The 70,033-nt window shown below is 47.4% G+C and overlaps 14 non-coding genes across 14 annotated transcripts; 13 read left to right on the plus strand and 1 right to left on the minus strand.

The window, feature by feature from the left end:
* The first annotated feature begins 8,729 nt into the window (after positions 1-8,729).
* trnaq-cug (transfer RNA glutamine (anticodon CUG)) lies at positions 8,730-8,801 on the plus strand. The gene has a single exon. It is a non-coding gene; the product is annotated as a tRNA-Gln (tRNA).
* Positions 8,802-9,406: 605 nt separating this feature from the next.
* Positions 9,407-9,478, plus strand: trnaq-uug (transfer RNA glutamine (anticodon UUG)). The gene has a single exon. It is a non-coding gene; the product is annotated as a tRNA-Gln (tRNA).
* Positions 9,479-12,116: 2,638 nt separating this feature from the next.
* trnaq-cug (transfer RNA glutamine (anticodon CUG)) lies at positions 12,117-12,188 on the plus strand. Its single transcript has one exon. It is a non-coding gene; the product is annotated as a tRNA-Gln (tRNA).
* A 605-nt stretch (positions 12,189-12,793) lies between these two features.
* trnaq-uug (transfer RNA glutamine (anticodon UUG)) lies at positions 12,794-12,865 on the plus strand. Its single transcript has one exon. It is a non-coding gene; the product is annotated as a tRNA-Gln (tRNA).
* A 606-nt stretch (positions 12,866-13,471) lies between these two features.
* Positions 13,472-13,543, plus strand: trnaq-cug (transfer RNA glutamine (anticodon CUG)). The gene has a single exon. It is a non-coding gene; the product is annotated as a tRNA-Gln (tRNA).
* A 1,281-nt stretch (positions 13,544-14,824) lies between these two features.
* trnaq-cug (transfer RNA glutamine (anticodon CUG)) lies at positions 14,825-14,896 on the plus strand. The gene has a single exon. It is a non-coding gene; the product is annotated as a tRNA-Gln (tRNA).
* Positions 14,897-15,502: 606 nt separating this feature from the next.
* On the plus strand, positions 15,503-15,574 carry trnaq-uug (transfer RNA glutamine (anticodon UUG)). The gene has a single exon. It is a non-coding gene; the product is annotated as a tRNA-Gln (tRNA).
* Positions 15,575-16,858: 1,284 nt separating this feature from the next.
* trnaq-uug (transfer RNA glutamine (anticodon UUG)) lies at positions 16,859-16,930 on the plus strand. Its single transcript has one exon. It is a non-coding gene; the product is annotated as a tRNA-Gln (tRNA).
* A 1,956-nt stretch (positions 16,931-18,886) lies between these two features.
* trnaq-cug (transfer RNA glutamine (anticodon CUG)) lies at positions 18,887-18,958 on the plus strand. Its single transcript has one exon. It is a non-coding gene; the product is annotated as a tRNA-Gln (tRNA).
* A 606-nt stretch (positions 18,959-19,564) lies between these two features.
* trnaq-uug (transfer RNA glutamine (anticodon UUG)) lies at positions 19,565-19,636 on the plus strand. Its single transcript has one exon. It is a non-coding gene; the product is annotated as a tRNA-Gln (tRNA).
* Positions 19,637-20,916: 1,280 nt separating this feature from the next.
* trnaq-uug (transfer RNA glutamine (anticodon UUG)) lies at positions 20,917-20,988 on the plus strand. The gene has a single exon. It is a non-coding gene; the product is annotated as a tRNA-Gln (tRNA).
* A 604-nt stretch (positions 20,989-21,592) lies between these two features.
* On the plus strand, positions 21,593-21,664 carry trnaq-cug (transfer RNA glutamine (anticodon CUG)). The gene has a single exon. It is a non-coding gene; the product is annotated as a tRNA-Gln (tRNA).
* A 606-nt stretch (positions 21,665-22,270) lies between these two features.
* Positions 22,271-22,342, plus strand: trnaq-uug (transfer RNA glutamine (anticodon UUG)). Its single transcript has one exon. It is a non-coding gene; the product is annotated as a tRNA-Gln (tRNA).
* Positions 22,343-68,899: 46,557 nt separating this feature from the next.
* trnan-guu (transfer RNA asparagine (anticodon GUU)) lies at positions 68,900-68,973 on the minus strand. The gene has a single exon. It is a non-coding gene; the product is annotated as a tRNA-Asn (tRNA).
* Between the last annotated feature and the right edge of the window lie 1,060 nt (positions 68,974-70,033).

Here is a 70,033-nt window from a genome sequence, read left to right on the forward strand (position 1 = left end):
GTTTAAAGTCAACCCCAAGAAGGCGCAGATGGGTCAGCAAGAAGTTTAATTCCTGGGTCTGACTGTCCGCACAGGAGAGAGGTCGATAGATAAGGCAAGGAGGGAAGCGGTCCAGGAGTTACCGATTCCCAAATCAGTAAGAGGGCTGAGGTCATTCCTGGGATTGACGGGGTACTGCAGGGAATTTATAGAGGACTATGCAGCCACAACGGCCCCTCTGCTCCGTCTCCTACACAAGGGAGTGGAGTGGTCATGGGTTGAGGGATGCCAGGCAGCATTTGTTAAGTTAATGGGAGACCTGCAGACCGCAGCAGCCCTAGGAGCGATAGATGGGAAAAGGGACTTTTTTCTGCAGGCAGCAGACAGCATGAGGAAGCAGCATTGGAATAACTGGCTGCTGCTGGAGCCTAGCAGGAGCCACCAGTGGGAGATAGGAGACCTAGTGATGGTAAGATACAATGCCCAGGTGGGAAGTTTGGAGCCACTCTACATGGGACTATACTATTATAGTTGATAGGGACAGCCCCATGGTCAATGCAGTAAAACTACCCCGGTGCACAAAGTAGTTCCACGCCAACCAATGTAAATTGTAACAAGTTCAAGTTCACAGGCTGTAAAGACAGGCACTGTGGCTTGTTCCAAGGGAAAAGTTGTCCGGCCCACCAACAGGGACACTTCCCCGCCCCAGTGGGACCTAAGTTTTGGCCAAAGTTTAAATTTGAACCAGTTATCTAGTTCAGAAACAGAGAAACAGCCGCCTGAGAGTAAACATCTGCAGGGTGCTGCGAGTTCATTCCCAGAAGAGACTGCCCGCACATGTGTAGTCGCTGGTCTGGAGGCAGGAATTCCCCAGTCTTTTGAACAGGAGGTACACGGGGAGAGGTTTCCCAACACCAGGTTCGCACAGGTGCAGTTCCCCAGCCTGTGACCCCAGCGGCTCCTCTTCAGTTTTCCCGCACAGGCGCTGTCGCCTGTTTGAATACAGAGATTTCACAGCCTCTGCCGGGGGACTCAGGGGAGGAGGTTCGTGCAGGCGCAGTTGCCTGTTTCAAGGGACAAACTTCCCAGACCGCTTCTAGAGTGGTTCCCCCTATGGTGTGGGACTCTGGGGAGGAAAGGATTGAAATTCCTCTTGTGGGGGACATATGGAAGGAGCCGGTACCAGGTTTTGGACCTGGAGAGGAAGATTTTCAGTCACCAGCAGCGGGTGGTGAGGGGATGCCTGCCCCCAGTACAGGAGTGGGTAGGGAAAAGGAGACAAACCCAGATTACTGGCAGGCTGCCAGGTATATTAAACAGTGCGGTCTGTTTGCATCAGGGGGAGAAAGTTCCTAGCCAGCTAGGGCTGTGACCCAGGCTCAGGGTCTGTCAGCCAAAGTTTCCCCGCAGAGACGACCCCCAGAAAGTCTCAGCGGGTCCACAAGCCTAATATAAGATGGTCACCAGGGTACCTGTCACAAAGAGCAATCTACCGAGCCGGGAGGAAACAGATCACAGAGGTCCCCAACTAGCAGCCATAAGCTGCCAGGGACTAGAAGCAGGACGCAGTCCAGCTTCACTGCAGGCAGCAGTAATCTGCGACCGTGACACCAGAGATTAGCCTGGCCGTCCGGAGACGGGCGGCATTTGTATTATAGCTTTGTGTTAAGTTACCAGTGTTTATAGCTTGCTTTTAAGGTGTTTAAATTTTAAGTTTAGAATGTAACTAGTAGTTTAAAGTTTAAGCTTGTAAGTGTGCCAAATATTTGTATTTTGGTCCGAGGTCAAGGGACCCGACCATGTCTCCACCTAAGGCAGCAGGTCAGTGAGAGACTTGGCTGCATGTCCTTTTAAGTTCTTTTGCAGGAGAGTGGACAAAGGAGCAGACCTGTTCGCCCAGCCCGAGCTGGGCATCGAATGAAGATATGGTTATACAGAATGCTGGTGATCACCTCGCCATTGGACAAATCCAGAAGGAGACACCACAGTGACCTTCGGGAGAAACCGGACAGAGTTCGGAGGAACCTCCCTACTCAAGGGGGGCACGGTGGCATAGTGGTTAGCACTGTTGCCTCACAGCGCTAGGGACCCGGGTTCAAATCTGGTCTCGGGCGACTGTCTGTGTGGAGTTTGCACATTCTCCCTGTGTCTGCGTGGGTTTCCTTTGGGTGCTCCGGTTTCCTCCCACAGTCCAAAGGTGTGCAGGTTAGGTTGATCTGGCTATGATAAATTGACCCTTAGTGTTAGGGGATTAAATACGTGGGGTTACGGGGATAGGGTGGGATATGTGTCGGTGCAGGCTCGATGGGCTGAAATGGCCTCTATCTGCACTGTAGATTCTGTGTGTGATTCATCCTACGTGGTAGTGATGGCCCCAGCTAGGTGGGGCACAGCCGCAACCCAGCACTATCCTGACCGAATTTCACTTGCTGGAGACCTCGCTATTGAGGAGTCATGGTGGGGAAGCACAGGCGCCTTGTCAGATAGGGACGCGTTCCCCGGGGACTGGGTGGTGATGGCCCGGGAAAGATTGTAAAGGGGAGGGGGAGACTCAAGAGTCACATGGGTGCATTCGGGGAAGGGAGGAACTCACCCGGGGCCCACAGGCAAAGTTGGAGTGTAACTGTGGCTGGGAAGGATGAGTGAGTGGCCGGATCTGGGATCCAAGTTTGAGTGTGGGGCCAGTGAGAGACGCCACACAGGCACCCATCATTTTCTGCAGCCAGTCAAGGGAAGATGGGAGGGGGAGGGACTGGGAGTTGCGATCCCATACTCCCCGGTCTCGGTCTGTGAAACATGAGGGGTACCCCGCCTCCACAAAGGGAGAAGGGAATGGCTTGGGGCTGGCGGAGCAGACTGTTCTGTAAAATCCATTCTGTATGTTTTAAAAGTTTAAGACCATTAAAAGGGGGGGTGGAAGGAACATTTACTGCCCGGGTGGGAGAAGCAATACTCACTCGAATTTCGTGGCCCTTCATTGGCACGTGATGGTCGGGGTTTATTTCAGCATTTTGTTTCAAATGTTTAATGGAGATTTTTGTATTTTGTTTTACAGTTCCAAGTGCTGCAGAGGCGTAGGACACTCTACGTGCTTGAAATCATTCTGATTACATTGTATAACCAAGATTGCAACAATTTGTAATATGTTATAATGTAACAAGTGGTGCAGGGGTATGAGACCCTTATTGTAACATTTTGTAATTGATGTATCTGTAGATGCCTACCGTACCACGGTTTTCTCGGATTTGAGGGGAATAGACAGGTCGGGGAATCAGTGATAGGTAGCTATAGGTAAATACAGGGGATGGTTGTTTGTCGGGTGTCAGAAATCTTTGCTCACTTCTTCAAGAGGATACGACAAGCAAGTTGGAAGTATCCAAGGTGCGAATGTAGGGGTTTGCAAAATCCCCTCAGCCCCCGAAGATCGGGAAATATTAACCCACATCGTGGACGAAGAGTTTGCGTGATTTAAATTGTCTCTGGGTTGGATTTTTTTTATAACATACCCAGAACCGCAAGAAATCTGCGTTAAGCTAGGCAGCACTTGGACAACACCGGAATCAAAGAACTTTGTAAAAAAATCGCACACCTTAAGACAGCACATTTTTATTAAAAAAAGGTACTCTTGAGTTTGGTAAATTGCCATGGGATAAAATGGCCGTCAGACTGCGTGGCCAAGGACAAAGGGCCTGGAAGCAGCTTTCTGTGTCTGTGAAGCAACGGCAGTCAAATTCTGTCAATCAGAAGGGGAGGTTCCCTCCCTGCAGAGACAATCGATGTTTATTTACAGAAACTGCAAAAGGCTATTTGCACAAGGGATTAAACCAATTGACTGCGGTTGCAGTGACCACAAGATAATGGGTTTCTGTTTACATAGTAATACAACTCCATTCAAAACCCATCAGGGTGAATGGAGATGGTTCGAAGGCTCAGCACAGACATTTGAAAAGAAACACTTAAACTGAGGAAGGGAACAGTTTAAAATGAATGGGTTTGAAGCACCCATTTCTGGACAATGGGGACAGTTGGATCCCTTTTGCTTTAGCCCAGAAACTTCCGGATCTGGGCGGGAACATTTCGGCCCCAAAACGGGGTGTAAGAGATAGCTTCTCAGAGGCATCTCTCTCTCTCTGGCTTGCCTCCATGTGCTCTCTACAGTGTGGCAGTCTGTCTGAAGAAGTAACACCAGCAGTTTGCTTTTAAAACACTGGGGTGTTTCTTTACTTCAGGACAGTGAAGATCTCGTGGGACACGCAGCTGGCACTGCAGTGGTGAGCATATATTTTTCTGGTCTTCCACAAGGCAACTTAGGATAGGCTTAGGGGTGGGAGTAAAGTGGGGATTTCATTAGAATTGTATTTTAGTCGATTTCCCTCGTTGTGTCCGTTTTTTTCCTCCCCTCTTTAAGCAATTTTAGCGTGATTACAAGATCGTGTGGTGTAGTTTCTTAGTTTTAATAAAGTTTGACTTTCTTGCATCCAGACCATTTGTCCGTTTTAATATATCATTAATTATAAGTTCCTTTTGTCAGAACTCGAAGGAGGGCTATAGCGATTCGAGACCGCTGTTTGGAGCTGGTCAAAGTGCAGTGGAAAAAATGCTGTCTGACCAGGTAAAGTACCGTAAACCAGGTAAAGGAAGGTAAATTGCCATAAAGCAGGTAAAGAATGCCTGCCTACAATATGAAGGTACACCAAAAAATTAGGAAGGTGGATGCATTGGTTTGGAATATAAAAGTGAGGAGTAAGTCTCTCATCCCTGCAATTGTCAATGCTTTTGGGCCCTGAGGGAATCAGGAAATATGGGGATCGGGTGGGAAAGTGTAGTTGAGGTCGAACATCAGCCATGATCTAATTGAATGGCGGAGCAGGCTTGAGGGGCTGAAAGGCCTAATCCTGCTCCTGATTCTTATGTTTCTTACATGACAGGGTTAGGGAGTTGGGGTTAATTGGAGTAGGGCTTCCAGACTTCATTGGTTCTCCATTTTAAAGTCCCCACATTGTGGTTTGCAACAAAGCTTAGAGTAATATGCAAGGTAGCTACAGTGGGTTGAACCAGAGACGAGTGCACACTGAGAAGCTGGGCTGGTAAATCTGTGCTGCTGCAGCGGCACCAAGTGGTGACATAGAGAGTTGCCATTATTCTTATGGACAGAGCAATTTATTGCAGAAAAGTTGGCACAGAAGTGTGACAAAAAAGTGATAGGAAGTTTTGTAGAAAGGACTCTGTCTTTAAGGGGCCCATATTCTCCTTCGCCTCCCTCTTTATCATACTATACCAGTAAAAACTTTTCACAGGTTTATTCTTGCATTCCCTTTCTACAGTGCTTTTGCACCCCTTTGCTGTCCAAAGAGACTCGAGGTTCCATGTACATAGATCAATAAAATCTCATGAACAGGTATGGAAAATAATCAAAAAGGCAAATGGAATGCTGGCCTTAATATCTAGAAAGCTAGAATACAACGGGGCAGAAGTTATGCTGCAGCTATACAAAGCCCTGTTTAGGCCTCAGTTGGAGTATTGTATTCAGTTCTGGGCAGAGTTGTTAGATGGCTGTGATCCTAGGAAGGATTAACTATTATATCCTGTAAGTTACGGTTGCCCCATGATCTCATGCCGTTATGCCCAGTGTTCTGTGTTTTGCTGGTCTTGAAACAACTATTAAGTAAATATTAAATTGATTTATATATACACACATATATATGACACAAATCCACTTTGAATTGACTTCTGACGAGAGGCAGGACTAATTACATTTGATTTCCTTTACATGTTGGGGAACGATAACCTGCTTGAATTAGTTCTCGTACCCGGGCACAATGTCCATAATATGCAAGAATGATTATATCCAAATACTCTCAATATCCCCGCGTGCATTTTATATATGTTCAAATGTATCAAATTACTGTATCACTCATTCCATATATGTATCGGTTCAATAAAATGTAACAAAAACATTTCATCTGCGCCAGTTCCTTATTACAAAACCTCCTGTCCCTATTTTGTCACACTTCTGTGCCAACTTTTCTGTAATAAATTGCTCTGTCAATAATAATAATGATAAAGGCAACTCTCTATGTCACCAGTTGGTGGCACTGCAGCCGTCCAGATTTACCTGCCCCAGCTTCTCATTGTCCACCATTCTCTGGTTCAACCCACTGTAGCTGCCTGGCATATTACTCTAAGCTTTGTTGTAAACCACAATGTGGGGACTTTAAAATGGGGACCCAATGATGTCTGGAAGCCCTACACCAATTATCCCCAACTCCGTAACTTGTTACATAAGTTACATAAGAATCAGGAGCTTCGTTTGACTGCACAGCAGATTGCTCAACATTTTCTTTGCAAGCTGCATTCGGCTGGCATACTTGTTGAAATTGAAAGCAGTGCTTCTTGAAACGTAGGCATTGCACTTCGTATTCTCGAAAAAAGTTAACAATTGCTTATCTTTCGTGCAGCAGTGCCTTGCAAAGATTATACACATTTTACCTGGCAGTGCTGCAATGCAAGCTGCCATGAGCAGTGTGAAAAAGAAGCTGAGATTTGTGAACCGATAGCCATCAAGGCAGCTGCGTGATTTGCACAGAACCGAGGCTGAGCAGAGGGGCAAGTGGGCAAGCTAAAGTTAAGGATGAGACCAGACCAAGACAAAGTATAATGGTGGAGACGGTAATGTTGTTGATTTTAAGAAAAGATTCTAATGAATTCTTCAGCGACGGTTGCATGATGTAATGGTGACCACTCTGGACTTTGAGTCCAGCGATCCAAGTTCAAATCTTGGTGGAACCTGAATTCTTGTTGTCCCAGCTGCTGGAAATTTGGGACATACAAGCTTGGCATCCGCATACCAACCACGGTTACGGGACCGTTTGCTGCCTGAATCAATGACGGTTGATTTATTGTTCTCGACATCAGATGATAGGCTCAACCTCTCATTCCCAGTTCCAAATAAGAGGGGGAGAAAGATGTGTGTTATCCAGTGCTTCGTTTGACTGCACAGCAGAATGCTCAACATTTTCTTTGCAAGCTGCATTCGGCTGGCATACTTGCTGAAGTTGAAAGCAGTGCTTCTTGAAACGGAGGCATTGCACTTCGTATTCTTTGAAAAAAGTTAACAATTGCTTATCTTTCGTGCAGCTGTGCCTTGCAAAGATTATACTCATTTTACCTGGCAGGACTGCAATACAAGATGCCATGAGCAGTGTGAAAAAAACCCAGAGATTTGTGAACCGATAGCCATCAAGGCAGCTGTGTGATTTACTCAGGACCGAGGCTTAGCAGAGGGGCAAGTGGGCAAGCTGAAGTTAAGGATGAGACCTGGCCGAGACAAAGTATAATGGTGGAGATGGTAATGTTGTTGATTTTGAGAAAAGAATCTAAGGAACTGTTCAGCAAAGGTTCCATGGTGTAATGGTAAGCACTCTGGACTCTGAATCCAGCGATCCGAGGTCAAATCTCGGTGGAACCTGAATTCTTGTTGTCCCAGCTGCTGGAAATTTGGGACATGCAAGTTTGGCATCTTCACAACAACCACGGTTATGGGACCGTTTGCTGCCTGGATCAATGGCGGTTGATTTATTGTTCTCGACATCAGATGATAGGCTCAACCTCTTATTCCCAGTTCCAAATAAGAGGGGGAGAAAGATGTGCGTTGTCCAGTGCTTCGTTTGACTGCACAGCAGATTGCTCAACATTTTCTTTGCAAGCTGCATTCGGCTGGCATACTTGCTGAAATTGAAAGCAGTGCTTCTTGAAACGTAGGCATTGCACTTCGTATTCTTTGAAAAAAGTTAACAATTGCTTATCTTTCGTGCAGCTGTGCCTTGCAAAGATTATACTCATTTTACGTGGCAGGACTGCAATGCAATCTGCCATGAGCAGTGTGAAAAAGAAGCTGAGATTTGTGAACCGATAGCCATCAAGGCAGCTGTGTGATTTGCTCAGAACCGAAGCTTAGCAGAGGGGCAAGTGGGCAAGCTGACGTTAAGGATGAGACCAGGCCGAGACAAAGTATAATGGTGGAGATGGTAATGTTGTTGATTTTGAGAAAAGAATCTAGGGACTGTTCAGCGAAGGTTCCATGGTGTAATGGTAAGCACTCTGGGCTCTGAATCCAGCGATCCGAGTTGAAATCGCGGTGGAACCTGAATTATTGTTGTCCCAGCTGCTGAAATTTGGGACATACAAGCTTGGTATCTGCATATCAACCAAGGTTACGGGACCGTTTGCTGCCTGAATCAATGACGGTTGATTTATTGTTCTGGACATCAGATGATAGGCTCAACCTCTCATTCCCAGTTCCAAATAAGAGGGGGAGAAAGATGTGTGTTGTCCAGTGCTTCGTTTGACTGCACAGCAGAATGCTCAACATTTTCTTTGCAAGCTGCATTCGGCTGGCATACTTGCTGAAATTGAAAGCAGTGCTTCTTGAAACGTAGGCATTGCACTTCGTATTCTCGAAAAAAGTTAACAATTGCTTATCTTTCGTGCAGCTGTGCCTTGCAAAGATTATACTCATTTTACCTGGCAGGGCTGCAATGCAATCTGCCATGAGCAGTGTGAAAAAGAAGCTGAGATTTGTGAACCGATAGCCATCAAGGCAGCTGTGTGATTTGCTCAGAACCGAAGCTTAGCAGAGGGGCAAGTGGGCAAGCTGAAGTTAAGGATGAGACTAGGCCGAGACAAAGTATAATGGTGGAGATGGTAATGTTGTTGATTTTGAGAAAAGAATCTAAGGACTGTTTAGCGAGGGTTCCATGGTGTAATGGTAAGCACTCTGGGCTCTGAATCCAGCGATCCGAGTTCAAATCTCGGTGGAACCTGAATTATTGTTGTCCCAGCTGCTGGAAATTTGGGACATACAAGATTGGCATCTGCATACCAACCACGGTTACGGGGCCATTTGCTGCCTGAATCGATGACGGTTGATTTATTGTTCTGGACATCAGATGATAGGCTCAACCTCTCATTCCCAGTTCCAAATAAGCCGGGGAGAAAGATGTGTATTGTCCAGTGTTTCATTTCACTGCACAGCAGATTGCTCAACATTTTCTTTGCAAGCTGCATACGGCTGGCATATTGTTGAAATTGAAAGCAGTGCTTCTTGAAATGTAGACATTGCACTTCGTATTCTCGAAAAAAGTTAACAATTGCTTATCTATCGTGCAGCAGTGCCTTGCAAAGATTATTCACATTTTACCTGGCAGGACTGCAATACAAGATGCTATGAGCAGTGTGAAAAAGAAACAGAGATTTGTGAACCGATAGCCATCAAGGCAGCTGTGTGATTTACTCAGAGCCGAGGCTTAGCAGAGGGGCAAGTGGGCAAGCTGAAGTTAAGGATGAGACCTGGCCGAGACAAAGTATAATGGTGGAGACGGTAATGTTGTTGATTTTAAGAAAAGATTCAAATAAATTTATCAGCAAAGGTTCCATGGTGTAATGGTGAGCACTCTGGACTTTGAATCCAGCGATCCGAGTTCAAATCTCGGTGGAACCTGAATTCTTGTTGTCCCAGCTGCTGGAAATTTGGGACATACAAGCTTGGCATCTTCATCACAACCACGGTTGCGGGACCGTTTGCTGCCTGGACCAATGACGGTTCGTTTATTGTTCTCGACATCAGATGATAGGCTCAACCTCTCATTCCCAGTTCCAAATAAGAGGGGGAGAAAGATGTGTGTTGTCCAGTGCTTCGTTTGACTGCACAGCAGAATTCTCAACATTTTCTTTGCAAGCTGCATTCGGCTGGCATACTTGCTGAAATTGAAAGCAGTGCTTCTTGAAACGTAGGCATTGCACTTCGTATTCTCGAAAAAAGTTAACAATTGCTTATCTTTCGTGCAGCTGTGTCTTGCAAAGATTATACTCATTTTACCTGGCAGGACTGCAATGCAATCTGCCATGAGCAGTGTGAAAAAGAAGCTGAGATTTGTGAACCGATAGCCATCAAGGCAGCTGTGTGATTTGCTCAGAACCGAAGCTTAGCAGAGGGGCAAGTGGGCAAGCTGAAGGTAAGGATGAGACCTGGCCGAGACAAATATAATGGTGGAGACGGTAATGTTGTTGATTTTGAGAAAAGAATCTAAGGAACTGTTCAGCAAAGGTTCCATGGTGTAATGGTAAGCACTCTGAACTCTGAATCCAGCGATCCAAGTTCAAATCTCGGTGGAACCTGAATTATTGTTGTCCCAGCTGCTGGAAATTTGGGACATACAAGATTGGCATCTGCATACCAACCACGGTTACAGGACCGTTTGCTGCCTGAATCGATGACGGTTGATTTATTGTTCTGGACATCAGATGATAGGCTCAACCTCTCATTCCCAGTTCCAAATAAGCGGGGGAGAAAGATGTGTATTGTCCAGTGCTTCATTTCACTGCACAGCAGATTGCTCATCATTTTCTTTGCAAGCTGCATTCGGCTGGCATACTTGTTGAAATTGAAAGCAGTGCTTCTTGAAACGTAGACATTGCACTTCGTATTCTCGAAAAAAGTTAACAATTGCTTATCTATCGTGCAGCAGTGCCTTGCAAAGATTATTCACATTTTACCTGGCAGGACTGCAATACAAGATGCTATGAGCAGTGTGAAAAAGAAACAGAGATTTGAGAACCGATAGCCATCAAGGCAGCTGTGTGATTTACTCAGAGCCGAGGCTCAGCAGAGGGGCAAGTGGGCAAGCTGAAGTTAAGGATGAGACCTGGCCGAGACAAAGTATAATGGTGGAGATGGTAATGTTGTTGATTTTAAGAAAAGATTCAAATAAATGTATCAGCAAAGGATCCATGGTGTAATGGTGAGCACTCTGGACTTTGAATCCAGTGATCCGAGTTCAAATTTCGGTGGAACCTGAATTCTTGTTGTCCCAACTGCTGGAAATTTGGGACATACAAGCTTGGCATCTTCATAACAACCACGTTTACGGGACCGTTTGCTGCCTGGAGCAATGACGGTTGGTTTATTGTGCTCGACATCAGATGATAGGCTCAACCTCTCATTCCCAGTTCCAAATAAGAGGGGGAAAAAGATGTGTGTTGTCCAGTGCTTCGTTTGACTGCACAGCAGAATGCTCAACATTTTCTTTGCAAGCTGCATTCGGCTGGCATACTTGCTGAAATTGAAAGCAGTGCTTCTTTAAACGTAGGCATTGCACTTCGTATTCTCGAAAAAAGTTAACAATTGCTTATCTTTCGTGCAGCTGTGCCTTGCAAAGATTACACTCATTTTACCTGGCAGGACTGCAATGCAATCTGCCATGAGCAGTGTGAAAAAGAAGCTGAGATTTGTGAACCGATTGCCATCAAGGCAGCTGTGTGATTTGCTCAGAACCGAAGCTCAGCAGAGGGGCAAGTGGGCAAGCTGACGTTAAGGATGAGACCAGGCCGAGACAAAGTATAATGGTGGAGATGGTAATGTTGTTGATTTTGAGAAAAGAATCTAAGGACCGTTCAGTGAAGGTTACGTGGTGTAATGGTAAGCACTATGGGCTCTGAATCCAGCGATCCGAGTTCAAATCTCGGTGGAATCTGCATTCTTGTTGTCCCAGCTGCTGGAAATTTGGGACATGCAAGCTTGGCATCTTCACAACAACCACGGTTTTGGGACCGTTTGCTGCCTGGATCAATGACGGTTGATTTTTTGTTCTCGACAGCAGATGATAGGCTCAATCTCTTATTCCCAGTTCCAAATAAGAGGGGGAGAAAGATGTGTGTTGTCCAGTGCTTCGTTTGACTGCACAGCAGAATGCTCAACATTTTCTTTGCAAGCTGCATTCGGCTGGCATACTTGCTTAAATTGAAAGCAGTGCTTCTTGAAACGAAGGCATTGCACTTTGTTTTCTCGAAAAAAGTTAACAATTGCTTATCTTTCGTGCAGCTGTGCCTTGCAAAGATTATACTCATTTTACCTGGCAGGACTGCAATGCAATCTGCCATGAGCAGTGTGAAAAATAAGCTTAGATTTGTGAACCGATAGCCATCAAGGCAGCTGTGTGATTTGCTCAGAACCGAAGCTGAGCAGAGGGGCAAGTGGGCAAGCTGAAGTTAAGGATGAGACCTGGCCGAGACAAAGTATAATGGTGGAGATGGTAATGTTGTTGATTTTGAGAAAAGAATCTAAGGAACTGTTCAGCAAAGGTTCCATGGTGTAATGGTAAGCACTCTGGGCTCTGAATCCAGCGATCCGAGTTCAAATCTCGGTGGAACCTGAATTATTGTTGTCCCAGCTGCTGGAAATTTGGGACATACAAGATTGGCATCTGCATACCAACCACGGTTACAGGACCGTTTGCTGCCTGAATCGATGACGGTTGATTTATTGTTCTGGACATCAGATGACAGGCTCAACCTCTCATTCCCAGTTCCAAATAAGCCGGGGAGAAAGATGTGTATTGTCCAGTGCTTCATTTCACTGCACAGCAGATTGCTCAACATTTTCTTTGCAAGCTGCATACGGCTGGCATATTGTTGAAATTGAAAGCAGTGCTTCTTGAAATGTAGACATTGCACTACGTATTCTCGAAAAAAGTTAACAATTGCTTATCTATCGTGCAGCAGTGCCTTGCAAAGATTATTCACATTTTACCTGGCAGGACTGCAATACAAGATGCTATGAGCAGTGTGAAAAAGAAACAGAGATTTGTGAACCGATAGCCATCAAGGCAGCTGTGTGATTTACTCAGAGCCGAGGCTTAGCAGAGTGGCAAGTGGGCAAGCTGAAGTTAAGGATGAGACCTGGCCGAGACAAAGTATAATGGTGGAGATGGTAATGTTGTTGATTTTAAGAAAAGATTCAAAAAAATGTATCAGCAAAGGTTCCATGGTGTAATGGTGAGCACTCTGGACTTTGAATCCAGCGATCCGAGTTCAAATCTCGGTGGAACCTGAATTCTTGTTGTCCCAACTGCTGGAAATTTGGGACATACAAGCTTGGCATCTTCATAACAACCACGGTTGCGGGACCGTTTGCTGCCTGGAACAATGACGGTTCGTTTATTGTTCTCGACATCAGATGATAGGCTCAACCTCTCATTCCCAGTTCCAAATAAGATGGGGAGAAAGATGTGTGTTGTCCAGCGCTTCATTTGACTGCACAGCAGAAAGCTCAACATTTTCTTTGCAAGCTGCATTCGGCTGGCATACTTGCTTAAATTGAAAGCAGTGCTTCTTGAAACGTAGGCATTGCACTTCGTATTCTCGAAAAAAGTTAACAATTGCTTATCTTTCGTGCAGCTGTGCCTTGCAAAGATTATACTCATTTTACCTGGCAGGACTGCAATGCAATCTGCCATGAGCAGTGTGAAAAAGAAGCTTAGATTTGTGAACCGATAGCCATCAAGGCAGCTGTGTGATTTGCTCAGAACCGAAGCTTAGCAGAGGGGCAAGTGGGCAAGCTGAAGTTAAGGATGAGACCTGGCCGAGACAAAGTATAATGGTGGAGACGATAATGTTGTTGATTTTGAGAAAAGAATCTAAGGAACTGCTCAGCAAAGGTTCCATGGTGTAATGGTAAGCACTCTGGACTCTGAATCCAGTGATCCAAGTTCAAATCTCGGTGGAACCTGAATTATTGTTGTCCCAGCTGCTGGAAATTTGGGACATACAAGATGGGCATCTGCATACCAACCACGGTTACGGGACCGTTTGCTGCCTGAATCGATGACGGTTGATTTATTGTTCTGGACATCAGATGATAGGCTCAACCTCTCATTCCCAGTTCCAAATAAGCGGGGGAGAAAGATGTGTATTGTCCAGTGCTTCATTTCACTGCACAGCAGATTGCTCAACATTTTCTTTGCAAGCTGCATTCGGCTGGCATACTTGTTGAAATTGAAAGCAGTGCTTCTTGAAATGTAGACATTGCACTTCGTATTCTCGAAAAAAGTTAACAATTGCTTATCTATCGTGCAGCAGTGCCTTGCAAAGATTATTCACATTTTACCTGGCAGGACTGCAATACAAGATGCTATGAGCAGTGTGAAAAAGAAACAGAGATTTGTGAACCGATAGCCATCAAGGCAGCTGTGTGATTTACTCAGAACCGAGGCTTAGCAGAGGGGCAAGTGGGCAAGCTGAAGTTAAGGATGAGACCTGGCCGAGACAAAGTATAATGGTGGAGACGGTAATGTTGTTGATTTTAAGAAAAGATTCAAATAAATTTATCAGCAAAGATTCCATGGTGTAATGGTGAGCACTCTGGACTTTGAATCCAGCGATCCGAGTTCAAATTTCGGTGGAACCTGAATTCTTGTCCCAGCTGCTGGAAATTTGGGACATACAAGCTTGGCATCTTCATAACAACCACGGTTGCGGGACCATTTGCTGCCTGGACCAATGACGGTTCGTTTATTGTTCTCGACATCAGATGATCGGCTCAATCTCTCATTCCCAGTTCCAAATAAGAGGGGGAGAAAGATGTGTGTTGTCCAGTGCTTCGTTTGACTGCACAGCAGAATGCTCAACATTTTCTTTGCAAGCTGCATTCGGCTGGCATACTTGCTGAAATTGAAAGCAGTGCTTCTTGAAACGAAGGCATTGCACTTTGTTTTCTCGAAAAAAGTTAACAATTGCTTATCTTTCGTGCAGCTGTGCCTTGCAAAGATTATACTCATTTTACCTGGCAGGACTGCAATGCAATCTGCCATGAGCAGTGTGAAAAATAAGCTTAGATTTGTGAACCGATAGCCATCAAGGCAGCTGTGTGATTTGCTCAGAACCGAAGCTGAGCAGAGGGGCAAGTGGGCAAGCTGAAGTTAAGGATGAGACCTGGCCGAGACAAAGTATAATGGTGGAGACGGTAATGTTGTTGATTTTGAGAAAAGAATCTAAGGAACTGTTCAGCAAAGGTTCCATGGTGTAATGGTAAGCACTCTGGGCTCTGAATCCAGCGATCCGAGTTCGAATCTCGGTGGAACCTGAATTATTGTTGTCCCAGCTGCTGGAAATTTGGGACATACAAGATGGGCATCTGCATACCAACCACGGTTACGGGACCGTTTGCTGCCTGAATCGATGACGGTTGATTTATTGTTCTGGACATCAGATGATAGGCTCAACCTCTCATTCCCAGTTCCAAATAAGCGGGGGAGAAAGATGTGTATTGTCCAGTGCTTCATTTCACTGCACAGCAGATTGCTCAACATTTTCTTTGCAAGCTGCATTCGGCTGGCATACTTGTTGAAATTGAAAGCAGTGCTTCTGGAAATGTAGACATTGCACTTCGTATTCTCGAAAAAAGTTAACAATTGCTTATCTATCGTGCAGCAGTGCCTTGCAAAGATTATTCACATTTTACCTGGCAGGACTGCAATACAAGATGCTATCAGCAGTGTGAAAAAGAAACAGAGATTTGTGAACCGATAGCCATCAAGGCAGCTGTGTGATTTACTCAGAGCCGAGGCTTAGCAGAGTGGCAATTGGGCAAGCTGAAGTTAAGGATGAGACCTGGCCGAGACAAAGTATAATGGTGGAGATGGTAATGTTGTTGATTTTAAGAAAAGATTCAAAAAAATGTATCAGCAAAGGTCCCATGGTGTAATGGTGAGCACTCTGGACTTTGAATCCAGCGATCCGAGTTCAAATCTCGGTGGAACCTGAATTCTTGTTGTCCCAACTGCTGGAAATTTGGGACATACAAGCTTGGCATCTTCATAACAACCACGGTTGCGGGACCGTTTGCTGCCTGGAACAATGACGGTTCGTTTATTGTTCTCGACATCAGATGATAGGCTCAACCTCTCATTCCCAGTTCCAAATAAGATGGGGAGAAAGATGTGTGTTGTCCAGCGCTTCATTTGACTGCACAGCAGAAAGCTCAACATTTTCTTTGCAAGCTGCATTCGGCTGGCATACTTGCTTAAATTGAAAGCAGTGCTTCTTGAAACGTAGGCATTGCACTTCGTATTCTCGAAAAAAGTTAACAATTGCTTATCTTTCGTGCAGCTGTGCCTTGCAAAGATTATACTCATTTTACCTGGCAGGACTGCAATGCAATCTGCCATGAGCAGTGTGAAAAAGAAGCTTAGATTTGTGAACCGATAGCCATCAAGGCAGCTGTGTGATTTGCTCAGAACCGAAGCTTAGCAGAGGGGCAAGTGGGCAAGCTGAAGTTAAGGATGAGACCTGGCCGAGACAAAGTATAATGGTGGAGACGATAATGTTGTTGATTTTGAGAAAAGAATCTAAGGAACTGCTCGGCAAAGGATCCATGGTGTAATGGTAAGCACTCTGGACTCTGAATCCAGTGATCCAAGTTCAAATCTCGGTGGAACCTGAATTATTGTTGTCCCAGCTGCTGGAAATTTGGGACATACAAGATGGGCATCTGCATACCAACCATGGTTACGGGACCGCTTGCTGTCTGAATCGATGACGGTTGATTTATTGTTCTGGACATCAGATGATAGGCTCAACCTCTCATTCCCAGTTCCAAATAAGCGGGGGAGAAAGATGTGTATTGTCCAGTGCTTCATTTCACTGCACAGCAGATTGCTCAACATTTTCTTTGCAAGCTGCATTCGGCTGGCATACTTGTTGAAATTGAAAGCAGTGCTTCTTGAAATGTAGACATTGCACTTCGTATTCTCGAAAAAAGTTAACAATTGCTTATCTATCGTGCAGCAGTGCCTTGCAAAGATTATTCACATTTTACCTGGCAGGACTGCAATACAAGATGCTATGAGCAGTGTGAAAAAGAAACAGAGATTTGTGAACCGATAGCCATCAAGGCAGCTGTGTGATTTACTCAGAACCGAGGCTTAGCAGAGGGGCAAGTGGGCAAGCTGAAGTTAAGGATGAGACCTGGCCGAGACAAAGTATAATGGTGGAGACGGTAATGTTGTTAATTTTAAGAAAAGATTCAAATAAATTTATCAGCAAAGGTTCCATGGTGTAATGGTGAGCACTCTGGACTTTGAATCCAGCGATCCGAGTTCAAATTTCGGTGGAACCTGAATTCTTGTCCCAGCTGCTGGAAATTTGGGACATACAAGCTTGGCATCTTCATAACAACCACGGTTGCGGGACCATTTGCTGCCTGGACCAATGACGGTTCGTTTATTGTTCTCGACATCAGATGATAGGCTCAACCTCTCATTCCCAGTTCCAAATAAGAGGGGGAGAAAGATGTGTGTTGTCCAGTGCTTCGTTTGACTGCACAGCAGAATGCTCAACATTTTCTTTGCAAGCTGCATTCGGCTGGCATACTTGCTGAAATTGAAAGCAGTGCTTCTTGAAACGTAGGCATTCCACTTCGTATTCTCGAAAAAAGTTAATAATTGCTTATCTTTCGTGCAGCTGTGCCTTGCAAAGATTATACTCATTTTACCTGGCAGGACTGCAATGCAATCTGCCATGAGCAGTGTGAAAAATAAGCTTAGATTTGTGAACCGATAGCCATCAAGGCAGCTGTGTGATTTGCTCAGAACCGAAGCTTAGCAGAGGGGCAAGTGGGCAAGCTGAAGTTAAGGATGAGACCAGGCCGAGACAAAGTATAATGGTGGAGATGGTAATGTTGTTGATTTTGAGAAAAGAATCTAAGGACTGTTTAGCGAGGGTTCCATGGTGTAATGGTAAGCACTCTGGGCTCTGAAACCAGCGATCCGAGTTCAAATCTCAGTGGAACCTGAATTATTGTTGTCACAGCTGCTGGAAATTTGGGACACACAAGATTGGCATCTGCATACCAACCACGGTTACGGGACCGTTTGCTGCCTGAATCGATGACGGTTGATTTATTGTTCTGGACATCAGATGATAGGCTCAACCTCTCATTCCCAGTTCCAAATAAGCCGGGGAGAAAGATGTGTATTGTCCAGTGCTTCATTTCACTGCACAGCAGATTGCTCAACATTTTCTTTGCAAGCTGCATACGGCTGGCATATTGTTGAAATTGAAAGCAGTGCTTCTTGAAATGTAGACATTGCACTTCGTATTCTCGAAAAAAGTTAACAATTGCTTATCTATCGTGCAGCAGTGCCTTGCAAAGATTATTCACATTTTACCTGGCAGGACTGCAATACAAGATGCTATGAGCAGTGTGAAAAAGAAGCTGAGATTTGTGAACCGATAGCCATCAAAGCAGCTGTGTGATTTGCTCAGAACCGAAGCTCAGCAGAGGGGCAAGTGGGCAAGCTGACGTTAAGGATGAGACCAGGCCGAGACAAAGTATAATGGTGGAGATGGTAATGTTGTTGATTTTCAGAAAAGAATCTAAGGACCGTTCAGCGAAGGTTATGTGGTGTAATGGTAAGCACTCTGGGCTCTGAATCCAGCGATCCGAGTTCAAATCTCGGTGAAACCTGAATTCTTGTTGTCCCAGCTGCTGGAAATTTGGGACATGCAAGCTTGGCATCTTCATAACAACCACGGTTTTGGGACCGTTTGCTGCCTGGATCAATGACGGTTGATTTATTGTTCTCGACAGCAGATGATAGGCTCAACCTCTCATTCCCAGTTCCAAATAAGATGGGGAGAAAGATGTGTGTTGTCCAACGCTTCATTTGACTTCACAGCAGAAAGCTCAACATTTTCTTTGCAAGCTGCATTCGGCTGGCATACTTGCTTAAATTGAAAGCAGTGCTTCTTGAAACGTAGGCATTGCACTTCGTATTCTCGAAAAAAGTTAACAATTGCTTATCTTTCGTGCAGCTGTGCCTTGCAAAGATTATACTCATTTTACCTGGCAGGACTGCAATGCAATCTGCCATGAGCAGTGTGAAAAAGAAGCTTAGATTTGTGAACCGATAGCCATCAAGGCAGCTGTGTGATTTGCTCAGAACCGAAGCTTAGCAGAGGGGCAAGTGGGCAAGCTGAAGTTAAGGATGAGACCTGGCCGAGACAAAGTATAATGGTGGAGACGGTAATGTTGTTGATTTTGAGAAAAGAATCTAAGGAACTGTTCAGCAAAGGTTCCATGGTGTAATGGTAAGCACTCTGGACTCTGAATCCAGTGATCCAAGTTCAAATCTCGGTGGAACCTGAATTATTGTTGTCCCAGCTGCTGGAAATTTGGGACATACAAGATGGGCATCTGCATACCAACCACGGTTACGGGACCGTTTGCTGCCTGAATCGATGACGGTTGATTTATTGTTCTGGACATCAGATGATAGGCTCAACCTCTCATTCCCAGTTCCAAATAAGCGGGGGAGAAAGATGTGTATTGTCCAGTGCTTCATTTCACTGCACAGCAGATTGCTCAACATTTTCTTTGCAAGCTGCATTCGGCTGGCATACTTGTTGAAATTGAAAGCAGTGCTTCTTGAAATGTAGACATTGCACTTCGTATTCTCGAAAAAAGTTAACAATTGCTTATCTATCGTGCAGCAGTGCCTTGCAAAGATTATTCACATTTTACCTGGCAGGACTGCAATACAAGATGCTATGAGCAGTGTGAAAAAGAAACAGAGATTTGTGAACCGATAGCCATCAAGGCAGCTGTGTGATTTACTCAGAACCGAGGCTTAGCAGAGGGGCAAGTGGGCTAGCTGAAGTTAAGGATGAGACCTGGCCGAGACAAAGTATAATGGTGGAGACGGTAATGTTGTTGATTTTAAGAAAAGATTCAAATAAATTTATTAGCAAAGGTTCCATGGTGTAATGGTGAGCACTCTGGACTTTGAATCCAGCGATCCGAGTTCAAATTTCGGTGGAACCTGAATTCTTGTCCCAGCTGCTGGAAATTTGGGACATACAAGCTTGGCATCTTCATAACAACCACGGTTGCGGGACCATTTGCTGCCTGGACCAATGACGGTTCGTTTATTGTTCTCGACATCAGATGATAGGCTCAACCTCTCATTCCCAGTTCCAAATAAGAGGGGGAGAAAGATGTGTGTTGTCCAGTGCTTCGTTTGACTGCACAGCAGAATGCTCAACATTTTCTTTGCAAGCTGCATTCGGCTGGCATACTTGCTGAAATTGAAAGCAGTGCGTCTTGAAACGTAGGCATTCCACTTCGTATTCTCGAAAAAAGTTAACAATTGCTTATCTTTCGTGCAGCTGTGCCTTGCAAAGATTATACTCATTTTACCTGGCAGGACTGCAATGCAATCTGCCATGAGCAGTGTGAAAAATAAGCTTAGATTTGTGAACCGATAGCCATCAAGGCAGCTGTGTGATTTGCTCAGAACCGAAGCTTAGCAGAGGGGCAAGTGGGCAAGCTGAAGTTAAGGATGAGACCAGGCCAAGACAAAGTATAATGGTGGAGATGGTAATGTTGTTGATTTTGAGAAAAGAATCTAAGGACTGTTTAGCGAGGGTTCCATGGTGTAATGGTAAGCACTCTGGGCTCTGAATCCAGCGATTCGAGTTCAAATCTCGGTGGAACCTGAATTATTGTTGTCACAGCTGCTGGAAATTTGGGACACACAAAATTGGCATCTGCATACCAACCACGGTTACGGGACCGTTTGCTGCCTGAATCGATGACGGTTGATTTATTGTTCTGGACATCAGATGATAGGCTCAACCTCTCATTCCCAGTTCCAAATAAGCGGGGGAGAAAGATGTGTGTTGTCCAGTGCTTCGTTTCACTGCACAGCAGATTGCTCAACATTTTCTTTGCAAGCTGCATTCGGCTGGCATACTTGTTGAAATTGAAAGCAGTGCTTCTTGAAATGTAGACATTGCACTTCGTATTCTCGAAAAAAGTTAACAATTGCTTATCTATCGTGCAGCAGTGCCTTGCAAAGATTATTCACATTTTACCTGGCAGGACTGCAATACAAGATGCTATGAGCAGTGTGAAAAAGAAACAGAGATTTGTGAACCGATAGCCATCAAGGCAGCTGTGTGATTTACTCAGAACCGAGGCTTCGCAGAGGGGCAAGTGGGCAAGCTGAAGTTAAGGATGAGACCTGGCCGAGACAAAGTATAATGGTGGAGACGGTAATGTTGTTGATTTTAAGAAAAGATTCAAATAAATTTATCAGCAAAGGTTCCATGGTGTAATGGTGAGCACTCTGGACTTTGAATCCACCGATCCGAGTTCAAATCTCGGTGGAACCTGAATTCTTGTCCCAGCTGCTGGAAATTTGGGACATACAAGCTTGGCATCTTCAATAACAACCACGGTTGCGGGACCATTTGCTGCCTGGACCAATGACGGTTCGTTTATTGTTCTCGACATCAGATGATAGGCTCAACCTCTCATTCCCAGTTCCAAATAAGAGGGGGAGAAAGATGTGTGTTGTCCAGTGCTTCGTTTGACTGCACAGCAGAAAGCTCAACATTTTCTTTGCAAGCTGCATTCGGCTGGCATACTTGCTTAAATTGAAAGCAGCGCTTCTTGAAACGTAGGCATTGCACTTCGTATTCTCGAAAAAAGTTAACAATTGCTCATCTTTCGTGCAGCTGTGCCTTGCAAAGATTATACTCATTTTACCTGGCAGGACTGCAATGCAAACTGCCATGAGCAGTGTGAAAAAGAAGCTGAGATTTGTGAACCGATAGCCATCAAGGCAGCTGTGTGATTTGCTCAGAACCGAAGCTTAGCAGAGGGGCAAGTGGGCAAGCTGAAGTTAAGGATGAGACCTGGCCGAGACAAAGTATAATGGTGGAGACGGTAATGTTGTTGATTTTGAGAAAAGAATCTAAGGAACTGTTCAGCAAAGGTTCCATGGTGTAATGGTAAGCACTCTGGACTCTGAATCCAGTGATCCAAGTTCAAATCTCGGTGGAACCTGAATTATTGTTGTCCCAGCTGCTGGAAATTTGGGACATACAAGATTGGCATCTGCATACCAACCACGGTTACGGGACCGTTTGCTGCCTGAATCGATGACGGTTGATTTATTGTTCTGGACATCAGATGATAGGCTCAACCTCTCATTCCCAGTTCCAAATAAGCGGGGGAGAAAGATGTGTATTGTCCAGTGCTTCATTTCACTGCACAGCAGATTGCTCAACATTTTCTTTGCAAGCTGCATTCGGCTGGCATACTTGTTGAAATTGAAAGCAGTGCTTCTTGAAATGCAGACATTGCACTTCGTATTCTCGAAAAAAGTTAACAATTGCTTATCTATCGTGCAGCAGTGCCTTGCAAAGATTATTCACATTTTACCTGGCAGGACTGCAATACAAGATGCTATGAGCAGTGTGAAAAAGAAACAGAGATTTGTGAACCGATAGCCATCAAGGCAGCTGTGTGATTTACTCAGAACCGAGGCTTAGCAGAGGGGCAAGTGGGCAAGCTGAAGTTAAGGATGAGACCTGGCCGAGACAAAGTATAATGGTGGAGACGATAATGTTGTTGATTTTAAGAAAAGATTCAAATAAATTTATCAGCAAAGGTTCCATGGTGTAATGGTGAGCACTCTGGACTTTGAATCCAGCGATCCGAGTTCAAATCTCGGTGGAACCTGAATTCTTGTTGTCCCAGCTGCTGGAAATTTGGGACACACAAGCTTGGCATATTCATAACAATCACGGTTGCGGGACCATTTGCTGCCTGGACCAATGACGGTTCGTTTATTGTTCTCGACATCAGATGATAGGCTCAACCTCTCATTCCCAGTTCCAAATAAGAGGGGGAGAAAGATGTGTGTTGTCCAGTGCTTCGTTTGACTGTACAGCAGAATGCTCAACATTTTCTTTGCAAGCTGCATTCGGCTGGCATACTTGCTGAAATTGAAAGCAGTGCTTCTTGAAACGAAGGCATTGCACTTCGTATTCTCGAAAAAAGTTAACAATTGCTCATCTTTCGTGCAGCAGTGCCTTGCAAAGATTATACTCATTATACCTGGCAGGACTGCAATGCAATCTGCCATGAGCAGCGTGAAAAAGAAGCTGAGATTTGTGAACCGATAGCCATCAAGGCAGCTGTGTGATTTGCTCAGAACCGAAGCTTAGCAGAGGGGCAAGTGGGCAAGCTGACGTTGAGGATGAGACCAGGCCGAGACAAAGTATAATGGTGCAGATGGTAATGTTGTTGATTTTGAGAAAATAATCTAGGGACTGTTCAGCGAAGGTTCCATGGTGTAATGGTAAGCACTCTGGGCTCTGAATCTAGCGATCCGACTTCAAATCTCGGTGGAACCTGAATTCTTGTTGCCCCAGCTGCTGAAATTTGGGACATACAAGCTTGGTATCTGCATACCAACCACGGTAACGGGACCGTTTGCTGCCTGAATCAATGACGGTGGATTTATTGTTCTGGACATCAGATGATAGGCTCAACCTCTCATTCCCAGTTCCAAATAAGCGGGGGAGAAAGATGTGTATTGTCCAGTGCTTCGTTTCACTGCACAGCAGATTGCTCAACATTTTCTTTGCAAGCTGCATTCGGCTGGCATACCTGTTGAAATTGAAAGCAGTGCTTCTTGAAACGTTAACATTGCACTTCGTATTCTCGAAAAAAGTTAACAATTGCTTATCTGTCGTGCAGCAGTGCCTTGCAAAGATTATTCACGTTTTACCTGGCAGGACTGCAATACAAGATGCTATGAGCAGTGTGAAAAAGAAACAGAGATTTGTGAACCGATAGCCATCAAGGCAGCTGTGTGATTTACTCAGAACCGAGGCTTAGCAGAGGGGCAAGTGGGCAAGCTGAAGTTAAGGATGAGACCTGGCCGAGACAAAGTATAATGGTGGAGACGGTAATGTTGTTGATTTTAAGAAAAGATTCAAATAAATTTATCAGCAAAGGTTCCATGGTGTAATGGTGAGCACTCTGGACTTTGAGTCCAGCGATCCGAATTCAAATCTTGGTGGAACCTGAATTCTTGTTGTCCCAGCTGCTGGAAATTTAGAACATACAAGCTTGGCATCTGCATACCAACCACGGTTATGGGACCGTTTGCTGCCTGAATCGATGACGGTTGATTTATTGTTCTCGACATCAGATGATAGGCTGAACCTCTCATTCCCTGTTCCAAATGAGCGGAGCAGAAAGATATGTGTTGTTCAGTGCTTCATTTGATTCCACAGCAGATTGCTCAACATTTTCTTTGCAAGCTGCATTCGGCTGGCATACTTGTTGTAATTGAAAGCAGAGCTTCTTGAAACGTAGGCATTGCACTTCGTATTCTCGAAAAAAGTTAACAATTGCATTTCTTTAGTGCAGCAGTGCCTTGCAAGGTTTATACACATTTTATCAGGCAGGACTGTAATACAAGCTGCTCTGAGCAGTGTGAGAAAGAAGCAGCGTTTTGAGAACCAAGATCCATCAAGGCGGCTGTGTGATTTGCTCAGAACCGAGGCTTAGCAGAGGGGCAATTGGGCAAGCTGAAGTTAAGGATGAGACCAGGCCGAGACAAAGTTGAATGGTGGAGACGTTAATGTTGTTGATTTTGAGAAAAGAGCTAATGAAATCTTCAGCAACGGTTCCATGGTGTAATGGTTAGCACTCTGGACTCTGAATCCATCAATCAGAGTTCAAATCTCTGTGGAACCTGAATTCTTGTTGTCCCAGTTGCTGGAAATTTCGGACATACAGGGTGAAGGCATCTGCGTACCAACCACGGTTGCTGGACCGTTTGCTGCCTGAATCAATGACGGTTGATTTATTGTTCTCCGTTGTGTATGTACCTTTAAGGGAATAACTGGTCTTGGACTGCAGTACTGGCAGTGACCACCCCTGTATAAAAGGCCCTAGCAGGCTTCTGTAGTTTCAGTTTCAAGCTGCCTCTTGTTCAGTAAAGTACCTGTTAAACTGTTCTCCCGAAGTGCGTGTATTATTGAGATGCAGACTTTACAGTGGCGACGAGTAAGTTCGAACTCACCTGCAGTGTGGCATCATCTCACGGGGATCTCACCTGAAAGGAAGGTCCTGGAAGGTCGTAGTCTGAGCAACGGGCGCCGACCGAGGGCAACCGCCCAAAGAATCCATCGGTGTTTGGAGAATTGCGGGAGAGACTGTGGTTCCAGCAAATCGTGCTGGAAGCAGGTAGCGCGCTGACCCTTCCGGACTGTGGTGCGCTCAAGCTCGATGGAGAGGCTCTGCAAATCGGGCAATTCAAACAGCCCCAAAACGCACTGTTCCCTGACCGGGTATCGAACCCGGGCCGCGGCGATGAGAGCGCCGAATCCTAACCAGTAGACCACCAGGGAAGCTGCAGCAAGCCTCCTGCCAGCAAGCACAGCAATGCAGTTTTTCCTGCCTGCTCCTTTGCAATTCAGATCCTTTACGCGACAGGCAAACTGTTCGGACAAAATGACATTTTTTAGACGAGCACACAAAAGACGTGTTCGCGAAAGCACGGCACCAAGTGCGGGTAGGCATCCACTTGAAATCGATGTCCTCCTGTGTTTTTCTCTGGATGTTGTCTCTCTCGGTGCTGGGCGAACAATTCATTGATGCATTTCTCCTGAACTGAAGCCTTTTGCCCATCTCGCGGGGTCAGAGCCGCTCTGTCTGTCTCTTACCTGCTTGTGACCATTATCGGGAACAGGCCGCCTGTTCAACTTTCATCAGCAAACCCAGAAAGACAAATAAACAGAAAGATGTGTCTCTCAGCCCCGGTGGCAAAGGTGCAGTGGATGTTAATCCAAATAAATCCCCCGTGAGATTCTGTCTGCATTGGCTTCCTTCTAAAGTTTGTATTTTATATTTTCGGAAAGACCATAAAATTAGGCTGATGGCCCGTACGGGGATCGGACCCGCGCCCTTGGCGTTATTCACCCCCCCGTGCTCAGTGCTCAGCAGAGTCGGCAGCACGAAGTTGGCAAACAGCCTGCAGTCCTCCGAACGGGCCTGTGTTGCGAGCCCATCCCGATCCCCGCACCCATTCTCGGGGAAAGGAATTTCTCGGCCTATCTCCTATTGATAAACTCACGGTCTGCTCGAGCACAGAGCTCTCAGCCTTTACTCACTGATCTTCACAAGAGTTGATTGTGTTTTGTAAATCTCTCACTCGCTCTCCTCGCGGTCAAACACAAAGTTTACCTGCTGTGTTTTCCAGCAGCCAGTAAGTTGATTTGAAAAGGCCATTGTGACAGGGTTTGGGCTCTGAATCCAGTCACAGATCGGGTTGTGATGCCTTGTGGCTCAAGCGGTCACCTGACCTGCCAGCTGATGACCTCACTGCTGATGATGACTGATGTGCCTCAATAATCCCGAGACTCGATGTTAGCGAAACAAAACAAGGCTTTTATTAACTTAGAAGATAACACGCAGTGGAGAGAGGTATCTTCCCTGGAGGTCTGCAGTACTGGCTGTGAGGCCAGACTGAGCTGGCTTACATACAGGCCAGGTATGGGAGGAGCCCTACACACAACACATTCCATACATTCCAATACACAATACAATGGTGAGGAGAAACCTGAAACCAACCACAGTCACAGGCAATACAATGGTAAGCGGGAACCTGAAACCAACCACAGTCACAGGCAGTGATGAATGGAATATTTAATCACATTCACCCCTTCTATAGATTTAGTCTGTTCGGGGGTTTGGTAGTCCTCTGCGACCGACGTGGCTGTTGTGGTGTCGCGGGTGTCGGCTGGGTGTCCCCGGTGGCCTCCTGGGTCTCTGCCGGGGGTACCGCCAGGGTTGTTGAAGGGGTAGTTGGTGGGGGTGCCGTTGGTCGATGTTCTTCTGGGGGTGATGAAAGAGTAGTGGGTGGGTAAGAGTTGCTGTGGTCGTTGTTGCTGCTATTGCCGTGGTTGTTGTCGTTACCGGCTGGGGCGACATCTTTTATTGACACGGTGTCCTCCCTTCCGTCGGCGTGCCGGACATACGCGTATTTGGGGTTGGTGTGGAGTAGGTGCACTGGCTCCACGAGAGGGTCCGTCTTATGGCCCCTCACATGCCTTCGCACGAATACCGGACCCGGGGTGGAGAGCCATGATGGCATGGATACGCCTGAGGTGGATTTCTGGGGGAAGCTAAACATTCGTTCATGAGGCGTGGCATTAGTGGCAGTACACAATAGCGACCGTATCGAATGGAGCACATCTGAGAGGACTTCCTGCCAGCGGGAGATAGGGAGGCCCTTGGTCCTTAGAGCTAGAGTGACTGCTTTCCATACTGTCCCGTTCTCTCGCTCCACTTGACCGTTACCCCGGGGGTTGTAGCTGGTGGTACGGCTCGTGGCGATACCCCTGGACAGCATGTACTGGCGTAGCTCTTCACTCATGAAGGACACCCCCCCATCCGTGTGGATGTAGCTCGGCATACCGAACAGGCAGAACAGGCTGTTGAGGCATTTAATGACCGTGGCGCTGGTCATGTCTGGGCAGGGGAAGGCGAATGGGAAGCGGGAGTATTCGTCCACAATGTTCAGGAAGTAAACATTGCGGTCGACGGACGGGAGGGGGCCCTTGAAATCTAAGCTGAGCCGCTCAAAGGGCCGTGTAGCTTTGATTAAGTGGGCTCTATCAGGGTGGTAGAACCGAGGCTTGCACTCGGCGCAAGTGCGGCAGTTCCTGGTCAGAGGCCGAACTTCCTCAATCGAGTAGGGTAAGTTGCGGGACTTTATGAAGTGGAACAGCCGCGTGACCCCTGGGTGGCAGAGGTCGTTGTGGAGGGTCTGTAGCCGATCCCCGGTGGCGCTGGCACACATCCCTCATGAGAGGGCATCTGGGGATTCGTTAAGGGCCCCTGGCCGGTAAATGATGTCATACTCGAAGGTGGAGAGCTCGATCCGCCACCTAAGAATCTTATCATTTTTGATCTTCCCCCTCTGTTTGTTATTGAACATAAACGCTACCGACCGCTGGTCGGTAAGTAGGGTGAAGCATTTGCCGGCTAGGTAGTGGCGCCAGTGGCGCACTGCCTCCACGATGGCTTGGGCCTCCTTTTCCACGGAGGAGTGTCTGATCTCGGGCCCTTGGAGGGTCCTCGAGAAGAAAGCTACGGGCCGCCCCGCCTGGTTGAGGGTGGCCGCCAAGGCAAAGTCAGACGCATCACTTTCCACTTGAAATGGAGTGTTCTCGTCCACTGCCTGTAGCGTGGCCCGCTCAATATCCTGCTTAATGCTTTTGAAGGTGGCGTGGGCCTCAGCAGAGAGCGGAAAAGAGGATGCTTTCACGAGGGGGCGGGCTTTGTCGGAGTAGTTGGGGACCCATTGGGAATAATAAGAAAATAACCCCAGGCACCTTTTCAGGGCTTTGGGAGTGTTGGGCAGGGGCAGCTCCCGTAGGGGGCGCAATCGGTCGGGGTCTGGTCCGATTTCCCCATTCTCCACCACGCTGCCTAGTATGCAGAGGCGCGTGGTGTTGAAAACGCACTTGTCCTCGTTGTAGGTGAGGTTGAGTTTTTGTGCGGTTTTCAGGAACCTCTCGAGGTTCGAGTCGTGATCCTGCTGGTTGTGACCGCAGATGGTGACGTTGTCGAGGTAGGGGAAGGTTGCCTGCAAGTGGTGGTCATCGACCATGCGATCCATCTCCCTCTGGTAGACCGAGACCCCATTCGTCACCCCAAAGGGGACTCTGAGGAACTGGTAGAGGCGTCCGTTCGCCTCGAAGGCGGTGTACGGGCGGTCCTCTGGTCTGATAGGGAGCTGGTGGTACGCTGACTTGAGGTCGCTGGTGGAGAACGCCCGGTATTGGGCGATTTGGTTCACCATTTCTGATATGCGGGGTAGCGGGTAGGCGTCTAGTTGGGTGTACCTGTTGATCGTTTGGCTATAGTCGATCACCATCCATTTCTTCTCGCTACCCCTTACCACCACCACTTGGGCGCGCCACGGGCTATTGCTGCATTCAATAATGCGCTCTTTCAGGAGCCTGTCTACCTCGGTTGCGATAAACCGCCTGTCCTCCCAGCTGTACCTCCTGCTTTTGGTCGCTATTGGCCGGCAGTTAGGGGTGAGGTTCGCGAATAGCGAAGGCGGCTTTACCTTCAGGGTAGCCAGGCCGCACACTGTGAGGGGCGGCTGGGACCCACCGTACTTGAGCGTGATGCTTTGGTGGTTGCACTGGAAATCCAGGCCCAAGATCACGCTCGCGCATAGATTCTTCATGATTAATACTTTAAAATTATCGTATACAGTCACGTTAACGGACAATTGTACCGTGCAGTAACCCAGAATGGTCGATGTCTGGGTTTTATCAGCCATAGAGATGGTACCCCGAGTAGGGACCACCTTTAGGGAGAGTTGTCGTGCCAGTTCCGGGTGGATAAAACTCTCCGTGCTTCCACTGTCAATTAAACATTTAACCCCGCACCCGTTTACCTCGATGTCCACCATTGATTTGGACAGCGGGTGGGGCCTGGTCTGGTCCACTGTGACCGATGCCACTGTAGGGCCCTGATCGAGACAAGATGGCGTCCGCGCTGTCTGCTCACAAGATGGCGACCCCACGAGGTCGGGCAAGATGGCGTCCAAGATGGCCGCTCCCACGGCGCACACGCGGCGGTGGCGTGTTTTGGTTTTCCAGCGGGGTTCCCTCTGCACACCTTCCCAAAGTGCCCCTTCTTACCGCACTTAAAGCAGGTGGTGCCTTTCGCCGGGCACAGGTTTCTGGTGTGCTTTGGCTGCCCGCAGAAGTAGCAGTTGGGTCCCCGACGCGTCGCGGCTGTCGTAGGGCTTCTGGGGGGGAGAGCGGGGCCCCGACGGTGTCGGGCTGCCGGGCGGGGAAGATGCCTTCCAAGATGGCGGCGCCCTTGGTGCACACGTGGCGGCGTGGACGGCACGGGCTGAAGAGTAGGCGTCCGAGTTTCTCTGGGCCACATCCAGTGATCGCGCGGTGTCCGCAGCCTGTTTCAGGACCAATCCCGTTTTTTCCAGCAGTCTTTGCCGGATGTAAGTGGAGCTGAGGCCTGTGATAAAGGCATCGCGAACAAGCTCATCGGTGTACACTGCGGCTTTTACATCTCGGCACTTGCAGTCTTTGCCAAGCATTTTCAGGGTGCCTAGGAACTCCTCCACCGATTCCCCAGGTCGCTGTGCGCAAGTGGCGAACAGATGCCTAGCATACACCTCATTCGTAGGCTGCTGGTAATGCGCCTTTAAGATGTCGCAGGCGGCCAGGTACGTGTCGGCGTCTTGGATGAGGGGGTAAACCTGGTGGCTTACCCAATTCCGCAGAATTCCGAGTTTCATACTCGCAGCGTCCGTAGCGTCTTTGACGGCTGCGGAATTGTCCAGGAAGAATTCCATACACATAAACCAGTGTCCGAAGCGTGCTGATGCGTCCGGAGCATGCTGATCCAAATCCAAACGTTCGGGTTTCAGGAGTTGATCCATTGTGTTGAAAAATAAGTTAATAAAATTGATGTGCCTCAATCATCCCGAGACTCGATGTTAGCGAAACAAAACAAGGCTTTTATTAACTTAGAAGATAACACGCAGTGGAGAGAGGTATCTTCCCTGGAGGTCTGCAGTACTGGCTGTGAGGCCAGACTGAGCTGGCTTACATAGAGGCCAGGTATGGGCGGAGCCCTACACACAACACATTCAATACATTCCAATACACAATACAATGGTAAGGGGGAACCTGAAACCAACCACAGTCACAGGCAGTGATGAATGGAATATTTCATCACAATGACCTCATAATTAACCCCATCGTACAGCTGTGGGTTGATGTTTAAATTGATGTAAAAATATATCCCTGAAAGCCAATCAAATCTAATCAACATAAACTAGTTGATGTTATGAATTTGTGCTCCCAGTGGGAATTCCTGCAGAGTCTGCTGGTGTTCCTCTCCCCAATTACCCACAGGAAGCTTTGTGTTCAGAGTCTGTACTCATTACATCGACATTACTCAGTATTATTACACGGCCACATCTAAAACTGGACACATTAATAGGGAGACAACAGTGTGAATCGTAGGGTGGGAGAGGGGGGGAGCGAGGGAGAGAGAGAAAGAGAGGGAGGGGGAGGGAGAGAAAGAGAGGGAGTGGGGAGGGAGAGAGAGGGGGAGGGAGAGAGAGCGGGGAGGGAGTGATAGAGAGGATGAGCGAGAGAACGGAGGTAGAGAGAGAACGGGTTCGGGAGAGAGAGGGGGCGGGAGAGAGAGGGGGCGGGAGAGAGAGGGGAGGGAGAGAGAGAGGGCGAAGAGAGAGTGAGAGGGGGTGAGATGGTGATAAACGTGGTGGTAAACGCTTCAGCCGTGTTTTTGCACTCACGTGCTGGGCTCCGCCATCATTGAGGATGGGGATATTCATGGTGCCTCCTCCTCCCGTTAGTTGTTTAATTGTCCACCACCATTCACGACTGAATGTGGCAGGACTGCAGAGCTTTGGTCTGATCCATTGATTGTGGGACCACTTCACCCTGTCTATAGCATGCTGTTTCCGCTTTTTAGCACTTCATTTTTGGTATGCCTGCTGCTACTCCTGGCATGGTTTTCTGCACTCCTTATTGAACCAGGCCAGGCCTTGGTGGTACAGATTGTGGTTGAATACTATTCTGCTGTTGCTGATGGCCCACAGCGCCGCATGGATGCCCAGTTTTGAGCTGCTAGATCTGCTCTGAATCTGTCCCAATTAGCACGGTGGTAGTGCCACACAACATGATGGAGGGTGTTCTTGGTGTGAAGACGTGACGTCGTCTCCTCAGTGACTGTGCGGTGGTCGCTGCTGCCAATGCTGTCATGGAAAGATCCATCTGCGACAGGTAGATTGGTGAGGACGAGGTCAAGTAGGTTTTTCCCTCATTTTGGTTCTCTCACCACCTGCCGGAGGCCCAGACTGGCAGATATGTCTTTCTGGACTCAGCCAGCTCGGTCAGTAGTGGTGCTACCGAACCACTCATGGTGATGGACATTGAAGTCCCCCACCCAGAGTACATTCTGTGCCCTTGTTACTCTCAGTGCTTCTTCCAAGTGGTGTTCAACATGGAGGAGCACTGATTCATCAGCTGAGGGTGGGAGGGAGGTGGTAATCAGCAGGAGGTTTCCTTGCCCATGCTTGACCTGAAGCAACGAGACTTTTATGGGGTCCGGAGTCAATGTTGAGGACTCCCAGGGCCACTCCCTCCCGACTGTATACCACAGTGCCGCCACCCCTGGTGGGTCTGTCCTGCCGGTGGGACAGGACATACCCAGGGATAGTGATGGAGGAGTTTGGGGCATTGGCTGAAAGGTAAGATTCTGTGACTATGACTATGTCAGGCTGTTGCTTGACTAGTCTGTGTCACAGCTCTCCCAATTCTGGCACAATTGCCCAGATGTTGGTGAGGAGGACTTTGCAGGGTCGACGGGGCTGGGTGTGCCGTTGCCGTGTTCTTAGCTGGTGCCGAGTTTGATGCCGGGTCGTCCATCCGGATGGAGCAAGTTTAAATCACACGAGAGAAAGACACACACTGAAAGAGACAGACTTTTATCACAGCAGGTGGGAGTGTGAAGCAGGAATTTCGACTGCTCGTGTGGAGAAGAGACAAACGTTGTCTTTGTAATAAAGGTTGGAAGCGATCAAACATCCAAGGCTTCCCGAACAAATGAGAACCACTGTATCATCAGGATACACACAGGGAGGGAGTGATGGTTTATGATTCCCACACGTGTCCCAATATGAAAAATATAAGAATACAGCAATCTGAAGCTCAGAGTAATAAAAAAAGGGGAACTCTTCAAATCGACTCTTTGAGGAGCAAAGCCGGTATCTCTGGGGTGTGTGAGTTTTATTGGTACCGATATCTCATATACACTGCATGGAAGGGGTTATATTTCAGTATCTGATTGATTATAACTTTATTGAACGAAGTCAAAGGTTTTTTCACTGTTTCCTTTCACCTCGAACTTGTATTGGAGATAAAGGATGTTTGACAATATCCTGTAATACATCCACACGGGAGATAGGAATATATGACAATCTCCTACAGCCAAGGACAAAGTGACTGAGCACAGAGAGAAATGTGAGTTGATTAGAGAGAGGCAATATGGATGTGTAGAGGGCAGGTCATGTCTAACGAACCTCATTGAACTTTGAGGAATTAGCTGAAGTAGTAGACAGAGGAATGTCTGTGGATATGTTGTATATGGACTTCCAGAAGGGATTCAATGAGGTTCCATATAAGAGACTGTTAGCTAAAATTAAAGGTCATGGAATTGAAGGCAAATTATTGGGCTCGTTAGGAGATTGGTCAGGCGGTGGGAGACAGAGAGTAGGGACAGTGGGAATGTACTCGAATTGGAAGGAAGTGACTTGTGGTGTCAACAAGAATCTGTGCTGGGGGTCAACTATTCACTATATTTATTAATGACAGGGATAACATAATAGAGAGCCATATATCCAGGTTTGCCGATGACACAAAGATAGGTGGCACAGTAAGTAGTGTAGAGGGGAGCATAAAATTACAAAGAGACATTGATAGATTAACTGAGTGGGCAAAACTGTGGCAGGTGGATTTCAACACAGTTAAATGTGAGGTCATCCATTCTGGACCAAAGAAAGACAGATGTGAGTATTGTTTAAATGGTGGAAAGCTGGGAGCAGTGAAGGTCCAAAGACATTTAGGGGTTTGTGTAAAGAGATCACTAAAATATAGTGATCAGGTACAAAAAATAATCAACAAAGCCAATGGAATGTGAGCCTTTGCCTAGAAATTGGGTTCGGGCGCCAAAGTGGCGCAAAAGTCGCCTGAGCGCAGGATTTAGCTCAGCGATTGTAGTAATACCGATCGCCAGAAATTCAGTTTCAGTGCCCCTCGAGGGACACGGGGCGAGACTCGAGGCGCTCCGCGTCCCTCTTAGGGCGCTGAAACTGATTATCGCAGTGCAACGTGCCGCAGCGCCACACACTGCGGCATGGCACGTTGCGGTACTGCAGGCCTTCCTCCCACTGTTAAGGGGGAGGTGCCTGCAACAGCGCGAACACCAATCGCGAGTGCTGGGAAATGAGCCCGGCACCAAGGAGAAGTGCCGGGCTCTCGGGAAACAGCTGGCAATGCTGCGGGGGGTGGGGTTAGGAGGCCGGGGACGGAGGTGCTGACAGGCGGCCGCCCTGCACCTCCACCTTAACTTGCGCCACTGCCGGCACAGTAAGGCCCCGTGAACCGGGTGCGGGTAGCTGATGCGCTATCAATTACTCATAAAAGACTGAGAGTTAGAAGAGTAACCAAAGGCTTTTATTAACAACAGAATGGAGGTCTGCCTCGAGTGGTCGACCGGTCCAGGATACAAGGGCTGGGGAGCAGTCACCTTTATACTAGGACCTGTGGGAGGAGTCAGCCGAGGCATGTCCAGGCATGTACACAGTGGAAGACAAACAGGACAAACAGGAATACAAACAGTGGTTTACCACAGTAGCCAACCGCGCAACTGCGCCATTCGCTACCAAATATCGCGAACGGGGCACTGCGCACTTCGATGACGTCATCGGTGGCGGCGCAGCGCAACAGGCTAACGCCACCACTAGCGCCCCTCCTGAATATCGCGGGAGGTGCAGCCAGTGGCGCTACAGCCACTGCCTGCCTCTTTAGGTGCTAACAGGTGGCGCTACTCACCCAATTTATATCGAGAGGGCCAGAATACAAGGGGGATTGCTAGAGCTTTACAAAACCCTGGTTAGATCTCATCTGGAGCACTGTGTACAGTTCTGGGCACCGCACCTGGTAAAGGATATCCTGGACTTGGAGCATGTTAACTGGGACCAAGGGTTAAAGTATGAGGCGAGATTACATAAACCTGGCTTCTGTTCCTGGAATATAGAAGGTTAAGGGGTGAGTTGATTGAGGTTTCCAGGATTTTGAAAGGAATTGATAGGATAGATAGAGAAAAACTATTTCCACTGGTGGAGGAGTCTCGAACAACGGGTAATAACCTTAAAATCAGAGCCAGGCCATTCAGGAGAGAATTTAGGAAACACTTCTTCACACAAAGGGTGGTAGAAGTGTGGAACCCTCTCCCACAAAAAGCAGTAGAAGTCAGCGCAAATAATAATTTCATATCTGAGTTCGATAGATTTATCATCGCCAAGAGTATTAAGGGATCTGGAGCTAAGTCGGGTGGATGGAGTTAGGACACAGATCAGCCTCGATCTCATTGAATGAAGGAACAGGCTCGATGAGCTGAAGGGCCTCTTCCTGTTTCTATGTCCTGTGCTTCTCATATTCCACATCAGGGCAATAGGGATATATGACAATATCCTACAATACCTCAATAAGGGCAATAGGGATATATGACAATATCCTACAATACCTCAATAACGGTAATAGGGATATATGACAATATCCTCCAAGACCTCAATATGGGCAATAGGGATATATGACAATATCCTCCAATACCTCAATAACGGCAATAGGGATATATGACAATATCCTCCAAGACCTCAATAAGGGCAATAGGGATATATGACAATATCCTACAATACATCAATAATGGCAATAGGGATATATGACAATATCCTACAATACCTCAATAATGGCAATAGGGATATATGACAATATCCTCCAAGACCTCAATAAGGGCAGTAGGGATATATGACACTATACTCCAATACCTCAATAAGGGCAATAGTGATATATGACAATATCCTACAATATCTCAATAAGGGCAATAGGAATATATGACAATATCCTCCAATACCTCAATAAGAGCAAGAGGGATATATGACAATATCCTCCAATACCTCAATAAGAGCAATAGGGATATATGACAATATCCTACAATATCTCAATAAGGGCAATAGGGATATATGACAATATCCTACAATACTTCAATAAGGGCAATAGGGATATATGACAATATCCTCCAATACCTCAATAAGGGCAATAGTGATATATGACAATATCCTACAATATCTCAATAAGGGCAATAGGGATATATGACAATATCCTACAATACTTCAATAAGGGCAATAGGGATATATGACAATATCCTACAATACCTCAGTAAGGGCAATAGGAATATATGACAATATCCTCCAATATCTCAAAAAGGGCAATAGAGATTTATATGACAATATCCTACAATACCTCAATAAGGGCAATAGGGATATGTGACATTGTCCTACAAAGCTTCGACATGAGGGTAATACAACAACAACTTGTATTTATATAGCGTCTTTAACGTACTAAAAATGGTAAGAAGTCCCAGGATGATTCACCGGAGCATTTCAGACAAAATTTGACACCGAGCCACATTAGGGCAGGTGGCCAAAATGTTGTTCAAAGGTTTAAAGGAGGAAAGAGAGGTAGAAAGGATTAGAGAGGAAATTCAGAGCTTAGGGCCGAGGCAGCTGAAGGCACGGCCACTAATGGAGGAGTGATTAAAATCAGGGATGCTCAAGAGGCCGGAATTAGAGGAGCACAGATACCTCGGAGGGAGTTTTGTGGGGCTGCAAGAGATTACAAAGATAGGGAGAGAAGGGGCCCTGGAGCGATTTGAAAACAAGGATGAGAATTTTAAATTGAGCCATTGCCTAACCGGGAGGCAATGTAGGTCAGCGAGCACAGGGGTGATGGGTGAACGGGACTTGGTGCAAGTTGGACACGGACAGCAGAGTTTTGGATGACCTGCAGTTTACGGAAGGGAGAAGGTGGGACGCTGGCCAGGAGAGCGTTGGAATCGTCAATTGTAGCGGTAATAAAGGCAATGGATGTTTGAGGTATATCCCATATCATACAATACCTCCACAGAACAGGGAAAGACGTAAGAAAACTACTGGGCACTTGGTCTAAGCATTAAACAAAGCTTTAATCAAATGTTTTACAAGATGGAGGTCCAGTTGTGTCCTTCATTAGTTCCTGTTAAGTATGTCCTGCGCAAGTTGGGCCCGTGCCCGAGTTTTCATACTCTCCCTGGACAGCGCCAACCGCAGGCCGCTCAGTTGATTCATGTCAACAATATCTATGATACCCCCACATGCGGCCACTAAGCATGTATGACAATATCCTGCAATGTACCCACAGTAGAAAAACATGTGGAAACAGAAAACGTAATAAAGAATAGTCAGGACGGATTTCAAAAGGGAAGGTCATGCATGACCAACCTTATTCAATTCTGTGAAGTAGTAACAAAGAGAAGACAAGGATAATACAGTAGATGTAATAGATTAGGATTTTCCAAAGGCCTTCGATAAGGTACCGCATCGTAGACTCATGACTATGGTCAGAGCATGTGGAGTCAGGGGACCGGTAGCAGAATGGATAGCAAGCTGGCTGCAGAATGGAAAACAGAGAGTCGGGGTTAAGGGGAGCTACCCTGACTGGAAAATGTTGGGAAGTGGTGTTCCACAAGGATCGGTGCTGGGAGCACTGTTCACAATTTACACAAACGGTTTGGACTTGAGAATCGGAAATACAATTTCAAAATTTGCAGATGACACCAAATTGGGGGAGTATAGTTAATACTGGGAAAGACTGCGACAAAATACAAGAGAACATTAATAAACTTGCAGAATGGGCGTGTAATTGGCAAACGAATTTCTACAGAGATAAGTGAGAGATTTTACATTTTCATAGGAAGAATAAGGAGGCCACAGACTGCTTGGAAATTAATAGTCTAACTGGGGCAGATGATCAAAGTGATCTGGGGGACAGATACTCAAATCACTAAAAGTAGCGACCCAGGTTAATAAGGCCAAAAAAAACAAACCAACCCCTTGAGTTTGTTTCTAAAGGGATCGAATTGAAAAGCAGACAAGGTTTGTTAAACTTGTATTGAACCTTGGTTAGACCACATTTAACTTTAATTTCACAGTTCTGGTCTCCATATTATAAAAAGGATGGAGAGACACTGAAGAAGATGCAAAAAAGATTTACAAGGTTGATACCAAAACTAAGAGGTTATAATTTTCAGGAAAGGCAGAACAGGCCTGTAGAAAAGAGAGGGCTGAGGGGTGAGCTCAGAGTTCTATAAGATTATGAAAGGGTTTGATAGGGTAGACGTGGAGAGATTCTTCCACTTGGGGGGGGAGACCAGAACTAGGCTCCATAAATACAAGCTGGCCATTAATAAATCCCACCGGGCATTCAGGAGAAATTTCTTTGCCCAGAGAGTGGTTAGAATGTGGAACTCGCTCCCACAAGGAGTAGTTGAGGCGAACAGCACAGGCCCATTTGAGGGGCAGCTTGATCAGCAGCTGAGGGTGAAAGGAATAGAAGGAGATGCTGAAAGGTGAGGTGAAGAGGGCTGGGAGGAGGCTTGTGTCAATCACAAACACCGCGATACACCAGTTGGGCCCAATGGCCTGTTTCCGTGCTGTAAATTCAATGTAATTCAGGGTAAAAGTGCGATAGGAATGTATGACAATAGCAATAATAACAAAGAAAGTACTTTGAAGTACTTTTGAAGTGGAGTTGCTGTTGTAATGTGGGAAACGCAGCCGCCAATTAGTGCACAGCAAGCTCCCACAAACAGCAATGTGATAATGACGAGATAATCTGTTTCTGTTATGTTGGTTGAGGGATAAATATTGGCCAAGACCGCTGGTCATCCTCGAAATAGTGCCATGGGATCATTTACATCCACCTGAGAGAGTAGACGGGATCTCGGTTTAACGTCTCATCTGAAAGACTGCACCTCCGACAGTGCAGAACTCCCTCAGCACTGCACTGGAGTGTCAGCATAGCTTTATGTGCTCAAGTCTTTGGAATGGGACTTGAAATCACAACCTTCTGAGAGAGAGTGGGTCTGAGAGAGACTGTGAGAGAGAGTGAGTCTGAGAGAGACAGTGTGTGAGAGAGTGAGTCTAAAAGAGACAGTGTGTGAGAGAGTGAGTCTGAGAGACGGTGTGTGAGAGAGTGAGTCTGAGAGACGGTGTGTGAGAGAGTGAGACTCAGAGGCAGTGATGAAGTCCAACTCCACCTTCAGTTTGCCGGTGCAGTTTTCGGTCGCCTGAGGAAGAGCATGTTTGAAGACCAGGGCGTCGAACCCGGCACCAAGCTCATGGTCTACAGAGCAGTCATGATTCCCGCCCTCCTGTATGCTTCAGAGATATGGACCATGTCCAACAGGCAACTCAAAGCCCTGGAGAGGTACCTCCAACGCTGCCTCCGCAAGATCCTGCAAATCCATTGGCAGGATAGGCGCATGAATGTATGTGCTCTCGCTCAGGCAACATCCCCAGTATTGAAGCTTTGACCACGCTCGATCAGCTCCGATGGATGGGCCACATCGTCCGCATGCTCGATACGAGACTCCCAAAACAAGCGCTCTACTCGGAGCTCCAACACGGCATGAGAGCCCCAGGTGGGCAGAGGAAATGCTTCAAGGGCACCCTAAAAACCTCCTTGAAAAAGTGCAACATCCCCACCAACACCTGGGAATCCCTGGCCCAAAACCAGACAAAGTGGAGGAGAAGCATCCGGGAAGGCGCCAAACACCTCGAGTCTCTTCGACGGGAGAAAGCGGAAGCCAAGAGCAAACAGTGGAAGGAGCGCACGTCAACCCAGGCACCACACCCACCCACCCCTTCAAGCACTGTCTGCCCCACCTGTGACAGAGACTGTAGGTCCTGCATTGGACTCATCAGTCACTTGAGAACTAATTATCAGTAATGAAGCAAGTCATCCTCTGTTCCAAGGGACTGCCTAAGAAGAAGTGAGAGTCTGACAGAGACCGTGTGTGAGAGAGACCCAGAGGCTGTGTGTGGGGGAGTAAGTCTGACAGAGACAGTGCATGAGAGAGAGAGTCTGAGAGAGACAGTGTGTGAGAGAGTGAGTCTGAGAGAGACAGTGTGTGAGAGAGTGAGTCTGAGAGAGAGAGTGTGTGAGAGTGAGTCTGAGAGAGACCGTGTGTGAGAGAGTGAGTCTGAGAGAGACAGTGTGTGAGAGAGTGAGTCTGAGAGAGACAGTGTGAGAGAGAGTGAGTCTGAGAGAGACAGTGTGTGAGAGAGTGAGTCTGAGAGACAGTGTGTGAGAGAGAGAGTCTGAGAGAGACAGTGTGTGAGAGAGTGAGTCTGAGAGAGACAGTGTGAGAGAGAGTGAGTCTGAGAGAGACAGTGTGTGAGAGAGTGAGTCTGAGAGAGACAGTGTGAGAGAGAGTGAGTCTGAGAGAGACAGTGTGTGAGAGAGAGAGTCTGAGAGAGACAGTGTGTGAGAGAGTGAGTCTGAGAGAGAGAGTGTGTGAGAGTGAGTCTGAGAGAGACCGTGTGTGAGAGAGTGAGTCTGAGAGAGACAGTGTGTGAGAGAGTGAGTCTGAGAGAGACAGTGTGTGAGAGAGAGAGTCTGAGAGAGACAGTGTGAGAGAGAGAGACCCAGAGGCTGTGTGTGAGGGAGTAAGTCTGACAGAGACAGTGTGAGAGAGAGAGTCTGAGAGAGACAGTGTGAGAGAGAGAGTCAGACAGTGTGTGAGAGTCAGTCAGAGAGACAGTGTGTGAGAGAGAGAGTCTGAGAGAGACAGTGTGAGAGAGAGAGAGTCTGAGAGAGACAGTGTGTGAGAGAGTGAGTCTGAGAGAGACAGTGTGTGAGAGAGTGAGTCTGAGAGAGACAGTGTGAGAGAGTGAGTCTGAGAGAGACAGTGTGTGAGAGAGTGAGTCTGAGAGAGACAGTGTGTGAGAGAGAGAGTCTGAGAGAGATGGTGTGTGAGAGAGTGAGTCTGAGAGAGACAGTGTGAGAGAGTGAGTCTGAGAGAGACAGTGTGTGAGAGAGTGAGTCTGAGAGAGACAGTGTGTGAGAGAGAGAGTCTGAGAGAGATGGTGTGTGAGAGAGTGAGTCTGAGAGAGACAGTGTGAGAGAGTCTGAGAGAGACAGTGTGAGAGAGAGAGAGTCTGAGAGAGACTGTGTGAGAGAGAGAGAGTCTGAGAGAGACAGTGTGAGAGAGAGAGAGTCTGAGAGAGACAGTGTGAGAGAGAGAGAGTCTGAGAGAGACTGTGTGAGAGAGAGAGAGTCTGAGAGAGACAGTGTGAGAGAGAGAGAGTCTGAGAGAGACAGTGTGAGAGAGAGAGAGTCTGAGAGAGACAGTGTGTGAGAGAGTGAGTCTGAGAGAGACAGTGTGTGAGAGAGTGAGTCTGAGAGAGACAGTGTGTGAGAGAGTGAGTCTGAGAGAGACAGTGTGTGTGAGAGTGAGTCTGAGAGAGACAGTGTGTGAGAGAGTGAGTCTGAGAGAGACAGTGTGTGAGAGAGTGAGTCTGAGAGAGACAGTGTGTGAGAGAGTGAGTCTGAGAGAGACAGTGTGTGAGAGAGTGAGTCTGAGAGAGACAGTGTGTGAGAGAGAGAGTCTGAGAGAGATGGTGTGTGAGAGAGTGAGTCTGAGAGAGACAGTGTGAGAGAGTGAGTCTGAGAGAGACAGTGTGTGAGAGAGAGAGTCTGAGAGAGACAGTGTGTGAGAGAGTGAGTCTGAGAGAGACAGTGTGTGAGAGAGAGAGTCTGAGAGAGATGGTGTGTGAGAGAGTGAGTCTGAGAGAGACAGTGTGAGAGAGTGAGTCTGAGAGAGACAGTGTGTGAGAGAGAGAGTCTGAGAGAGACAGTGTGAGAGAGAGAGAGTCTGAGAGAGACTGTGTGAGAGAGAGAGAGTCTGAGAGAGACAGTGTGAGAGAGAGAGAGTCTGAGAGAGACAGTGTGAGAGAGAGAGAGTCTGAGAGAGACTGTGTGAGAGAGAGAGAGTCTGAGAGAGACAGTGTGAGAGAGAGAGAGTCTGAGAGAGACAGTGTGAGAGAGAGAGAGTCTGAGAGAGACAGTGTGTGAGAGAGTGAGCCTGAGAGAGAGTGAGAGAGAGACAGTGTATCAGAGAGTGAGTCAGAGAGACAGTGTGAGTGAGTCTGAGAGAGACAGTGTGTGAGAGAGTGAGTCTGAGAGAGACAGTGTGTGTGAGAGTGAGTCTGAGAGACAGTGTCTGAGAGAGTGAGTCTGAGAGAGACAGTGTATGAGAGAGTGAGCCTGAGAGAGACAGTGTGTGAGAGAGTGAGTCTGAGAGACAGTTTCTGAGAGAGTGAGTCTGAGAGAGACAGTGTGTGAGAGAGTGAGTGTGAGAGAGGCAGTGTGTGAGAGAGTGAGTCTGAGAGAGACTGTGTGTGAGAGAGTGAGTCTGAGAGAGACAGTGTGTGAGAGAGAGTCTGAGAGAGACAGTGTGTGAGAGAGTGAGCCTGAGAGAGACAGTGTGTGAGAGAGTGAGTCTGAGAGAGACAGTGTGCGAGAGAGTGAGCCTGAGAGAGACAGTATGTGAGAGAGTGAGTCTGAGAGAGACAGTGTGTGAGAGAGTGAGTCAGAGAGACAGTGTTTGAGAGAGTGAGTCTGAGAGAGAGTGTGAGAGAGAGAGAGAGAGATGGTCAGAGAGACAGTGTATCAGAGAGAGAGTCAGAGAGACAGTGTATCAGAGAGTGAGTCAGAGAGACAGTGGGTGAGAAAGTGAGTCTGAGAGAGACAGTGGCCCCGATTTTCGGCTTGTGTGGGAAATGGTCGGATTTCCCCGAATGTGGGGTTTCTGACACACATAATAAAGTGTCAGCCCGCCCCATGCAATTTTCCCTCAATTGGCCAATTAATTCCAAGCATGTGGGAAGCCTTGCTAATTGTCTAAATCGAGTCAGAAATCCCCACAGTATGATGTCATCATTCGTGGTGCTTTCAAGGTCCATGGCAAGTACTGCATCCTCTGAAGGCTTCCAAATGAACCATACAGGATGGCAGAGGAGCCTGCAGCAGCTGTGGCCAGTGCCAGACCCCGAGCTGCCTTCAAATTCGACGAGGCTTCACTGCAGGCATTATTGGATGGGGTTAGGGCCCACAGGGAGGTCCTCTTCCCTAGGTCAGGGAGGAAGAGGCCTCCCACTGAGACCAATGCTGCATGGATGCAGGTGTCAGCAGATGCCAACTCGCTGGGAGTCACCAGAGGAACCTTGGCATTACATCTGTAACTCCTTCCTTGACTCCCCCACAGTACCATCCAGAGCCCCCGTCCTCACTATGGAGGAGGAAGAGGCTGTGCAGCCAGATTCCTCAGAGGAAGCTCCAACCTCTGAGGGTGCAGCGTCAGCAGAAGTAAGCGCACCCAGCACCAGCGCAGACACTCACACCTCGGGGGGACCTTTGGGACATAGAGTAGTGTTGTCACCTGGTGTTTCACAGCTGACAAGTGAGCCTCAGCAGATTCTGGAGACAGGGACAGCAGTGGAGAGTCCTCGTCGGAGGGCACAGGGCTCTGCCAGCTCAGCTCAGCTGCGCTGCATCTCGACCCTCTGCCTCTGGGTCCATCCGCAAGAGAAGAGTTGATGGATCGCCATGCACAGATGCAGGAGTCTCTGGCAGGTTTTGTCTCCAGGGTCGCTGCGAATGTGGAGCGAATGGAGGAGTCCATAGCGACCATGAGCAGAGCCTTTGTGGAGTCACTGGTGCATGAACGCAGCACCATGGAAAGGTTGGCAACCTCCATGGAGGAGATAACTCGCCAGCATAGTGGTTAGCACTGTTGCTTCACAGCGCCAGGGACCCGGGTTCAAATCCGGCCTCGGGTGACTGTCTGTGTGGAGTTTCCACATTCTCCCCGTGTTTGCGTGGGTTTCCTCCGGGTGCTCTGGTTTCCTCCCACAGTCCAAAGATGTGCGGGTTAGGTTGATTGGCCATGATAAAAATTGGCCCTTAGTGTTAGGGGGGATTAAATATGTGGGGTTATGGGGATAGGGCTTGGGTGGGATGGCTGTCGGTGTAGGGACCGGGTGCTAGGGTTTGGATGATCAGCCATGATCTCGTTGAATGGCGGAGCAGGCTCGAAGGGCCGAATGGCCTACTCCTGCTCCTAGTTTCTATGTTTCGATGTTTCATACGGAAAACATGGTGAATGCTCATAAGAGAATGACATCTCTTGAGGAGCGTTGGCCATCTGTTGAACAGAGAAACCAGATCGTCATGCAAGTCCTTCTGAGTGGGACTGCCAGTGCAGAAACGGGTCCCACTGGCCCCCTAAAGCGCAGCAAGGTGCTCTCAAGCCACTTCCAAGCGCTGGCCCCTTCTGGATTGTGCAGCTTCAGGTGAGTGAGCAGCAGCCTGGTGCTCATCCTGCTGTTCCTGGTTCTGCTGCTGCCACCTCTGCTGTTGGAGATCCTCTAATGCCAGGAAGGGAAGGTGCCAAAGGCCTCCCATGCTTCTAGCAGATGCCTCGGTTGAGGAGGTCCTGAGTTAGGGTGGTGAGAGCGGCTTTCCAGGAGCTCACACTGGAGAAGTGTGTGAGGCTCCAACTTTCTGCAGCTGCTCCTAAGGCTTCAAATAGTTCCCCCAAGCCTTGATCAACAAGGTCCTGCAGCCTGCAAATGCTGCCTCTTTAAATATCTTCAGCCCTCAGCGACCTGTTGCTGCAAGCAAGCAAGCCAGCTGTTTTCACACCAGCTCTCATCGGCGGGGTTCCCCGCAGGCGGGTTTCAGGTGGGGAAAGCCCCAAAGTCGCAACGGCACGGGAAAATCGTCCTTAACAAGGTGATCATTGGTGATTACTGCTCCGACGAGCAGTCCCGCCAGCGGCGGGCGGGACTGAAGCGGGGTGCGTGGAAACGGCGGTCCGAAATTCAGAAGGGGCGGGGAATCAGACGGGGGAGGGGTCCCGACTCACTTTTTCCGCGATTTTCGGACCACGGCCGCATGAAAAGCCGCCCGACAGCTGCCCGAAAATCGGGGCCAGTGTGTGCGAGAGTGAGTGTGAGAGAGACAGTGTGTGAGAGAGTGAGTCTGAGTGAGACAGTGAGTCTGATAGAGACAGGGTGTTAGAGCATGAGTCTGAGATAGACAGTATATGAGAGAGTGAGTGTGAGAGAGACAGTGTGTGAGAGAGTGAGTCTGAGTGAGACAGTGAGTCTGATAGAGACAGGGTGTTAGAGCATGAGTCTGAGATAGACAGTATATGAGAGAGTGAGTATGAGAGAGACAGTGTGAGAGAGAGTGAGTCTGAGAGAGTGAGTCAGAGAGACACAGCGGGTGAGAGAGTGAGTCAGATAGACAGTGTGTGTGTCACAGTGAGTCTGAGAGAGTGTGTGCGAGAGTCTGAGACACAGTATGTGAGAGAGTGAGTTTGAGAGAGACAGTGTGTGAGAGAGTGCGTCTGAGAGAGACAGTGTGTGAGAGAGTGTGTCTGAGAGAGACAGTGTGTTAGAGTCTGAGAGAGATAGTATGTGTGTGAGAGTGAGTCTGAGAGAGATAGTATGTGTGTGAGAGTGAGTCTGAGAGAGACAGTGTGTGTGAGAGTGAGTCTGAGAGAGACAGTGTGAGAGTGAGTCTGAGAGAGATAGTATGTGTGTGAGAGTGAGTCTGAGAGAGACAGTGTGTGTGAGAGTGAGTCTGAGAGAGACAGTGTGTGAGAGACTGAGTTAGAGAGAGTGTATGAGAGAGTGCGTCTGAGAGAGACAGTAGGTGAGAGTGAATCTCAGAGAGACCGTGTTTGAGAGAATGAGCCTGAGAGAGACAGTGTGAGAGAGAGTGAGTCTGAGAGAGACAGTGTGTGAGAGTGAGTCTGAGAGAGACAGTGTGTGAGAGTGAGTCTGAGAGAGACAGAGTGTGAGAGAGTGAGTCTGAGAGACAGAGAGTGAGAGAGTGAGTCTGAGAGAGAGAGAGAGTCTGAGAGAGAGAGAGTCTGAGAGGGGCAACGTGTGAGAGAGACAATGTGTGAGAGAGTAAGTCTGAGAGAGACGGTGTGAGAGAGAGAGTCTGAGAGAGACAGTGTGTGAGAGAATGAGTCTGAGAGACAGAGAGTGAGAGAGTGAGTCTGAGAGAGAGAGAGAGAGTCTGAGAGAGAGAGTCTGAGAGGGGCAACGTGTGAGAGAGACAATGTGTGAGAGAGTAAGTCTGAGAGAGACGGTGTGAGAGAGAGTCTGAGAGAGACAGTGTGTGAGAGTGAGACTGAGAGAGACAGTGTGTGAGAGAGAGACTGAGAGAGACAGTGTGTGAGAGAGTGAGTCGGAGACAGACAGTGTGTGAGAGAGTGAGTCTGAGAGAGACAGCGTGTGAGAGTGAGACTGAGAGAGACAGTGTGAGAGAGAGTGTGTCTGAGAGACAGGGGAATAATTACATATTTGGGAATCACCACTTTGATCTCCCTTCCCATCCACACAGGCATAACTGCGACAAACAGACAAATGCTAATGGAAAACAGCTCCTGCAGCTCTGTCGAAGCCTGGGTCTGTACATTGTCAATGGTAGGTTCATGGGAGACTACCTAGGAAGATCCACCTATTGCTCACCTCTTCGCTTCAGCACCGTAGACTATATGATTACGGATCTGGACCCATCCTCTTTCAAAGCATTCACAGTCAAACCACAAACAACACTGTCAGATCACAGTCAAATTACTGCATATCTTAAAAGGACAGAAACAACCAACACAGAAACACAACCCAGTAAGCTGTACAACATTAAAAAAATCCTACAGATGGGCCAAAAACAGCACGGAAAAATACCAGAAAGTAATTAGCAATCAATCAACTCAAGCTCTCTTGGACACCTTTCTGGAAAATACATACACACACAATAAAGAAGGCGTAAACCGGGCAGTGAATGACCTAAAAAATATTTTTGATAATTTGGCATCAATGTCAAACTTGAAAGTTCGCAAGAACAAACCCAAAACAAAAAACTCAGAAAAATATCAAACCAAAAACACAGACAACCAGAAAACGAGGAATTACGCCTTACTTATTGTCAGGCACTAACACAATACAAAAACACACTCAGAACCAAGAAAGAGCAGTATATTAAGAATACACTCAGCTCCATTGAGGAATCCATTGATTCCAATTGTTTCTGGGACAACTGGAATACATTGCACAAAAAACAACACGACAAATTGGCCATTCAAAATGGAGACACATGGGAAAACCATTTTGAAAAATTATACCAGAAAAACACACTAAGCCCAGAGCAATACCAAATATGCGAAAAACTGGAAAAGCTCGAATTTGCCATAAAAGATAACCAAAACCCGATAGACCCCATAATATCTGAAAAAGAGCTATTTGAAAAACTCAAGGACCTGCGACCAGGAAAAGCTTGCGGTGCAGACGGCATCCTAAGCGAGATGATTAAACACACGGACGATAAAATGAAATTGGCTATACTGAAACTCTTCAACTTGGTTCTGAGTGTCGGTTACTTCCCTGATATCTGGAACAAAGGACTCATAATGCCCACATACAAAAGTGGAGACAAAGTTGACCCAAATAACTATCGAGGCATCTGTGTAAACAGTAACCTGGGGAAGGTTTTCTGTAGTATCATAAACAAAAGACTTATAAACTTCCTTGAGGAGCACAATGTCTTGAGTAAAAGCCAAATTGGATTCCTACCAAACTATAGAACATCAGATCATATCTTCACCCTGCGGACCCTAATTGACAAACATGTTCATCAAAACAAAAGCAACATTTTTGCCTGCTTTATAGATTTCCAGAAGGCTTTCAATTCCATCTGGCACGACGGTCTATTCTTGAAACTTATTGAAAGTGGTGTAGGGGGAAAAACATATGATGTAATTAAATCAATGTATACAAACAATAAATGTGCAGTTAAAATTGGAGACAAACAAACAAAATACTTCCCACAGGGGCGTGGTGTGACGCAGGGCTCACCCATCTCACCGACACTCTAATATTTACATAAATGAATTGGCAAAACTACTTGAACAATCTACAGCACCCGGCCTCGCCCTATATGAATCCAAGGTTAAATTCCTCCTCTATGCAGATGACCTGGTTCTGCTTTCACCAACTAAGGAGGGTCTACAGCAGAACCTGGATCTGCTAGAGTCATTCTGTCAGACCTGGGCCCTGACAATAAACCCCCCAAAAACCAAAGTCCTTGTGTTCCAGCAAAGATCCAGACATCAGGGACCCAGAATAAATTTCACACTAGGAACAACTAAAATTGAACAAACCACTAACTACACATACTTGGGCTTAAAAATCAGCTTTACAGGAAATGTTCATCTGGCTGTGAATGAACTGAAAGAGAAAGCTAGAAGGGCTTTCTATGCCATAAAAAAATCAATCCAAATAGAAATCCCGATTAGCATTTGGCTCAAAATTATTAAATCAGTAATTGAACCAATTGCACTCTATGGCAGTGAGGTGTGGGGACCGCTAACACAACAAGAATTTAGAAAATGGGACAAACACCTAATTGAGATCCTACATGCAGAATTCTGTAAAAGTATCCTCCGGACTCAAAGGAAAACCGTAAACAATGCATGCAGGGCAGACTAGGCCAATATCCATTAATAATTACTATCCAAAAAAGAGCCACCAAACAATGCATGCAGGGCAGAACTAGGCCAATATCCATTAATAATTACTATCCAAAAAAGAGCCACCAAATTGTGTAAACGCCTAAAAATGAGCAACTCCCACTGCTATCATTACGAAGCCCTGAAATGCCAAGAGAGGACCATAAAGAAGAAATCCCTCAGTCAACTAGTCCTGGGACTCAGTGAAGTAACTACTAACACTACTAACAATAGCCAGCCCCAGGAGAGTGACATCGTAGCGCAGAGAATTCGACCCAACACAATTGTCACTAAGCAAAAGGAAAAATACCTGTCATTTTGGGCAGAAACAACAAAAACCCAAAAAACTCATTTGCTACTTGGCCCTAAACAGACAATACAACATGGCTGAATACCTGACCGTGGTAAAGGATAGCAAACTGAGAAAAACCTTGACAAGGTACAGACTTAGTGAACATAGCCTGGCCATCGAAAAAGGCAGACACAGACAGACCCGGCTGCCAAGAGAGGACAGGATATGCTCTCACTGCAGTCAGGGAGTGGTGGAGACAGAGATGCACTTCCTCACAGCTTGTGGAAAATATCAGGCCTTAAGGGAGAAGTTCTACCCAAAATTCACAAAAATATGCCCTGAATTCAGAAATTTGAATGACGACCAAAAACTCCCATACCTACTAGGGGAACAGAGAAATTGTGTAACCTTAGCGGCACACTATGTTACAGCTTGCCATAAACAGAGGGACAACCAGTAAACCTAAGAAAAGAGTATATACAAATTATACGAATGTATATTTATACACTCAGGGATATATCTGTTTATACACTGTATGGATAGATCTGCGTTTAAATGTTCAACCATGAATGTTTTTCGACGCTTTGGCAACATAAGATGTACCTTATCATGCCAATAAAGCGATTTGAATTGAATTGAATTGAGTCTGAGAGAGACAGTGTGTGAGAGTGAGTCTGAGAGAGACAGTGTGTGAGAGAGTGAGTCTGAGAGGGGCAATGTGTGAGAGAGTGAGTCGGAGAGAGACAGTGTGTGAGAGAGGAAGTCTGGAGAGGCAGTGTGTGAGAGAGTGAGTCTGAGAGGGGCAATGTGTGAGAGAGTGAGTCGGAGAGAGACAGTGTGTGAGAGAGTGAGTCTGAGAGAGACAGTGTGTGAGAGAGTGAGTCTGAGAGAGACAGTGTGTGAGAGAGTGAGTCTGAAAGAGACCATGTGTGAGAGAGAGAGTCTGAGGGAGACAGTGTGTGAGTCTGAGAGAGACAGTGTTTATAGAGTGTGAGTCTGAGAGAGACAGTGTGCAAGAGAGTGAGTCTGAGAGGCAGTGTGTGAGAGAGTCAGTGTGTGAGAGAGTGAGTCTGAGAGAGACAGTGTGTGAGAGAGTGAGTCTGAGAGAGACAGTGTGTGAGAGTGAATCTGAGAGAGACAGTGTGAGGGAGAGAGTCTGAGAGAGACAGTGTGAGAGAGTCTGAGAGAGACAGTGTGTGAGAGATTGAGTCTGAGAGAGACAGTGTGTGAGAGAGTGAGTCTGAGAGAGACAGTGTGTGAGAGAGCGAGTCTGAGAGAGACAGTGTGTGAGAGAGCGAGTCTGAGAGAGACAGTGTGAGAGAGAGAGAGTCTGAGAGAGACAGTGTGTGAGAGAGTGAGTCTGAGAGAGACAGTGTGTGAGAGAGTGAGTCTGAGAGAGACAGTGTGCAAGAGAGAGTCTGAGAGACAGTGTGTGAGAGAGTGAGTCGGAGAGAGACAGTGTGTGAGAGAGTGAGTCTGAGAGAGACAGTGTGTGAGAGAGTGAGTCGGAGAGAGACAGTGTGTGTGAGAGAGAGTCTGAGAGAGACAGTGTGTGAGAGAGTGAGTCTGAGAGAGACAGTGTGTGAGAGAGTGAGTCTGAGAGAGACAGTGTGTGAGAGAGTGAGTCTGAGAGAGACAGTGTGTGAGAGAGAGAGTCTGAGAGAGACAGTGTGTGAGAGAGTGAGTCTGAGAGAGACAGTGTGTGAGAGAGAGTGAGTCAGGGAGAGACAGTATGTGAGAGAGTGAGTCAGGGAGAGACAGTGTGTGAGAGTGTGAGTCTGAGAGAGACAGTGTGCAAGAGAATGAGTCTGAGAGACAGTGTGTGAGAGAGTGAGTCTGAGAGACAGTGTGTGAGAGAGTGACTCTGAGAGACTGTGTGAGAGAGTGAGTCTGAAAGAGACCATGTGTTAAAGAGTGAGTCTGTGGGAGACAGTGTGTGAGTCGGAGAGAGACAGTGTGTGAGAGAGTGAGTCTGAGAGAGACAGTGTGTGAGAGAATGAGTCTGAGAGAGACAGTGTGTGAGAGAGTGAGTCTGAGAGACAGTGTGTGAGAGAGTGAGTCTGAGAGACAGTGTGTGAGAGAGTGACTCTGAGAAACTGTGTGAGAGAGTGATTCTGAAAGAGACCATGTGTGAGAGAGTGAGTCTGAGAGACATTGTGTGAGAGAGTGAGTCTGAGAGAGCCAGTGTGTGAGAGTGAGTCTGAGAGGGAGCATGTGAGAGAGTGAGTCTGAGAGAGACAGTGTGTGAGAGAGAGTCTGAGAGACACAGTGTGTGAGAGAGTGAGTCTGAGAGAGACAGTGTGTGAGAGAGTGAGGCTGAGGGAGGCATTGTATGGGAGAGTGAGTCTGAGAGAGGCAATGTGTGAGAGAGAGTCTGAGAGAGACAGTGTGCGAGAGAGTGAGTCTGAGAGAGAGTCTGAGAGAGACCGTGTGTGAGAGAGTGAGTCTGAGAGAGACAGTGTGTGAGAGAGTGAGTCTGAGAGAGACAGTGTGTGTGAGAGTGAGTCTGAGAGAGACAGTGTGTGAGAGAGTGAGTCTCAGAGAGACAGTGTGTGTGAGAGTGAGTCTGAGAGACAGTGTGTGAGAGAGTGAGTCTGAGAGAGACAGTGTGAGAGAGAGAGAGTCGGAGAGAGACAGTGTGTGTGAGAGAGAGAGTCTGAGAGAGACAGTGTGTGAGAGTGAGTCTGAGAGAGAGTGTGTGTGAGAGTGAGTCTGAGAGACAGTGTGTGAGTGAGTGAGTCTGAGAGAGACAGTGTGTGAGAGTGTGAGTCTGAGAGAGACAGTGTGTGAGAGAGTGAGTCTGAGAGAGACAGTGTGTGAGAAAGTGAGTCTGAGAGAGACAGTGTGTGAGTGTGAGAGTCTGAGAGAGACAGTGTGTGAGAGAGTGAATCTGAGAGAGACAGTGTGTGAGTGTGAGAGTCTGAGAGAGACAGTGTGTGAGAGAGTGAATCTGAGAGAGACAGTGTGTGAGTGTGAGAGTCTGAGAGAGACAGTGTGTGAGAGAGTGAATCTGAGAGAGACAGTGTGTGAGAGAGTGAATCTGAGAGAGACAGTGTGTGAGAGTGAGTCTGAGAGACAGTGTGTGAGAGAGTGAGTCTGAGAGAGACAGTGTGAGAGAGCAAGTCTGAGAGACAGTGAGTGAGAGAGTGAGTTGGAGAGAGACAGTGTGTGAGAGAGTGAGTCTGAGAGAGGCAGTGTGTGAGAGAGTGAGCCTGAGAGGGAGCGTGTGTGAGAGTGAGTCTGAGAGACAGTGTGTGAGAGAGTGAGTCTGTGAAAGGCAATGTGTGAGAGAGAGTCTGAGAGATACAGTGTGTGAGAGAGTGAGTCTGAGAGACAGTGTGTGAGAGAGTGAGTCTGAGAGGGACCGTGTGTGAGAGAGTGAGTTCAAACCGGTGGCAGTGGGTCAGGAGCAGCCCGACTAGAGTGGGCCTGTGTGGGAACACAGCATTGGCGGCAGTTCAAACCGGTGGCAGTGAGTCAGGAGCAGCCCGACTAGAGCGGGCCTGTGTGGGAACGCAGCTTCAGCGGCAGTTCAAACTGGTGGCAGTGAGTCAGGAGCAGGGGAGAGAGGTAAAAAGTAATCAAAGTGTGACGTCACCAGTAAGCAGGTAAGTGATTGGTTGGTGAGTATTTGGTTGGTGAGTGTATCTCTTTTTTTTTAAACTTTAACTCTGGTTTATAGTTTCTCAGGTCTCTCTGGTGTAGTAGCGACTGTTGGTAAAATAGATAAGGGAGAACCAGTGGATGTGGTGTATTTGGACTTTCAGAAGGCTTTCGATAAGGTCCCACACAAGAGATTAGCGTGCAAAATTAAGGCACATGGAATTGGGGGCAAGGTATTGACTTGGATAGAGAACTGGTTGGCGGACAGAAAGCAAAGAGTTGGAATAAACGGGTCGTTTTCCGAGTGGCAGGCAGTGACTAGTGGGGTACCGCAAGGATCGGTCCTAGGACCCCAGCTGTTCACAATATATATTAATGATCTGGACAAGGGAATTGGATGTAATATCTCCAAATTTGCAGACGACACAAAGCTGGGCGGGAGGGTAAGCTGCGAGGAGGATGTCGGGAAACTCCAGTACGATTTGGACAGGTTGGGTGATTGGGCAGAAACATGGCAAATGCACTCTAATGTGGATAAATGTGAGGTTATCCACTTTGGTGGCAAAAACAGGAAGGCAGATTATTATTTGAATGGCAATAGATTGGGAGAAGGGGAAGTGCAAAGAGACCTGGGGGTCCTTGTGCACCAGTCACTGAAGGTAAGCATGCAGGTGCAGCAGGCGGTTAAGAAGGCAAATGGTATGTTGGCCTTCGTAGCAAGAGGGTTCGAGTACAGGAACAAGGATGTCTTGCTACAGTTGTACAGGGCCTTGGTGAGACCGCACCTTGAGTATTGTGTGCAGTTTTGGTCACCTTACCTGAGGAAGGACGTTCTTGCCATGGAGGGAGTGCAGCGAAGATTCACCAGGCTGATACCTGGGATGGCAGGAATGACGTATGAGGAGAGATTGTGTCGATTGGGCTTATACTCACTGGAGTTTAGAAGATTGAGAGGGGATCTCATCGAAACCTATAAAATTCTGTCAGGTCTGGACAGACTAGATGCAGGAAGGATGTTTCTGATGGCCGGGGAGTCCAGAACCAGGGGTCATAGTCTAAGGATAAGGGGTAAGCCATTTAGGACTGAAATGGGGAGGAATTTCTTCACCCAGAGAGTGGTGATCCTGTGGAATTCGCTGCCACAGAGGGCGGTGGAGGCCAGTTCATTAAATATATTCAAGAAAGAGTTGGATATATTTCTTGAGGCTAAAGGGATCAAGGGATATGGGGAAAAGGCAGGGACAGGGTACTGAATTGGATGATCAGCCATGATCACATTGAATGGCGGAGCAGGCTCGAAGGGCCGAATGGCCTTCCCCTGCTCCTATCTTCTATGTTTCTATGTAAACCAGTTAACTGTAGTGTAATTAGTGGGATTGATTGATTTAATTTAAATTCAATTAATTAAAGGGTAAGTCATGGCAGGACAGCCGGGCCCCGTGATCTGCTCCTCCTGCGATATGTGGGAACTCAGGGACACTTCCTGTGTCCCTGACAACTACATGTGCAGGAAGTGCATCCAGCTGCAGCTACTGACAGACCGCATTGCGGCGCTGGAGCTGCGATTGGACACATACTGGAGCGTTCACGATGCTCAGGACAATGTGAATAGCACATTTACGGAGTTGGACACACCGCTGGTAGAGGTTGGACAGGAAGAAAGGGAGCGGGTGACCAACAGGCAGAGTACTAGGCGCAGGCAGGTAGTGCAGGAGTCCCCTGTGGCCATCCCCCTCTCCAACAGATACACCACTTTGAGTCCTGTTGGGGGGGGGGGGGGATGGCTTGTCAGAGGAAGGCAGCAGCAGCCAACTTCCTGGCACCAGGGGTGGCTCTGCTGCACGGAATGGGAGGAAAAAGAGGGGTAGAACTACAGTAATAGGGGATTCTATTGTAAGGGGAATAGATAGGCGTTTCTGCAGCCGCAAACGAGACTCCAGGATGGTGTGTTGCCTCCCTGGTGCAAGGGTCAAGGAGGTCTCCGAGCGACTCCAGAACATCTTGGAAGGGGAGGGTGAACAGCCAGTTGTCGTGGTGCATATAGGCACCAACGATATAGGTAAAAAGCGGGATGAGGTCCTAAAAGCGGAATATAGGGAGTTAGGAGATAAATTAAAAAACAGGACCTCAAAGGTAGTAATCTCAGGATTGCTACCAGTGCCACGTGCTAGTCAGAGTAGAAATAGAAGGATACTTCAGATGAATACGTGGCTGGAGGAATGGTGCCAGGGGGAGGGATTCAAGTTCCTGGGACATTGGAACCGGTTCTGGGGGAGGTGGGACCAGTTCAAACCGGGCGGTTTGCACCTCGGCAGGGCTGGAACCAATGTCCTAGGGGGAGTGTTTGTTAGTGCTGTGGGGGAGGGTTTAAACTAAAATGGCAGGGGGTTGGGAACCTGAGCAGGGAGACAGAGGAAAGGGAAACAAGGATAAAAGCAAAAGATAGGAAGTAGAAAAACAAAAGTGGCAGTCAGAGAAATCAACGGTTTAAATCAAACATGGCCACAGTAAATAATAATTCTATTAGGTCTAAGAGCGTTAAAAAAACAAGCCTGAAGGCTTTGTGTCTTAATGCGAGGAGCATTTGTAATAAGGTGGGTGAATTGGCTGCGCAAATAGAAGTAAACAAATACGATTTGGTTGGGATTACGGAAACGTGGCTCAAGGAAGGCCAGGACTGGGAACTCAACAACCAGGGGTATTCGATATTCAGGAAAGATAGGCAAAAAGGAAAGGGAGGTGGGGTAGCATTACTGGTTAAAGAAGGGATTAACACTATTTTAATGAAGGATATTAGCTCTGAAGAGGTGGAATCTGTATGGGTAGAATTGAGATATACTAAGGGGAAAAAAACGTTAGTGGGAGTGGTTTATAGACCTCCAAACAGTAAGGCGGAGGTTGGGGATGGCATTAAAAGAGAAATTAAAGAAGCGTGCAATAAGGGAACAGCAGTCATCATGGGTGACTTTCATCTACATATAGATTGGGCCAACCAAATGAGTAACAATACTGTGGAGGAGGAATTCCTGGAGTGTTTACGGGATGGTTTCCTGGACCAATATGTCGAGGAACCAACCAGAGATCAGGCCATCTTAGACTGGGTATTATGTAACGAGAAAGGATTAATCAGCAATCTTGTTGTAAGAGGCCTCTTGGGTCGGAGCGATTATAATATGATCGAATTCTTCATTAAGATGGAGGATGAAGTAGTTGACTCAGAGACTAGGGTCCTCAATTTAAATAAAGGAAACTATGATGGTCTGAGGAGCGAGTTGGGTAGGATTGATTGGGGAATGGCACTCAAAGGGTTGACGGTGGATAGGCAATGGCAAACATTCAAAGACCGAATGGATGAACTACAGAATTTGTTCATCCCACTTTGGCATAAAAATAAAATAAAAAAGGTGACCCAACCGTGGCTAACAAGGGAAATTAGGGATAACATAAGGTCCAAGGAGAGGGCATATAAATTGGCCATAAAAAGCAATAATCCTGAGGATTGGGAGCAGTTTAGGATTCAACAAAGGAGGACAAAGGGATTAATTAAGAAAGGGAAAATAGAATATGAGAGTAAGCTTGCAGAGAACATAAAAACTGACTGTAAAAGCTTTTATAGATAAGTGAAGAGAAAAAGATTGGTGAAGTCAAGCGCAGGTCCCTTGCAGTCAGAATCGGGGGAATTTATAATGGGGAACAAAGAAATGACAGACCAACTAAATACATATTTTGGTTCTGTCTTCACAAAGGAGGACACAAATAACCTTCCAGAGATGCCGGGGAACATAGGGTCTGATGAAAGGGTGGAACTGAAAGAAATCAGTATTTGTAGGGAAATGGTGTTAGGAAAATTGATGGGACTGAAGGCCGATAAATCCCCAGGGCCTGATAATCTACATCCCCGGGTACTTAAGGAAGTGGCCCTAGAAATAGTAGATGCATTGCTGGTCATCTTCCAAAACTCGATAGACTCTGGAACGGTACCCATGGATTGGCGGGTAGCTGATGTTACCCCACTATTCTAAAAAGGTGGTAGAGAAAAGGCGGGAAATTATCGACTGGTAAGCTTGACATCGGTAGTGGGGAAAATGCTAGAGTCGATTATAAAAGATGTAATTGCAGAGCACTTGGAAAGCAGTGACTGGATCGGACAAAGTCAACATGGATTTACAAAAGGTAAATCATGCTTGACTAATTTACTGGAATTTTTTGAGGATGTAACTGGCAAAATAGATAAGGGGGAACCAGTGGATGTGGTGTATTTGGACTTTCAGAAAGCTTTTGTTAAGGTCCCGCATAAGAGATTAGCGTGCAAAATAAAGGCAAATGGGATTGGGGGCAAGGTATTGACTTGGATAGAGAACTGGTTGGCGGACAGAAAGCAAAGAGTTGGAATGAACGGGTCGTTTTCCGAGTGGCAGGCAGTGACTAGTGGGGTACCGCAAGGATCGGTCCTAGGACCCCAGTTGTTCACAATATATATTAATGATCTGGACAAGGGAATTGGATGTAATATCTCCAAATTTGCAGACGACACAAAGCTGGGCGGGAGGGTAAGCTGCGAGGAGGATGTCGTGAAACTCCAGCACGATTTGGACAGGTTGGGTGATTGGGCAGAAACATGGCAAATGCACTATAATGTGGATAAATGTGATGTTATCCACTTTGGTGGCAGAAACAGGAAGGCAGATTATTATTTGAATGGTAATAGATTGGGAGAAGGGGAAGGCAGAGTGACCTGGGTATTCTTGTATACCAGTCGCTGAAGGTAAGCATGCAGGTGCAGCAGGCGGTAAAGAAGGCAAATGGTATGTTGGCCTTCGTAGCAAGAGGGTTCGAGTACAAGAACAAGGATGTCTTGCTGCAGTTGTACAGGGCCTTGGTGAGACCACACCTTGAGTATTGTGTGCAGTTTTGGTCGCCTTACCTGAGGAAGGATGTACTTGCCATGGAAGGAGTGCAGCGAAGATTCACCAGGCTGATACCTGGGATGGCAGGAATGACGTATGAGGAGAGATTGTGTCGATTGGGCTTATACACACTGGAGTTTAGAAGATTGAGAGGGGATCTCATCGAAACCTATAAAATTCTGTCAGGCCAGGACAGAGTAGATGCAGGAAGGATGTTTCTGATGGCCGGGGAGTCCAGAACCAGGGGTCATAGTCCAGGATAAGGGGTAAGCCATTTAGGACTGAAATGAGGAGGAATTTCTTCACCCAGAGAGTCATAGAGTCATAGAGTTTTACAGCACAGAAAGAGGCCCTTCGGCCCATCGTGTCTGCGCCGCCCATCCATCCCTGTCCAGTCTAATCCCATTTTCCAGCATTTGGTCCATAGCCTTGTATGCAATGGCATTTCAAGTGCTCATCCAAATGCTTCTTGAATGTTGTGAGGGTTCCTGCCTCCACCACCCTTTCAGGCATTGAGTTCCACATTCCAACCACCCTCTGGGTGAAAAAGTTCCTCCTCAAATCCCCTCTAAATCTCCTGCCCCTTACCCTGAATCTATGCCCCCTTGTTATTGACCCCCCGACTAAGGGGAAAAGTTCCTCTTTATCTACCCTATCTATGCCCCTCATTATTTTGTACACCTCAATCAGGTCCCCCCTCAGCCTTCTCTGCTCCAAGGAAAACAACTCCAGCCTGTCCAGCCTCTCTTCATAGCTGAGGCGCTCCATCCCAGGTAACATCCTGGTGAATCTTCTCTGCACCCTCTCCAAAGCAATCACATCCTTCCAATAGTGAGGCGACCAGAACTGCACACAGTACTCCAGCTGTGGCCTCACCAGCGTTTTGTACAGCTCCATCATAACCTCCCTGCTCTTGCCTTCATTAGCCGAGGCATAGAATATAAGTATCCCATATGCCTTTTTAACCACCTTATCTACCTGCTCCGCTGCCTTCAGGGATCTATGTACATGTACACCAAGGTCCCTCTGACCCTCTGTACTTCCTAGGGTCCTACCACTCATTGTGTATTCCCTTGCCTTATTTGTCCGTCCAAAATGCATCACCTCGCACTTTTCAGGGTTAAATTCCATTTGCCACTTTTCCGCCCATCTGACCAACCCGTTTATATCGTCCTGTAGCCGGAGGCTTCCCTCCTCGCAATTTACCACCCCACCAATTTTCGTGTCATCTGCGAACTTACTGATCATACCTTTTACATTCTCATCCAAATCATTTATGTAGATCACAAACAATAAGGGACCCAGCACCAATCCCTGAGGTACCCCACTGGACACAGGCTTCCAGTCACAAAAGCAACCTTCGACCATCACCCTCTGCCTCCTGCCACTCAGCCAGTTTAGGATCCAACGCGCCAAGGCACCCTGGATCCCATGGGCTCTTACCTTCTTGACCAGTCTCCTATGCGGGACTTTGTCAAAAGCTTTACTGAAGTCCATGTAAACCACATCCACAGCATTTCCCTCATCCACCCCACTAGTCACCCCCTCGAAAAATTCGATCAGATTTGTTAGACATGATTTACCCTTGACAAAGCCATGCTGACTATCCCTGATTAATCCTTGCCTCTCCAAGTGGAGATTAATTTTGTCCCTCAGAATTTTTTCCAATAATTTCCCCACCACAGATGTTAGACTCACTGGCCTGTAATTCCCTGGTTTATCCCTGCTACCCTTCTTGAATAATGGTACTACGTTAGCTGTTCTCCAGTCCTCTGGTACATCCCCTGTGGCCAGAGAGGTTCTGAAAATTAGTGTCAGAGCCCCTGCAATCTCCTCCCTTGCCTCCCACAGCAGCCTGGGATACATATCGTCCGGGCCTGGGGAGTGGTGAACCTGTGGAATTCTCTGCCACAGAGGGCAGTGGAGGCCAGTTCATTAAGTATATTCAAGAAAGAGTTGGATATATTTCTTAAGGCTAAAGGGATCAAGGGATATGGGGAGAAGGCAGGGACCGGGTGCTGAATTTGGATGATCAGCCATGATCTCATTGAATGGCAGAGCAGGCTCGAAGGGCCGAATGGCCTACTCCTGCTCCTATCTTCTATGTATCTATGAGTCTGAGTGAGACAGTGTGTGAGAGAGTGTGTGAGAGAGTGTGTGAGACTGAGTCTGAGAGAGACAGTGTGTGAGAGAGTGAGTCTGAGAGAGAGAGTCTGAGGGAGACAGTGTGTGAGAGAATGAGTCTGAGAGAGACCGTGTGTGAGAGATTGTGTCTGAGAGATTCGGAGAGAGAGAGTCTGAGAGTGTGAGTCTGAGAGAGAGTGTGTGTGAGAGAGTGAGTCAGAGAGACAGCGTGTGAGAGTGAGTCTGAGAGAGACAGTGTGTGAGAGAGTGAGTCTGAGAGACAGCGTGTGAGAGAGTGAGAGCCTGAGAGAGATAGTGTGAGAGAGAGGGAGTCTGAGAGAGACATTGTGTGAGAGTCTGAGAGAGACAGTGTGTGAGAGAGTGAATCTGTGAGAGTGAGTCTGAGAGAGTTTGTGAGAGTGAGTCTGAAAGAGACAGTGTGTGAGAGAGTGAGTCTGAGAGAGACAGTGTGTGAGAGAGTGAGTCTGAGAGAGACAGTGTGTGAGAGAGTGAGTCTGAGAGTGACCGCGTGTGAGAGAGAGAGAGTGAGTCTGAGAGAGAGAGTGAGTCTGAGAGAGACAGTGTGTGAGAGAGTGAGTGTGAGAGAGACAGTGTGTGAGAGAGGGAGTCTGAGAGAGATGGTGTGTGAGTGAGTCCGAGAGAGGAAATGTGTGAGAGAAACCGTGTGTGAGAGAGTGTGTCTGAGAGAGTCTGAGAGAGTGAGTCGGAGAGAGAGAGTCTGAGAGAGTGAGTCTGAGAGAGTGAGTCTGAGAGACAGTGTGTGAGAGAGTGGGTCTGAGAGAGACAGTGTGTGTGAGAGTGAGTCTGAGAGAGACTGTCTGCGAGAGGGTGAGTCAGAGAGAGACAGTGTGTGAGAGTGAGAGTCTGAGAGAGACAGTGTGTGAGAGAGTGAGTTGGAGAGAGACAGTGTGTGAGAGAGTGAGTCTGAGAGAGACAGTGTGTGAGAGAGTGAGTCTGAGAGAGACTGTCTGCGAGAGGGTGAGTCTGAGAGACAGTGTGTGAGAGAGTGAGTCTGAGAGAGACAGTGTGTGAGAGACTGAGTCTGAGAGAGACAGTGTGTGTGAGAGTGAGTCTGAGAGAGAAAGTGTGTGAGAGAGTGAGACTGAGAGAGAGTGTGTGACAGAGTGAGTCTGAGAGAGATGGTGTGTGAGAGAGTGAGTCTGAGAGAGGAAAAGTGTGAGAGAGACAGTGTGTGAGAGAACGAGTCTGAGAGAAACCGTGTGTGAAAGAGTGTGTCTGAGAGAGTCTGAGAGATTGAGTCAGAGAGAGAGAGTCTGAGCATGAGTCTGAGAGAAAATGTGTGTGAGAGAGTGAGTCTGAGAGAGACATTGTGTGAGAGAGCGCGTCTGAGAGAGGCAATGTGTGAGAGAGAGTCTGAGAGAGACAGTGTGTGAGAGAGTGAGTCTGAGAGACAGTGTGTGAGAGAGTGTGTGAGTCTGAGAGAGACAGTGTGTGAGAGAGTGAGTCTGAGAGAGACATTGTGTGAGAGAGAGAGTCTGAGTGAGACAGTGTGTGTGAGAGTGAGTCTGAGAGAGAAAGTGTGTGAGAGAGTGAGACTGAGAGAGAGTGTGTGACAGAGTGAGTCTGAGAGAGATGGTGTGTGAGAGAGTGAGTCTGAGAGAGGAAAAGTGAGAGAGAGACAGTGTGTGAGAGAACGAGTCTGAGAGAAACCGTGTGTGAAAGAGTGTGTCTGAGAGAGTCTGAGAGATTGAGTCGGAGAGAGAGAGTCTGAGCATGAGTCTGAGAGAGAATGTGTGTGAGAGAGTGAGTCTGAGAGAGACATTGTGTGAGAGAGCGCGTCTGAGAGAGGCAATGTGTGAGAGAGAGTCTGAGAGAGACAGTGTGTGAGAGAGTGAGTCTGAGAGACAGTGTGTGAGAGAGTGTGTGAGTCTGAGAGAGACAGTGTGTGAGAGAGTGAGTCTGAGAGAGACATTGTGTGAGAGAGTGAGTCTGAGAGTGACAGTGTGTGAGAGTGAGTCTGAGAGACAGTGTGTGAGAGAGTGAGTCTGAGAGAGAGTGTGTGAGAGAGTGAGTCTGAGAGACAGTGTGTGAGAGAGAGTCTGAGAGACACAGTGTGTGAGAGAGTGAGTCTGAGAGTGACATTGTATGAGAGAATGAGTCGGCGAGAGACAGTGTTTCAGAGTGAGTCTGAGAGAGACAGTGTGTGAGAGAGTGAGTCTGAGAGTGACCGCGTGTGAGAGAGAGAGTGAGTCTGAGAGAGACAGTGTGTGAGAGAGTGAGTGTGAGAGAGACAGTGTGTGAGAGAGTGAGTCTGAGAGAGATGGTGTGTGAGAGAGTGAGTCCGAGAGAGGAAATGTGTGAGAGAAACCGTGTGTGAGAGACTGTGTCTGAGAGAGTCTGAGAGAGTGAGTCGGAGAGAGTGAGTCTGAGAGACAGTGTGAGAGAGTGTGTGAGTCTGAGAGAGACAGTGTGTGAGAGTGAATCTGAGAGAGACAGTGTGTGAGAGAGTGAGTCTGAGAGAGACAGTGTGTGTGAGAGAGACTCTGAGAGAGACATAGTGTGAGAGAGTGAGTCTGAGAGAGACTGTCTGCGAGAGGGTGAGTCAGAGAGAGACAGTGTGTGAGAGTGTGAGTCTGAGAGAGACAGTGTGTGAGAGAGTGAGACTGAGAGAGAGTGTGTGAGAGAGTGAGTCTGAGAGAGATGGTGTGTGAGAGAGTGAGTCTGAGAGAGGAAAAGTGTGAGAGAGACAGTGTGTGAGAGAACGAGTCTGAGAGAAACCGTGTGTGAAAGAGTGTGTCTGAGAGAGTCTGAGAGATTGAGTCGGAGAGAGAGTCTGAGCACGAGTCTGAGAGAGAATGTGTGTGAGAGAGTCTGAGAGAGACAGTGTGTGAGAGAGTGAGTCTGAGAGACAGTGTGTGAGAGAGTGTGTGAGTCTGAGAGAGACATTGTGTGAGAGAGTGAGTCTGAGAGTGACAGTGTGTGTGAGAGTGAGTCTGAGAGAGAGTGTGTGAGAGAGTGAGTCTGAGAGAGAGTGTGTGACAGAGTGAGTCTGAGAGACAGTGTGTGAGAGAGAGTCTGAGAGACACAGTGTGTGAGAGAGTGAGTCTGAGAGTGACATTGTATGAGAGAATGAGTCGGCGAGAGACAGTGTTTCAGAGTGAGTCTGAGAGAGACAGTGTGTGAGAGAGAGAGTCTGAGAGAGACAGAGTGTGAGAGAGTGATTCTGAGAGAGGCATTGTATCAGAGAGTGAGTCTGAGAGAGGCAATGTGTGAGAGAGAGTCTGAGCGATAGTGTGTGAGAGAGTGAGTCTGAGAGACAGTGTGTGAGAGAGTGAGTCTGAGAGAGAGAGAGTCTGAGAGAGACCGTGTGTGAGAGAGTGAGTGTGAGTGAGACAGTGTGTGAGACTGAGTCTGAGAGAGACAGTGTGTGAGAGAGTGAGACTGAGAGAGGCATTGTGTGAGTGAGTCTGAGAGACAGTGTGTGAGAGAGTGAGTCTGAGAGAGTGAGTCTGAGAGAGACAGTGTGTGAGAGTAAGCGTCTGAATAAGGGAGGATCGGAAAGGGAGGGAGTGCAAGAGATGGTGTGGATACAAGAGTGAGAAGGAGCGAGACTAGGGGCGACAAAGGGGAGAAACAGTTTTAATTGAGAAGGACAGAGAAAAGGGGAAATGTGTCTGTTTGTGTCCGAGAACTAAGTGATAAAGAACGTGAGAGGTTGGATAGGAGGGAGAGAGAGAGAGACAGAATGGGTAAATAACAAAAAACAGAGTTCTGGTTAACAGCTGTTTTTTGCACTGGAAGGATTTAAACAGTGGTGATCCCCAGGGGTCAGTGTGGGCACCATTGCTTTTCTCAATATATGTGGATATGATTGACCTGAATTTGGGTGTTTGGAGCACAATATCAAACATTGCAGCTTCCACAAAGATAAGAAGTGAGGTTAACCATGAAGAGGACTGTGGACAACTTCAGGAGGAGAGAGACAGGTGAGCAGATTGGACAGGTCGATGTCAGATGGAAATTAATGCAGAGATGTGAGGTGAGAAGAATGAGAGGAAATAGACACTATACGATAAAACTGTAGAAGGAGTGGAGGAGCAGAGAGATTCAGGGATTCAGATACACAAATCTTTAAAAGTGGGAGGCAAGTTGATAAAGCTGTTTTACAAAATTCCACACGGTATCCGAGGATTTATAAATAAGGGCACAGAGTATAAATGGAGAGTTAATGCTACACCTGGACACATCATGGGTTGGTCCACAGTCAGAATATTGTCCCCCGATTTTGATGCATTACTTTAGTAAGAATGTCGGGGCCATGGAGAGGTGCAGAAGAGATTCACTGAGATGATCCCAAGGACGGGAGACTTCACAGAACTTTTCTTACGAGAAGAGAAGTTGAAAAGGGGGTCAGATAATGGGGTTCAAAATTTTGAGGGGTGTTTTGATCAAGTAACTGATAGAAAATTGTCACCGCTGGTTCATGAGTCGGTAACCAGAGGATATCAATTTAAGACCAAAATAATTAAATGCCAGGTTGATTTTTCCTTTTCTACACAATGTCTTCCTGAACACATTTACAGTCTCATTACTGTTTGTCAAACCTCCTACTTTTGTGCCATCAGCAAATGTTGAGATTGTGAAAATCCAAACAGTCTCTGTATTGGGAGAAGAAAAGTGGGCCCAGCACTGAGCCCTGGGGTAACCACTTCCAACCCTTCACCAATCTGAGCAACTCCCATTAACACTGAGCCTCTGTTTCCGATCATCAGCCAACTTTCTCCCCGCACTGTTCCACTTCCTTTTAAACTTCCTACCTGAACAGAGTGTCCATTACCCCGGGGATCCCCAGTTACCTGAACAGAGTGGCCATTACCCCGGAGATCCCCAGTTACCTGAACAGAGTGACCATTACCCCGGGGATCCCCAGTTACCTGAACAGAGTGGGCATTACCCCGGGGATCCCCAGTTACCTGAACAGAGTGACCATTACCCCGGGGATCCCCAGTTACCTGAACACAGTGGCCATTACCCCGGAGATCCCCAGTTACCTGAACAGAGTGACCATTACCCCGGGGATCCCCAGTTACCTGAACAGAGTTTCCATTACCCCGGAGATCCCCAGTTACCTGAACAGAGTGGCCATTACCCCGGGGATCACCAGTTACCTGAACAGAGTGGCCATTACCCCGGGGATCCCCAGTTACCTGAACAGAGTGGCCATTACCCCGGGGATCCCCAGTTACCTGAACAGAGTGGCCATTACCCCGGGGATCCCCAGTTACCTGAACAGAGTGGCCATTACCCCGGGGATCCCCAGTTACCTGAACAGAGTGGCCATTACCCCGGGGATCCCAATTACCTGAACACCATTGCTCGCCATGTACCTGATTTCACTTTACGTCCTTCACAGTCTCATCGAATTGTCTCGGTGCCTCCCGGCCATGTGATCATCCAAAGCAGTTTCCAGTCGGAATGAAGTATTTTCCAGAACATTTATTCAACACCGGTGAAAATTCCTTCTCAAAATTCCTGGAAGTTTCAGCACGACTTCTCCTGTGGAAAAAAAGAGACATTGGGTTAGGGGACGGAACAATTAAGGAGCGTTCTGAAGTACTCGGTGTCGGCCTTGGCTCATTGGTAACACTCTCTCGCTTCTAGAATCATAAAGGTTGTGTGTTCAAGCCCCCCTCCAGAGAGTTCAGCACAAAATCCAGGCTGACACTGCAGTGTGGTGCTGAGGGAGTGCCGCACTGTCGCAGTTGCCATCTTTTGGATGGGACATTAACCCGAGGCCCTGTCTGCCCTCTCGGGTGGATGTAAAAAATCTCACGACAGCATATCGAAGAAGAGTGGCCGAGTCCTCCCGGGGTCTGGGGCAAATATTTCTCCCTTGATCAACATCACTAAAGTGGATTATTTGGCCATTGGCAACAGTGCTGTGTGTGGGATCTTGCTGTGCCCACAGTGCTGTGTGTGGGATCTTGCTGTGCCCACAGTGCTGTGTGTGGGATCTTGCTGTGCCCACAGTGCAGTGTATGGGATCCTGCTGTGCTCACAGTGCTGTGCGTGGGATCTTGCTGTGCCTGCCGCTTTTCCTGGAGTGAGCTCCCTTCACAAGCCAAGCCCCCCATTGTGTGTGAGGCTCTGGGCCGGGCTGAGGCTGTGAAAGGCGATGGTGAAATGCAGGTTACCCCGGTCTCCCTCTAATCTCAGCGCCTGCCCGCTCTCTGGCCGGATACAAGAACCGCCCCCTCACCCCTGACCCTCGGCCCCGGAGCAAACCGCCAATCAACGGCCTTCTGACGTCAGCCAGCATTGTGGCGTCACTCGCCGCCCGGTGGCCATCTTGCTGTGACCCAGCTCACTGCGCATGCGCGCTGTTTACGGCCATAAAATCGCGCGATTAAAAGGGAAAGTGTCGTCAGTTTCCAGCAAAATCACCGCTCACTGTTAACGGAGAGACTGAAAGTTTGTCCCGCGCCGCAGAGAGAAAGCGGCGGCTCATCGGGTGCCTCAGGTGCGCATGTGCGAGCTCTGCCCCCAGAGTGCAGTGCGGCCTGTGTCACAGAGATAGGGACCTTTCGCTGTCGCTCGGCATTGTGGGAGCTGCAGTCCGCCATTGCGGCCCGGCTACAATTCATTTCGAAAGCGTCAGAATGAAGATCTAAAGGTCCCTGGTTCAATCCAGGGTCTCGCCAATTTTGTTTAATTTGTTTCTCCTTCACCATAAGGGGAGAGGATCAGGGGAGATTTTCCGATCTTGAACTCGCGCCTCCCAGATCAATAGGATGAGGGGACCAAATGTTGTATACAAAGCTGGATGGGAATATTAAGTTGTATGTAAGCTGATGATACAAAGTTGTTAGGAGGATGCAAGTAGGCTTCAGGGGGATATAAACAGGCTACGTGAGTGGGCAAGAACATGGCAAATGAATATAATCTAGAGAAATGTGAAGTTATCCACTTTGGTAGGAAAAACAGAAAAGCAGAGTATTTTTGAAATGGTGAGAGATTGGGAAATGTTGTTGTTCAGAGGGACCTGGGTGTCCTTGTAAACGAATCATGGAAAGTTAAGCAAGCAATTAGGAAAGCAAATGGTATGTTGGCCTTTATTACAAGAGGATTTGAGTATAACAGTAAAGACTTCTTACTGCAATTATATAGGACCCTGGTGAGACCATTCCTGAAGTATTGTGTACAGTTTTGATCTCCTTACCTCAAGAAGGATATACTTACCATAGAGGGAGTGCAACGAAGGTTCACCACACTGGTTCCTGGGCTGGGTTGATTGTCCTATGAGGAGAGATTGAGTAGACTAGGCCTATATGCTCTAGAATTTATAAGAATGAGAGGTGACCGCATTGAAACATACACAACTCTTACAGGGCTTGACTGGTTGGATGCAGGGAGGATGTTTCCCCTGGCTGGGGGAGTCTAGATCCAGGGGTAACAGTCTCAGAGTAAGGTGTTGGCCATTTAGGGCTGAGATGAGGAGACATTTCTTCACTCAGAGGGTGGTGCATCTTTGGAATTCTCTACCCCAGGGGGCTATGGAAGCTCAGTCATTGACTATATTCAAGACAGAGATCGATAGATTTTTGAATATTAAAGGAATCAATTATGTTCTTATGATATGGGGATAGTGCAGGAAAGTGGAGATGAGATAGACGATCAGCCATGATCTTATTGAATGGTGGAACAGGTTTGAAGGGCCAAATGGACCACTCCTGCTCCTATTTCTTATGTTCTTATATGTAAACCACATCTGACCCTTTGGATCCGGCTCCAGACGCCCGCTGCGTGTTCGAGTCCGGTTGTGGTGACAGCGGCTCAGGGTCGCGCCGGCTGGTTTTATATCAGGGCAGTGTTTGAGGGAGGGGCTGTTCAGCGGTGGTGTGATAATAACTTTCAGAATTAAGTTTAATAGATTACAGAGCTCTTTTTCTGTTACTTTCGATTTACACTCTGCCCAGTTTTATATACGAACAGTTAACAATGTTTAAGCGATGTGGTGTGTTGATTGTTTGTGCAGTAACTCTGTCACCCAGTGTGAGCCTGAAATACAACCACCCAGCCTGGGCTGGAACCTTTCCAAGGGGTACTTTGTTGCCGGTTACCTCAATTGCTGAGAGTGTGGTGCTAATAACGCCAAGGTCACGGGTTCAATCCCCGTTCGGGTCATCAGAATATTTTCAGCAATTTACGGTTTTTCATGAAATTTATAATACAAACTTTATAAGGAAACAAATCCACACCGAATCTCAATGGGGAATTATTTGGATGAACATCCATTGGATCTTCGACCCCAGGGCGGAGAGACTCATAGACCATGGAATTATAGATTGATACGACACAGAAGGAGGTCATTCGGCCAATCAAGTCAGCGCTGGCACATTGAAAGAGCTCTCCAATCAGTCCCGCTCCCCTGCTCTTTCCCCACAGCCCTGGAAATTTCTCCTTTTCAATAGTAAACCAATTCTCTTTTGAAAGTTACTATTGAATCTGCTTCCACTGACCTTTCAGGCAGCACATTCCCAATCACAATAACTCGCAGCGTAAAAAAATTCTCCTCATCTCCCCTCTGGTTCTTTTGCTGGTTATCTTCAATTAGTTTCCTCTGGTTACCGACCCTCCTGCCACTGGATTCTCCTTATTTTGAAAACCTCCATTAAATTTCCTCTTAACCTTCTGAGGAAAAGAATCCCAGCTTCTCCAGTCTTTGCATATACCTGAAGTCCCTCATCCCTGGGCCCACTCTGTGAGACGTCAAACTGAGGATCTCGCTCTGCGTGTCCGTCTCTCTCTCTCTTTGTCTCTTTCTCTCTCTATGTCCGTCTCTTCTGTGTCCTTCTCACTCTGTTCACAGCTCGACTGTTGCTCTGACAGATTTTGTATTTGTTAGTTCTCCTTAGTAGAGTTGTGAGTATCTTTGCCTGTCACGAGAGAGACCGGGCTTCATATTCCCCGATGGAAAGGATGCATTTTAACATCCACAATTTTAAACCTTTGGGATGTTCCTTGGAATAGTTAACAGAGAAAATGAATAGGGGACACAGATTTAAGATTTTTGGCAAGAGATATAGGGGGGATGTGAGGGGAAACTTTTTTACGCAGCGAGTGGTGAGGACCTGGAATTCACTGCCGACGGAAGTAGTGGAAGCGGAGACACTCAGTTTTCAAGGGAAGGCTGGATCGGCACTTGAGGGAAATAAACTTGCAGGGATACTGGGATAGAGCGGGGGAATGGGGCTGATTGGATTGCTCTACAGAGAGCCAGCACAGACTCGATGGGCCGAATGCCCTCCTTCTGTGCCGTGTGACTCTGTGACTCTATGATTCTATTACCTGCATTTGTAGACTGCGGTTCTCTTCTGTGATGTTCTAACGACAGCTCATGGAGCAGACTTTCCGCAGTGTAGTGGTTATCACATTCACCTAACACACGAAAGGTCCCGTTAGAAACCGGGCGGAAACATTTTGTAAAATATTCCCCATTAAAATTGAATCAATATGAAAAAGTTGAAATCATTTTGTGATTAAATATTAATAAAATAAAATATCTCATAAAACACGTGTATTTTCTCTGTACAATTCTGGGCCATCAGCAGCAGTAGAATTGTATTCAACCACAATCTGTAGCCTCCTAGCCCGGCAGATCCCTCACTCTACCATTACCGTCAAACCAGGGGACCGAACCTGGTTCAGTGAAATGTGTGGAAGAGCAGGCCAGAAGCGGCACCAGGCGCACCTAAAAATGAGACCATTCCAAACTGGTGAAGCTGGATATGGAACCAAGGCGGGCCAATGCAGCTGAGATACAGATTATCCAGGATCTAATTGAATGAAGGAACAGGGCTGAGGTGCTGAAGGGCCTCCTCATGTTGCTATTAGTCTGTCACCATTAAGAAAATGTTACGAAACGGTTTTTTCGGATCCCAGTAGATGATCTCATACTCACCGACATTGTAGCCAGTGCGACAGTTTATCCCATGATCTTGCAGCCAAAATGCACATTTTGAAAACCTGGAAAAGTTAAAACACCGTCCCTGGGTGGGCTCGAACCACCAACCTTTAGGTTAACAGCCGAACGCGCTAACCGATTGCGCCACAGAGACCTGTTCTAAGATTATTTACAACATATACTAAAGCCGGAGATTACCGAGATAAAACCTCAGGTCACGGAGAGCAAGATAGTAACTGTCCAAACTCTGTTTACTTGTGCAAATTAAAGAAATGTAACATTTATTGTCGGAACATGGAAATAGTCGCTGAAAGAAAATCCGTTAAACAAACTGATGTGAAAACCCGCTTTGAGCCATTAGATCGGTTCATCGACCAATGGTGACGGTGAGATATTAACATGGTGTCTGGGTTTCTCACAACTGTTGGAATCTTCCCACGAGTTCTTTTGCTGTTGTATTTGTTCATCAATGTGGAGATCAGATATACACGTGGTCGCTTCACTGTGAGCCCTGGGAACCAGATACACCAGAGCACAGGCCAATGATGGGACTCTGCCCTGTCTGCTCTATGTGGGGGTCAGTAGAAACTGAATGAGAACAACGAATCTACCACAGCCCGTAAAGCCGAAACAGCTTAGTTGGGCAAGCGTTAGATTGACCATCCCAGGTTTCGGCAGGTTTTAGTTACTTTTTGTCTCCTTCACTATAAGGGGAGCGAATCAGGAGAGATTTTTCGTACCCGAACCCGCGTTTCCTAAAGGAATGAGCGTGAAACCACATCTGAGCCGGGGATTCGGCTCCAGCCGCCGGCTGGGGGTTGGAATCCAGTCGGGGTCCCACCGGCTGTTTTTATACCGGGACTGAGGGAGGGGCTGTTCAGCGGTGGTGCAATAATTATTTTTAGAATGAGGTTTGTTAAACTAAAGAGCTCTTTCTCTGTTACTTTTGATTTACACTCTGCCCAGTTGTATATACGAACAGTTAACAATGTTTAAGCGATGTGGTGTGTTCAATGTTTGTGCAGTAACTCGGTCACCCAGTGTGAGCCTGAACGATAATTCCCCAGCCTGGGTTCAAGCCTGGCCAATGGGTGCTTTGTAGCCGGTTAGCTCAGTTGTGTGAGAGCGTGGTGCTAATAGCGCCAAACTCGCGGGTTCGATCCCCGTATAAACCATCAGGATGTTTTCATTATTTTACGCAATTTCTAAATATT

The sequence above is a fragment of the Somniosus microcephalus genome, unplaced genomic scaffold (genome assembly GCF_052327205.1).
Source record: "Somniosus microcephalus isolate GS21.2 unplaced genomic scaffold, FLI_Smic_1.0 unresolved_chr4, whole genome shotgun sequence".
Lineage (NCBI taxonomy): Eukaryota > Metazoa > Chordata > Chondrichthyes > Squaliformes > Somniosidae > Somniosus > Somniosus microcephalus.